General features: G+C 41.7%; 2 protein-coding genes across 2 annotated transcripts; both read right to left on the bottom strand.

Moving 5' to 3' along the window:
- Nucleotides 1-26,734: 26,734 nt before the first annotated feature.
- LOC121859761 (extensin-like) lies at nucleotides 26,735-27,097 on the bottom strand. Its single transcript, XM_042356749.1, has one exon. It carries the CDS (start codon nucleotides 27,095-27,097, stop codon nucleotides 26,735-26,737), a length of 363 nt encoding a protein of 120 aa, XP_042212683.1.
- A 37-nt stretch (nucleotides 27,098-27,134) lies between these two features.
- On the bottom strand, nucleotides 27,135-63,258 carry LOC121859760 (extensin-like). The gene is made up of 3 exons (XM_042356748.1): nucleotides 63,223-63,258; nucleotides 62,669-62,806; nucleotides 27,135-27,383 (listed from the first exon to the last, which is right to left on the bottom strand). The coding sequence occupies exons 1-3, from the start codon at nucleotides 63,256-63,258 to the stop codon at nucleotides 27,135-27,137; spliced, it is 423 nt and encodes a 140-aa protein (XP_042212682.1).
- Nucleotides 63,259-72,089: the final 8,831 nt, after the last annotated feature.

The raw sequence follows: 72,089 nt of genomic DNA, 5'->3' as shown, positions 1-72,089 counted from the left end.
TCACTCACAATGCACTTCAGTCGAACCACTAACTGGGTCCTGAACGTATTCGCTCAAGCCATTAAAGGGAAGTTTTAACGCACTTCTTCAATATGGTAAGAATATTTTAACGCACTTTATCTGTGCACTTGTTCGACACATTTACTCGGCTCCTTTAACACACTTCCTCGACCCACGATCAAAACCTTAAAGAACATAAGAACATAAGAATAGAGGAAACTGCAGCTGGCCTATTGGCCCATTCTGGGCGCCTTAACGCACTCACCTAACCCACGAATATGACCATAACACAATTGACCACTACCATATAATCCTCGACCCACAACTCCTCGAGTCTTGCCTTTAACCATGCACCTACTAACACCATAACATATTCACTCGACCACGAACACCACCGCACCTCACTCGGCGACGAACACCACCATAACACTCACTCGACCTGTAACACCCTGTACTCGACGCCACACCATAACCTCCTCGACCCATACATAACACCGTAACACCTCCATCGACCCATACATAACACACTCACTCGACCCATACATAACACCATAACACACTCACTCGACCCATACATAACACCATAACACACTCACTCGACCGACGAACACCACCATAACACACTCACTCGACCCACACATAACACCTTAACACACTCACTGACAGTACAGTTGACATTCTAAAAAACCACAACGGTGACACCCAGTCTCGCCAACCAGGAGAAAACGACATATTGTTTTACATACCCGAGAGAAAATTTCCTCCTTGTCATAGATTAAGCAACTAAATGACTCGTTTCTCGGTCCTGTGTGTAGCATCTTCCTCGGGTAATGAAACCGCTGTGGCCCCGTTACCGTTCTTTTTAGTAGCTAGTAAAAGTGCCGAGGTAATTTTGCGCTCCTTGTGTTGGTAATTTCAAGCTTTACATGCATTAACAAGCAAGAGTATTGTCATTATGCTGGCAGACTCCAATGGGGGGCCTCAGCGACCTCTTTGTGATGCCAGCGCGGGGAAGAACAGGTAAGAAATGATGTTGGACTCGGGACTTGGATGAAATTAACATAATGACTCAAAGAAGACAGACTAAGAGAGGATTTTTAATAGGGAAAACTAGCTGGGAGATTATGCACGTAAAATTTAAGTTCTGGATAAAATTGGTTAAAATGTCGTAAAAGATTAAGACAAGGTGTAGGTTATTTATTATCTGAGGAAGGATTAGGGATTTACATGTGCACAGAACAATTTGGGGATTTATCTGGTCAAAAGAACACAGATGAGAGAGATAACAGATGGCTAATGGGAGGAGTTACGATGATAATGGGATTTTTTTTTGTTTTTATAATCGGTCATTATAGCAAAGGAGGTATATTAGGAATGTTAAGTGTGTGTGTGTGTGTGTGTGTGTGTGTGTGTGTGTGTGTGTGTGTTATTTTCTTTTAACGTGTAAATATCGGCCTTTGATTCGTTATATGATTCCTAGCGTTCATTATATACTATAGTTTCAACGTGCTTGACTCTAGGAGCTTCACACATTAGCTTCACACTCGGACTACACACTGCAGGAATAAAGAATCAGTTAGTTATAAAAGGCATGAATCTGTGTGTCGTAAATCCTTGTCGAATTAAATGCAACTAATTAATTGCTATAAAAATGTGAAGCTCAATATAACTCCAGAAAACTCTCAACACTTTTAAACTTATAATTAATTTACTGACTTGTACAACAAATAGATTAAATCGTTGTAGCTGTGAGGGTGAAGGGCCGTCATAGCACTCCCAACAGATGAATAAACAAGCAAAGAAATATAAAAAAGGTTGACAGATGGATGCTTAAGATGACAAGCACATAAACCAACAGACAAATAAAACAAGCATAGAAGGAGGCGCATAAACAAGAACCCGACACCTGATAACAGAGATGAATCTTTACCTTAACATCAACACGTCATGCAGGCAGCTGATGATGTTTTACAATACTTGAATAAATGAATACCAAGACTGCAGCTTTTATTGTGGATATTTTGCCGAGTCACCATTACAAACATAATTTACAGAGGTATGAGAAAAGACACTTGGGTTTATTCACCTTTGTATTCAATTTTATAATCTCCATAAAAGTAAAATTGCGGCGTTTCTGTAGTGTTGCCGACGGGGCGTTTTGTTTTCTCAGTTGTTTAGTTTCACCTCCTTTAGTACCTTTGTTAAGCATTTGCATCCTCCAGAATGTACCTGACTTCTCCTGGCACTGCGGGGCTCTCCTGAATGGTTATTGCCAGATGAGAAAGATGAAATTTCAGTTACATTAGCATGCTGGGGCGAGGCCACGCTTCCAATTCCGGGAAGACTCTCCACTCTGACAACTTTCCGGGCCAAAAAGAATTGGCAATGCATGCTGCTCTTGCTAAGTGGTGCCTAGCTCCGAGGACTGAGGGGCTGGTGATACTGTATATACACAGTCGTTATATTTATATTATTATATATTGTGTATTGATATATTTATTGATGCATAATGGTAACTATATATTTTATAACTCCAACATTTCTGACTGCTATACTATGATTACATTTTGTGGTGTGGTGTGGGCGGTTTTTGCTTGGTCAACACGTATGGGGGGGGGCTCTCTGGCTGGAGTGTGATCTGTCAAACGCATATTCACCCCCAGGTCGCCTCTCTTTTAATATGCATAGAAGATTAAAGAGATTGTCATAAAGTTTGGCCGGAATAGATATTAGGTTTTAATAAATTCAAAATGTATAAACAAAATCCAGGCATTTTATAAGACAGTACTGTAGTTAGCTGTTCTGTAGCTGTTTGTAGTTTTGTTTTGAAAAATAGTTAAAACAATTTTGTTCATAGATAACTAGAATTTCATGTATATTTTATATCTTACGATAGTTGTCATACGAGATATTCTGTTGAATAAAAACTTGAAATACTAATATACTAATAATACACAAATATAGTAAATCAAAACAAAGAATATTTTTGTAAATTTTTCAAAAAATTCCAAAATGTCTGGACAAGATTGACTGTAAACAAACTTCATCAACGTCAATCAATAAAACTGACTCTCACCCCTGTAAGCATCTGTCCAAACACCCCAAGGAAGATCTTGTGTCCCATCTATTTCTGATCAGCACGAGATGGAGACATGTATGTATGTATGTATGTATGTATGTATGTATGTATGTATGTATGTATGTATGTATGACCAACCTCCCGCCCCATACTGGTGTTACATATCACTCAGGGTACAGGGTGAAATATTGCAGCCTAAAGCGTTTTGACATTTTAATCAGACACTCTGCCACGTTATATCATCCAGTTTTTATAAATCCAACAGGCGGATGGTATTGACTCTTTCATTGTTATAGATTTTGTTTTTTGTTTGATACTCTCTCCTTGTTGTCAGCTGCCACCATTGTCCTGTGTTATACTACGGTGTTGTCTCGTGTTTGTAAAGATCTCTGAACACCATTAACCTGTGTTTGTTATGTGATAGTGACAATGATACAGTGATACAGTAATACAGTCCTAGTGACGATGAGAGTGACAGTGGTATACTAACACAGTGATAGTGACGATGATAGTGACAGCGATACAGTAACACAATGATAGTGATATAATTCCTTTTACCGCAGTTATTCTTAAGATATATGGATGACTTCTCTCGGATTGTTTCTTGTAAATAATATATTTAACCCACATAACAGCTAAAGCCTCAGCGAGTACAGTGATGAACATCTTACATATCAGTCATTACCTTCAGCCATAAGTTCAGTTGTATTCACTATGTCTATGTTATGATAGCCATGAATAACCTAAGCTATGAATACAGTGAATAAGATATGATCACTATGTATAAGCTATAAATTCCACAAGTTAGGATCACCATGAATAAGATAGCGCCACCATGAGTGAACTTTGACCACCATGAATAAGTTAAGATACACCTGTTGCCACTACCTCAGACAGCCAGGTACTGCGCCACACCTGTGAGTATGTGATGTTTACTTCTACTTATTGGCTCCGTGTGTGTGTGTGTGTGTGTGTGTGTGTATGTGTGTGTGTGTGTGTGTGTGTGTGTGTGTGTTTGCGCGTGCGTGCGTGCGTGCGTGTGTTTTTTAACCAACTGTAAATCCTTTAAAGTTTTATCACCTTTTGTTCAAGAGTAATTTCTCCTTTCTCTGTTTACGCACAAGCACAGGTGTAATCCTTCTTTCATGAAAACTAATTATTTCAAGATTAATCCCAATTTTTAATATACAATAATAAAACAAAGTTCTAGTGAGGACAGAAGGTCGGCTACATAGTTTGTTAATCTTCGGAAATACGAGGTTTTTATCAGCGTAAATTCTATAGCTTACTCACTTGCCCTTACACAGGCTCTGGGAATGGCTTATTGAGTACATCCGTCGTATCTTGTGCCAGTAAAGTATTAGAGACGCTTAAATGGAAAACCTATGAAGTCTTTGCTTATTATTTTAGATTCAGGTGATGTTTGGGAGAGTTAGAGTGGCAAGTTATAGAGTGTGAAGGATTAATAAGCGTCTTCAAAGGGAGAAATCTCTGTACAGGAGCGGGGGGGGGGGGAAGGTCGTAATTATCACCAAGTCTACGTCTGTCTAAGAGGAAGATTATTTGATTAGGAAAGGATGACGAGATGGTGACGGCTGGAGACTTGTACGAAATTTTGTCTTAAAAGAATATAATGGGAAGGGTATGCCAAACCTAGTGTATGAACTGTGTTGAAAGACGAGAGGGCAGAAGCTGAGCCATTCCATCGTAGGGATCTTTGACTCTGTGGATGACATTGAGGACAGTAAATTTGTCGCTGATGGATGACAGGCGCGTAAGGGTCATGAGTTATATTCGGGTTGTCTTGTCTTGTCGTGTCAAGTCAATCTCATTTTTTCTTTGGCGGGAGGCGACGACAGACAGGGAACGCCTAGTCAATAACTGACCAAACGATACCAATGTACTCGGAAGTATAACCCTAGTAGAGGTTCCCTTGGGGCCGTAGGAGAATGGAGAAGTTTCATCCCCTTCAGCACCGAGTAACAATTTAGGAGACGACCATGGAGGTGGTAGCACGACTTGTAGCAGCACACCAGCTCGTCAAGTGAAGAGTGAGAGTTGTAGGCACAGCTGGAGAGGACGAGTTGTTTACAGTGGGATGGTGACGATGTGGCCGGTAAGGACGTGCTCAGTATAGTTCATTTGGCAGACAAGAGTTCATAACGGCGTTGACGAGTGAGGCTGAAGACAAACACTTGGGTTGTTTAGTTCATGATTTTTGCTCTTAAGGTCCCTGTAGCTGTCAGTGAGGCCCCTCCGGATCACTTCACTCTTGGTCTTGTTAATCACACCCTGCAGGGAGTGTTTGAGCTGCCGTGGTCGGGGAAAAGTGAACGGTGCAACGAGCACTAGGAATACTCTTGCCGGTGTGAGAGCCGGATGAGTTAGGGTGCAGCTGGTGGTTAATTTTCCAATTGAAGCGAAGATGAATCATGCGTTCCATCATCTTAAGGAGCAGCAGATGAGTGATATTGGTCGTCGTTTGTTCAGCACGGGAACAGGTACAACGGTGGCAATTTTCCATACATAGGACAGCTGGCCAGTAGCTTAAGAGTGTTTGAATAGGCGAAGGTGAGGGTCGCCAGGAGGGCATTCACGTTATCATAAGTTGTATCATCATCTACAAGGTGAAACGAATGTCTTATCAACAGCCGAGGGTGAGGTAGTGCACGTCAGTCGGAAGCTAAAAGAAGGCCGTCTGCTGCCACGCGTGTGAGTGTCTCAGTGTAGGTGGCTGGGTAGCAGTGGAGCGCAGCCCTGTAGGTTGAGCATTTAATACGATTAATTGTCCACCAAATGTCTGCCGTGGGAGTGGACGGGTCAATAGAGGAAGTAAAGTAGAGCCAACGCTTCTCACGCACGAGGGTGGGAGCCTTATGTTCTTTATTGATACGATCAGAGAACGAGGAGTGTCGGGAGGAACGAGCTGCCGCCTCTATAAGGTTGTGCCAAGTGGGGTTTCTTCCTGACACTTGGGATCCTCACAGTTAATGTTCCACAACGGACTCTTCATCAAGTAACGATTAAGGCAGCATTTCTTCGGGGCGACGTGAAGGAGATCATTGATTTACTGTCAAAGGTTGAGATAAAGTTGTCTAACTGTAGTTGTCGCTGACGTGTAACACAGGATTATGACAGGGCTACGGTGGCCCATCGACAAGGTTGTGAAGGGAGTACAGGCGAAACGACGACAGGTGCACGGTAGCCCCACGACATAATTGTGAGAGGGTGACGGCGTCGACATCGTTGTGTCAAGGTAGTGAGGCAACTGTGTTAGAATACCCCAGCACATACAGCGACCTTTAAGACAGAATTACGACAAACACGACAACACTATGAGAAGATTACTGCTGGAACGAAACAGTATGAAAGGGTTGTGATGATACTACGACACAGCTACAGAGAGGTTACAGTCACAACAAAGAGGATACAGTCACAACAAAGAGAATAGTTATAACAAAGAGGATACAGTCACAGCAAAGCGGCTACAGTCACAACAAACAGAATATAGTCACAATAAAGAGGATACAGTCACAACAAAGAGAATACAGTCACAACAAAGAGAATACAGTCACAACAAAGTGGATACAGTCATAACAAAGAGGATACAGTCACAACAAAGAGAATACAGTCACAACAAAGAGGATACAGTCACAACAAAGAGGATACAGTCACAACAAAGAGGATACAGTCAAAGAGGATACAGTCACAACAAAGAGAATACAGTCACAACAAAGTGGATACAGTCACAACAAAGAGAATACAGTCACAACAAAGAGGATACAGTCACAACAAAGAGGATACAGTCACAACAAAGAGGATACAGTCCCCCGCATGAGCGCTAGGTAGCTCAAGGCTGTCACATGCTGATCAACCATTAGGACTGAGTAACACATCGTCCCCACCCAGCCAGTCTTGTCACGAATGCTTGAATAAACTCATAATTTAGATCTATTGGATGGCCTTCTCGTGACACAGTGAAAGCAGCAGAGGTGAGAAAACAATTATACTGTAGGATATTGAAAAACCTTGTAGGAGTACAGTGAAAACCTATTCATGCACTCAACCACAAGATGAATTGTTTGTAGCCAGTGAAATTCACATATAGTACACACACACACACATACACACACAGCCCAGCAGACATACACCTCAGCCAAGCAGCCATGTATGATGTACCCAATGCACATAAATGTTCACTACAGGTGTTACCTTTACGCTAAACACACACTATAGATGAAACACGGTGCCAACTAATCATTGACACTCCTCTCATGGACAATTCCAATAACAGAAGAAAGTGTCACATTAATATACTCGGAGCTCAGAACTGCGTAAGAAAATGCCAAATTATTACTACACGTTTAATGCATAAAAATTTTAGTCCATTGCGAATACAAACAGCGCATAAGGGAATAATTGGTGTGGTGATCTGTTGAGTGGATTACGATGATGATGATGATGATTACGAGAGAGTTGCTAATCAATCATTTAATAGTTTACCACGGCGCAGCTACTTCTTAAAGAAATTCGAGAGATAGTGTGTGACAGTATTACAGTCCCCCGACAGGTCACTACACAACACCCCTTGACAGAACCTGAAACACGCATGACAGTTGACAATAAGACAGAGCCGTTCAGTATTACGAATCTCATGTTCCTGTGTGTTGTAACTTCTTGATCTCGTACAACCATCATCTTATTGTCTACTTTAACACAACTTGAAGAATTATTTAAGAATACAGATGACACCACGAGAGACTAAATCGAAAGCCATAGAGGTTATCGAGATACAACGGGTCGTCAGGTGTATCGATTAGTGACAACTGCAAGTATTAAGTGAGGGTTTGGGCGAGAAGGTGAGGTATGAAGCCATTCACCTCTCGTGGGGGGGAGGGGGGGTAAGGTGTTGTCGTGTGTGAGTACTGGTCACTCACCCTTAACATGTGTATACTTGATTTGTGTTTATGGTTCCTTCCTTCCTTCCTTCCTTCCTTCCTTCCTTCCTTCCTTCCTTCCCCCTTTCCCCCACCATCCCCCTTTCCCTCTTCCACCCTTCCTTTCCCTCTCCCTACCTTCCCCTTTCCCCCACCATCCCCTTTCCCCTCCCACCCCTTCTTTCCCTCTCCCTACCTTCCCCCTTTCCCCTCCACCCCACTTTCCCCTCCCACCCTTCCTTTGCCTCTCCCTACCTTCCCCCTTTCCCCCTCCACCCCCCTTTCCCCCTCCCGTCTCTCAGGTGCGGAAGCCAACAATCACACGGTGTTTTGAGTGTTTATGCGTCAGTATGTTAGTCTGGCATGTGTGGGACTCTTTGTGTGTCTAGAGGTTCACACGGTGTTTTTCTTTCTCCCGCAGGTTTTATTCATCCAAGATGTCATATTAATTCACTGCAGTTGTAATCATTTTTATTGAAGAGCTCTTTCGTAGAAATCGAATATCTACTGATGTTGTGGTTAGTCTTCAGGTGATCTTGATTAACATTGTGAATAAACTCTACAGATGGTGTAGATTATCTTTAAAAAAACTTGTCAGTACATATGAGAGTTCGTGTATATTTGCTTGCATGTTTGTATATGTATTCTTAGGAATTTAATCACTCGTGTGTGTGTGTGTGTGTGTGTGTGTGTGTGTGTGTGTGTGTGTGTGTGTGAATATATATTTCTTTTTATCCACGAGAATGTGAGGATGTTTGGCCTCTGGTGTGCGTGAGTGATACACCTTGTTTTATGAACCAGGTGATGAAAGGTCGTGTTTGGTTGAAATTTGATCATAGTATCTAGACCCGGACTGATATCCCCAAAAAGAATCCGTCAGAACCAGACACGGAAACAGAAACACCAAAAACAATAAAGAGAAACGCACACATTGATTGATTGACGTACAAGTAAAGAACAACAATTCTGAACCCTGAATCAGTCTCGGAGTGAAGCCTTGGTGTATAAAGACATATTTCCTGACTCAAAAGTACCAACCTTGCACGTAGAGGATTGTATGTTATTGGCTATCAGTTTTTGCTGTTTAATTAGTACAAAACCCTGTAGCAGACCTTTGTCCCAGACTGTACATATTTGGTTCACCTTGTGGACACACCAACGTTGACGGCGTCCTCGAGCAGTAACTTGAAGAAGATGAACAGACAAGTTGACAAGGACTCTCAGGAGTCAACAAACTTATTTTGTAACATCTGCTCCTTGTTGTGCTGAATCTAAGTTTTAATGACTCTGACGTGATGACGTCAAGTTTTTAAACAAGTTTTTTTTTGTATGAAATATTCTTCTTAGAAATAAACAACGATCCCGTTAGTGAAAAGGGTCCGGTTTACGCGCTTCTTCTTAAATAGTTCTGCCTCGTTTATCGTCTCCCTCGGTGCCAGTCATTGGTTTGGTGTACAGATGATCACCAAATATTAATAAAAAGAGAAATGGTGGAAGATGACAGGCACAGTGAGGAAACTAACCACGGGAATATAATTGAAGATTCAGTATCCAGACCAGATTCCCCCGAGGATCACAGACAAGCCAGTCGGGACAATGGTGTCAAGGAGGCCACTCACCTTCCCTACAAGAGAGAGCCAACTGCCAGTCCTTGAGCGCCATCATGCTGGAGTTTCCTTCTGGCCGCTTCAAGTTGTTTGCTCTACATCTGTGTTGATACAAAGGTCTTACATGGTATGCGAGCTTATCATTAGCCGTGCAAAAGATGATCGATACGAACTGCAAGGTCTCGACGCTCGTAGATCTAGTGGGTGGGTTGAGGAGACAACCCCGGCCCTACAGACCTGAAGGCAGGGAGAGGAGCACAGATACGGTCACCGTTTACTCGTAGAAGGATGGCGGCTGACAGGTGGCGGGATATTATATGATAAAACTTATCTTATCTAAAATAAGACATGAAGGAACCTACTGAGTATTTTACTGACAACCATAGAAAGTTCATTGAAGGGTATCTTGAAGGGCGTGTATATATATATATATATATATATATATATATATATATATATATATATATATATATATATATATATATATATATATATATATATATATATATATATAATTTGTTTTCCTTGCGTGTGTGTGTCTGCGTGGGTGCACTAAATGAGCGTCTCCACCATTACAGTTCCTTGTGCCTGGCCTGGCCGGCACCTCAGCGTGGAAGGTCACATATCATTGTTGTGTCGCAGAGTGTAATTAGTGACACCGCTGGCGGCTCTGTTGGTCGTGTTACCGCCCCGCTGCTGCCGCTATTGTTGCTGCTGCTCCTCTTCTTATTACAGCTGTTAAGGGGAAGCTGTAGGTAGCGAGGAAGCAGCTGCTCCACTCTAACGTTCCCAAGGTGAAGATGTTGACAGTGATCACACTGGAGGGTAGACAGAGCTATACAATAACTCGGGCACAAGTCAACACGTAAAGGAAAAAGCTTGTGTGAGTCTTAATGTGAGGACAGTCATAGATCCTGTTATTTTATATAATTTACTGATACATTATTCTGTCCATAATGCTTCAGATTCATGAGTCGAGTCTCGGCGTTTGTGGTTCAGGGGGAGAGACTTTAGTAGTTAACTGTACTTGCTCATATTAAAAGGCAACTACAGTATATTTCCCACAGTCACCATATCTCTTATAAGACAATGAAACAGTCGTATAAAATGTACAATAAGACACAACCAGCGTTATCACCAATACCACCACCTTCACCACCGCCTTCACCACCACCTTCACCACCACCTTCACCACCACCTTCACCACCACCTACCACATTCACCACCGCCACCACCATCACCTTCACCTTCACCACCACCACCACCACCACCCATCACCTTCACCACCACCACCTTCACCACCACCACCTTCACCTTCACCTTCACCACCACCTTCACCTTCACCACCACCACCACACCACCACCACCACCACCACCACCTTCACCGCCACCACCATCACCTTCACCACCACCACCATCCACCACACCACCTCACCACCACCACCTTCACCACCACCACCACCACCACCACTACCACCACTACCTTCACCACCACCACCACCAGAATCTATAATAGACAGTGTGGCCGCGAGACACCTCACAAGAAACTCACATCACGGAACTTCCTCCTGTGTTAACCTTTTTACGGTTCTGGTAACACTGGATTTTCTCTCGTGCTCAAAATGTACCCAGATGAATTTTGGTCTTTCTGGAGAAAACTTAGATGCGATAGATTATTGGCAAACAGGAATTCGTTCTTCTGGTCTATAGTTATTAGGGAAAGAATTGTGTTTATTCTGGTATATTTTTAGTTCTAATATGGAAATTTATCACTTATATTAGAGAGAGTTATTAACCACTGTCGGTATCCATTAATCCTAATTAAACTGCCTACTAATAGACGTTCCACCATCATTGTGTTGTTACAGTTATCGGGTCACAACAAAGCTTAATATTTATCAGACCAAATGACCCCGACGCCTGAATACATGGTTGAAAATTTCCATCAGCTTATGTTTGGCCCAGCGGATGAAATTTATTTTTAAATGCCATTACCATTATACAGTACCGTGATGGTCCGACATAACACATGTTGTTGTACACAGATTTTTAGATGAACAAAAAAGTAATTGTTTAACTAATACTGAAAGCGTGGTGTAGTACTTGTCCTTTTATTGATGATAATAAAATCAATAATATGTGCAGTTACTTCACCATAACGTATTTTTTTATTTTATTTTTTTTTTACATTACTGTGATTCTGTTTTACAAATCCTGTTTATAAAACTTTTAGTATAAGTTGTGATCTATTGGCTTTACGCCTTATATGACTAAAAAGATAATTTGGCGTTCGCGGTATTCGAAATTGAGTCTGAACATTTTTGTGAGGTGTGCTGATCATTGATACATTATCAACACAAAGGTAGCCAAGGCCAAAATGGATTAATTATATTATATACTAAACTTTCGGGATACAAAGAGCTAACATGTCTGGCACTGTACTCGACCACCTTCATCTGTAATGTTAGGCACGAGGTGAACTGGGGGTGTAGCGAAAGCATCAAGATGATATAATATTCTCGTTTCAATTCTCAATTTTTTTTTTAACTTTCATTTCCAACAGATTTTTGTGAAAACTCTGGTCATAATCATGTGGCGATGTTATTCTTTACATGTGATTTAATCCAATACACGTGGGAGTCAAGATCAGTAAACATAATCAGTTTTAGACACGTAACAATTAAGCAGGTGGAGGTATTGTTTTGTTAGGTGTGAGGGGGGGGGGGAGGATAGTGATATAGTCGAGACCAGTAAGAGACCGAGAACTAGACTGAGATCGAGACCTACATAGCTGGGAGGAGACGTTGCACATATTCTCCTTTAGCGTGAGATACACCTTACCTTACATCATTAGTACTAATAATCATAAAATGGATGGATACTACATTCATATTTTTTCTAACTAATAATATCAAATTTCTCTGCCCCTCAATGAACACAATCAATACCTCAGCTTTAACAAGGATGGAAAACCTGAAGCCCAACAAAGCCTTATTGTTATTGTGAGAAATTCTTTTTTTGAAACTGAAATTCCTAAATTTAATTTTATGTTATCCTTAATACAAATAATTAACTTCCATGCTGGACAATCACCCCGAGTGAATTAAACCGTTTTATTCACTAAAATGATGGCACATATATTTGTTCGTTTTAATTTGGTTTGATTGGATAAATGTGATTAACCAATGTCGCCCATGTATCGTAGTGTTTTAGAGGGGGGATTCCCTTAACACACACACACACACACACACACACTGAAAAGAGAGAGGGAGGGAAGGAGGTAGAGACACACAGAGGAGCAGAAACTGAAACAAGACACTTGGAGAATGAAACAGGAAGAGACGGGCTGAGAGAGAGAGAGAGAGAGTCGTCCCACTGACACACACATTACCTGGAGGTTCAGATAAAGATTCCAATAAAGATTCTTAAATGTCAGTTTTAGACACCTTCAAACACCGCCAGACTCCCCCCCTCCCTCCCTTCCTCCCTTCCTCGGTCTTGAAAGAAAATGAAATCTTCTTTACCACACGCCGCTCCGTCCACAACTACTGTGGGGTCTGGGTTGTATTCTAGGGGATCACGTGAAGATTAGACACCCTAAGTTAATTTACCTGTTGATTAAACACCATAACACCGACCCAACCCGTCCCACGTCCCGTTCTGCCCCGTCCCGTCTCGTCCCGTCCAAGAAATAAATCTGATGTTCAACGGTAAACTGATGGAGTAAAATGTTCAAGATTTACAAGACAATGAATAAAAACTCAACGATGGATCATAAAACAAAAGAGTCAAAGGCGGTTCAGAAAGTAAAGAAAACAAAAAAATCCAGAAACGTCTCAGAAAACAAGAGTCAGAGGCCTTGTAAGTTATAATACTCCACTTACTTCGTTCTTCACTACATTAAAGGGTCGAGTGTGTGTGTCAGTCAGTAAGAGAGCAAGGTTATCCCTCGGTGTCTAGTTGATACCTGGCTAGTCTTACCTCACCTTGTAATTAGTGTGTAGTTAAATATTTACTCGTAAGGTCTTTAAATTAATTCGAGTATCGTCTGTGTTTATCGTTTATGTAAGGGTGAAGTGGCTGATTGGATAGAGCGCTCGTCTCCTGCCCTCAAAGTCGCTGGTTTGTTTCCTAGGGTAACTATCTTTACAGTTGAGGAAATGAAGTTAGTCTAGTGTAGTGTCGGCTGTACTGCATCCTTGTATACCATGGGTGTAGGTATACAGTGTGGTGTATCCGCACTGCCCCTTAATGGTTGGGATACTTATGGGACCGTCTTTCATATTCTTAATCTCTATAAAAAAAATAAACGAGTTGAAGTCCTGACTATCCCTTCAGCTCTCCCAGACCAGGCCCGCGAGTCCTCCAAGATCTTGTCCTGAGAGGCGGCGTGTTGAGCTGTCAATATTGACTGGTTGGGGGAGGAGGTGGACCAGTGCTGTGTCATGGCCGCGTTTGGCCTCTCAGTCTCACACCCTCACAGCTTCTTCCTCCCTCCATCCCTCTCCTTCATGGTCACTCACTAGTCACTACCTCTCCTTCATGGTCACTCACTAGTCACTACCTCTCATTCCACTCTTCTTTCCTTTTCTATATCTCACATTGTTAGAGAATAATATTGATAGTTTACTCAGAAATGTCGGGGCAAGTACAGCTTCAGGTATGAGACGACAAGGTACAGTTATGCTCTTCAATTGACTGTTGCGGGGACTAGTTTATGGGGCACCCACCTGTGCCCTGAGCAAGGTGAAGCACAGTGTATGACAGGCGCCCAACGGGGAAACACGCCGAGTCATGTATGTCTTCTAAGATGAAAAATGGGTAAGAGTGCTTGAGGGGCCATTGTTTGTGTTATCAAGTTACATGTAGTGAAGGAAGGGTAAGTGTACATAGGGAGGATTTCTTATACAAGTTCATGTGTCTATAAGAAAGCGTTGTAGGTCCTTAACCCATTGTGTACGGGGGGTCCCCACTGCGCTGAATTAAATCGTCTGGTGTTGGCCAAATAAAATATTAAAAGTGGCGTCCTGTAGTGAAGGAGTCAACAATGTAACTGGTCTATCTGTAGGAGGAAAGGATTTTTTGTCAGGAGGGGATGGCGTGATGGTGTCTGGTGGGTGCGGGTGGGTGGGTGGGTGGGTGGGAGGGTGGGTTCGCTCACAAAGTTGACAGGTCCCGGGTTGGACATGTACACCCAGTGGTACCCGTATCCCAGGTGCAGTCTGGTATAACACATTGTTGCTGAGACAGTCAGGGAAGATGTTCTTTACAGTAGCAGTTGGCATCTCCAGCAACTGCATTGTAATGGCGCAGTGTGTTGACCAGTGTTGTTACTACCCTTAACTCTCTCTCTCTCTCTCTCCCCGCTTTTTCTTAACGCATTTTTCTTATTCTTACGTTCGTTCGCTCGTTATTGTTCTCTCCTTTTCCTTCTTGCTTTCTTCCCTGTTTCTCTCTGCACTATTTTATTTCCATTTTTGTGTCACTTTTATTTTCTTTATCTTTACATTTTCTTTCGTCTTAATTTTTCTTTCCATTGTCTGTTAATTCTTTCTTGCCTAGTCTTGCATTCTTCTTATCGCCATATTTTTAATTCCTTTTTTCTCATAACTGTAATTTATAATCTCTTCATTCCTTCCCTCCTCACTCTTCCTCTCCCTTTCCTCCCCATTTCATTTTCCCCACTTGTCCCATTTTAATTCTTTCTCCTCCCACTCTTCTCCTCCGTTCCCATTCATACCCTTTTTACTCTTCTCCCAACAAACAGGGAGGTACTACCGCCTGGGAAGATATTGGAAGCATAATGTGTTGTCTAATGGTAGACCCTGCTGCCATATGGCATCACGAAAACTGTGACCAAGTCCCAGGTTGTTGATCTGACTTTCTGCCTCATTAACACACAATTGCAGGGTCTCAATTGTTTCTCTTACTCTGACAAAACAACATACATATATCTGTCCCATCTTTTTCTTCCCCCTTTCCCATTCTTTCCTCACCACTCCATTCCTTCATCTTCCTTTCTTCCCATCATCCCTTACTCCTCCCCTCAACTTTTGCTCTTCCACATCTTTTCTATTCCTTCTCCTCCACTTCTTCCTCTTCCACTCCTTCTCCCCAACATCATCTGTACCAATCTTTTTTTCCTCTCGCATTTCTCCCCATTTAGTATTAAAGGCTCTGGCTACAATAGTTGGCGACTTAGCTGAGAACTTTCTTGCCAAGATTATTAGAAGGTTTATCGGGGGTTTACCTTTCTCTTGTTCTTCTTGTATTTCGTCTCTTCTTCGTTTATTTTCTTCGTTCTCGCAGGTTTAATACTGTGTCTTTGTCAGTGTTCTTAATTATTGGGTTTTTGTTCTTGTTTCAATCTGATTTTTTGTCGTTTTTGTAATTTTCTTTTCGTTCAAGTTTAATCTAATTTTACTCTGTGTGTGTGTGTGTGTGTGTGTAACAAAAACAAAATAATCCAAAAAAAAAATTATCATGACTACCAATAATATTTTCCATCCTCTTCATGTTTTGTTTTTACCTCCATAATCCGATGCTGAGGTTAATGAGGACCTATTGTTCCTGGGCACCACAAGTGTTACCAATGATATTCAGCAACTCCCGGGAGAGACACACAGAGAGCAAAATCACATCAGGATAAATTATTGAAGGGTAGCTCAGTACACACCCTCCAACAACACTTTTTAACCCACCTCCAACCTGCACGCCCACCCCCAACCTGCACACCCACCCAACCCCAACCCTCCCCTCCCCCACCCACACCCTCTCTCCCCCACCCCTAAAAAGCTGCTCTACGATTTTGGTTTGCCCTCTGACAAAAACATACCGGCTATTGCTGCACATCTGTTTTAATATTCACTATATCCACTGGTATTCGATGCAGTCTTTGTTACTGTCCAAAAAATATTTTTAATTGAGTTTCATATTTTTGTTGGTGTGTCCCCTCTGACAATTGAGGCAAATTTTATTGTTTCGTAACGAATTTCTGTGTCATATTCCGCTCATCGGCCGACAACTATGGCCTGTTGGTCGAGCGAGGCGGGTGTTGGTCGAGCGAGGCGGGTGTTGGTCGAGCGAGGCGGGTGTTGGTCGAGCGAGGCGGGTGTTGGTCGAGCGAGGCGGGTGTTGGTCGAGCGAGGCGGGTGTTGGTCGAGCGAGGCTGGTGTTGGTCGAGCGAGGCGGGTGTTGGTCGAGCGAGGCTGGTGTTGGTCGAGCGACCTGTCCTGAAGAATGTTGGTTCAATCTTGGATGCTTAACTTTACGGCTGATGAAGTAAAGTCTATCGGGGGCAGCACCCAAGGCTCAGTATTACAGTGTGTTATGCCCAGGCTGTTCCTCTGTTGTCTCTGGGACTCGCTCTCACACGCATCAAGAATATCACAAATCTATTTTCGTTTTCCTTGCCAGCAGAAGTAGAAGTGAAATCTAATCAACACATCTTCCTCATTTTCATAAACTCCAGGAGGGAATTCATAAACCTTTACAACACGACAAAGGAACAAAGAAGATTGCTTCAGCAGTATTGAATGGTCCTGAACTTGAGTTAATACCACGTATTTTATTTCTTTTATTTCTTCTTATTTTTTTCTTCGTCAGCTTCAAGGAATAAACCCATTAAAAAAGTTCGTCAATTCCTATGAATCTGTGAATGGACCCGACGTCTATATTGTCCTGAGAGACAGACAGACAGACAATTTATTTTAGAATCCGAATGTCTTCCAAGAACTAAACAAATCAATGTTCTTCTCTTCCTCTTGAATAATAACAAAGGTAGTGCACCAATTAATTAAATGTAGTACATGAGAGAATTACATTATATTTTACCTAATATTAAAATGTGTTTACAGAAAGAAAGAATAATTAGACTACATCAATATGAATAGACTAATAAATATACCTGCTTGAGAAATTTAAGGAAAAACACGTTGACTTGCCGCTGGTGTTATGATGGTGATTAGCCTAAGTTACTGGTGACGGTGATGAGGGTGAGGACCGCTGCTGCTGCTGCTCTGAATTAAGGTACACGAGGTGAACTGGGCCATCGAGCTGTTGTTGTTTGGGTCAGTAGTGGTGGGGGAGCGAGGCTGTGATGGGAGAAAACATGAGAGAGAGAGCTAGTAGTGGTGTAACAGTAGTAGTAATAACTCTGTGTGTGTACACGTACAGCCTCATGATAAGACAGCTGGGTCGGTGTGTCAATGAGTTATGAGTGTGTGTGTGTTCATGGGTTTGTATCTAAAAGTTTTCCACTGTATGGACGTGATATTTGAATCCGCTTGTGTGTGTGTGTGTGTGTGTGTGTGTGTGTGTGTGGCGATGAACGTTTTAATTGTTCATATCTGATTTTTTATTTATTTTTTTTAATTTCATGCCTGTTCATCAAGCTCGAATTTATTGACACAAATTATTCAGATTTACAACTCGCCCGCATTTTAGTTATAACAATGCGGGAGATACTGCGTCATTCTTTTAGAGCACAATATTAGTGTTTTATGGCTAATAGTAGCGATCACACTGCGCTGTGTCACTCCCATTAATTAGGTTTGACAGCCAATAGCTTGTCAAGTGAAGTGCCTATAAAAGTTACGATGAAGCCGGGATATATATATATATATATATATATATATATATATATATATATATATATATATATATATATATATATATATATATATATATATATATATATATATATATATATATATATATATATATATATGTTTGCTTGCTTGCTTATAACGTTAAATAAGAATAATTGCAAAATAGCGATACTTTAATTTTTCTCGAAAATTCAAACTGGTCTGTATATTAGGTCGATCCAGAATATAATTACATTACAAACTAAAAATTAATAGCATCATTACTAACCTTAATAACTTAACGTAATTTAGGTATAGTTTGGGTACATTATGGCAGCAAACGACGTCATAAATACAGGAGTAAATTTTATTATGTATGAACTAATTCCCATTAAGTTATACAAGTAAAAACAAAAAGTTCTCATTATTTGGCCAAAATGTCGAACGATTATGTATAGTGTGTGTGTGTGTGTGTGTGTGTGTGTGTGTGTGTGTGTGTGTGTGTGTGTGTGTGTGTGTGTGTGTGTGTGTGTTAGTTATATTAAAACATATACAATTTAAGATAATATATAAAGATGCCAAAGAAGAAAGATATACTTCACAATATACTGCTGTATATATTACAAGTGTGGAGGGAGTTTTATGAATATACTGGAGGCGGCGGCGTTAAACCTTTCTGAAATAAATATGTCACTATGAAATTGACTTAAATACTAAATCGAGATTTTAAGGAAATTGGATGGTCTTATTCTGATGTAGAGTGACGCACGGGAGCCTTTCCTCTCATTCTTCTTCCTCACACTCTCCTTCCTCACACTCTCCTTCCTCACACTCTCCTTCCTCACACACTCGCTTTCCTCACACTCTCCTTCCTCACACACTCTCTTTCCTCACACACTCCTTCCTCACACACTCCTTCCTCACACTCTCCTTCCTCACCATTAAATTCCCGTGTTTGTTTCTGTGGGTGAAGTAGCTACCAGACTCTGGCCTCACTCATACAGTATAGGTAACCGTGAAGGGCAGGAGATGGTTCAATCGTTTCGTCAGTCTGTATTGGATTATTGACGTGAGAGTTTATCCACGAGGTAACGGTGAGCTCTTATGATACGTTGTTTGGAGGTTGAGGTCTGGTAAAATGTCAGTGAGCTGCTCTTTATCTCTTATTTTAATATTTTACTCAATAAAAGCCTCGGGATGACTGATTGAATTGTACAGTTTTGTTAAGAGTTTCGTTCCTTGGGAGAATACACTTTGAGAGTATGTCCTAATTGTTGTTGGTGCTGCATTGTGTAACCTCTTGTATTTTCATCCAATGTTAAGACGTTTTCATATTAAAAATGTCATCAAGATGTGCTAAGACATTCACTGCGGTTTGTGGTTGAGAAATAGATCCAAAAATTGGTCTAAAGGTGGAATAATTAAAAAAAATTCTTGATCATTGAAAATCTTTATATTTGGGTCACGCAAACACAAGAAAACTGTTGTTCCATCAATTATAGTCGATTCTCACCTTGCAATTATATACACGTGAAAGTATTCTTCAGTGTGATGGCCACCGTACCTCAGTGTGGAATACTAAATCAATATGCACAGACCCCATCCTGGCACAGAGCAGTAAACACTCGAGCATTAAGGGTCTGGCTTTGATAAAATTCACACCCTTGACAACTTCATCAAGTACAACTTCGCGTTCTTCCTTGACACAGCTAGAGACTACAGATGAACATAAGAGTCATTAAGTTCCACCTCACACCAGACTATGAACGAGACAATATTAACTAAAACATATTATAATATTAAGAGATCACAAACATTACTCTTAAAACATTAAGTATGAAGAAAAGGAAAGTTATGACACCTACAAATTAGTCTACATATCTGGCAGCTTTGTTTCCTAACACCAGTCCTGCATGAAACAAGTTGTCCAAGTAGGTGAGCAAGCTTTGTTATTCCAGGTGGTGGCGGTGGCACTCTGAAACAGGATATTTTTGTTTTGATGATATTACAACACTCAGGAAGTATATATTTAACCCAGTTAATACCACTAATAATACCAGCTATTCCTTATATCACTCAATGACGTGTACCGTCAACGTGAATCTGCACTGTAAGGTTTTAGTATACTGTATGTTACACCAACAATATATTATGTTTTTATATTTTCGATCTATGGTTTTTATTTTGCGTTACGTTGTTAACATATTATTATTATTATTAAGATAAATAAAACAATAACAACATCTCATTGCATGAAATCCAAAAGTTGTTCAGGTAACCAAACTTTCACTCCCACGATCACGTCTTGTGTCAAGGTGACTCAGCTTAGGTATGGCGACGTTGCTGCCTCACTGCCTCGTCAAGTTGTCTTATTAAACTTATACTGCAGCAATAAGTAGAATTGCCTTAACCTATCGAAATACTCCCGGAATGAAGCACTATAGACTAATTTCCATTAAATAATTAGGTCTTGGGAAGCGGTATTGGTAATCAGTGACACTTACCTTCGTCTTAATGGCCCGACATTATACACAAACGCTCGATTATCCGATTCTCAAGTGCTTGCTAATATTTACGACCAACGAAAGGTCACGGCTGCTTAATTGACTTAGCTCAAGTCTGATGCTGGGGGAGCTATAATCAAGGGAGCGTTTAAGAGAATTAGAGTCTTTTTAAGTGGCTGTCTGTCTCCCCTCTCCACCCTACCCGCTCCTCTCTCACGACCAACACAACCTTTAAAGGCAGGTCTCTCTCTCTCTCTCTCTCTCTCTCTCTCTCTCTCTCTCTCTCTCTCTCTCTCTCTCTTTCTCTTTCGGGTACTTGAGACGACAGTGAGTGACGTAGCTCCCACCAGAGGTATCAGCCCACCGTTACTGGTTCGTTATCGATAATTCAATGTATCTGAAGATTTTTTTGGGGGGATCAAGTTTTTTGTCTATTTTGCCGTGTTTCTATAATTCCTTCCGTAGCTTCTGTCTCAGTAGCTGTCGGTGGTAGTGCTTGGTTGTATGTCTGATCTATTGGCTATTTCACCGTTTTTCTCGCTCCTTATTCATATACACCTGTTGCTGTAGAGTATACTGTATTTATACAAAGGAAAATAATCTTAGGTCACAGAAAAGACTAAAAAAATAACAAAGAAATAAAAACAAATTTCCTTAATATAAATTTCCAAAAATATCATTATAGCGTAATAAATTAACATCACCGAGCAACTTTACCCCAAAATACGAGAGAGAATAACGAAATGTAAGCCAGGCAGAATATTTGAAGGACTCTGGAGCTGTCATGATAAAATACGATAATACTTCCGAAGTGAATTACAGTACCAGAGTGTAGAAAAACAAGAACAGGCGAGAAAAACGATACGTACAGCAAAAAAATATAAAAATAAGCGAAACTGTATTAATTCACCAGGTAACTCCCAAAGGTAGATCGTCTGTATACTTATCTTACTGAAAAATAAAGAAGGTTTGTGACCATTTATAGTGGGGGTTGTTGACCAGGAAGAGGAGGTGGGCGTCCAGTGCTTCTCTCAGTAACAGGTCAGAAGTTTCCTGACATTTGTGAATATTGATAACAACTGTATCACTGTGAATCTAAAACTTACGCTACACTGCTTCTGTCTCACCTGTTGTTGATGCAAGAACATATTGTGAAACACCAGCCATTAAAGATGATGTATGCTAAAGGTTTGTTACTGGTGGACATATATGTTTATTCTTTCTGTGATAAAACTTAAATAATAAAGAAAAATAACAAAAGTGCCGAAAAAAAAACAAGAAAGAATAATTAAACGAATCATTTGAATTATATGCAAGTGTGTCTTATCGGTATGACTGCCCGTAAGGTTATGCACCCATTTTCTAGCTGTGATATGGAGAGCAGGCGTACCAGCTTATGATGATGCACTAGGAATCATATCAAAGCTTTTGGTCAGGGAATATAAATAATTAGGGTGAGTTATGTAGACTAGTGAGCCTCGGCTAATAGAAGTAATAGGAAGATACTGCGTTATTCTTTTAGATCACAATATTTGTCTATTTTATGGCTAAGTAATCACAAGAACGACACGGTGATTAGATACTACTTAAAGACTTATGTAAGCTTATTTATGTTGGCTAAGACGACTGGTCATAAATATATACGTAGAATGAGAACTTTTTGTGAGGTAAAAATTAGTCAAGCAAAGAGATCCCCGTCTGAGTCCCACGGCATAAGAAGAAAAAAACTTAAAATACAAAAATCGTAACTGTAACATTCAAGAGACATTAAATACACGCACACACACACACACACACACACACACACACACACACACACAAATATATATATATACTCCTACCCACACTTTCATTTACCTTCCAATACCCCCATTACTCCTTTAAGTCATCAACAACTGCAACATTCCAATCAAAAAATGTCTATTCAGCGTAAAACACCCCCTCTCTCCTCCACCCAGATCCTTCCTTGGTTACAGCCAGCAAAAACCGGGATACACTTGAGAAATATAAAACCCAGATTTCTTCTTCTTGGAACCCGTTGGCCATTCACGTGAAAGAAATACACCGCCCTTTATGGTGGCTACATAATTTCAGGACCAGAGGGAAAGGATTTACAGTAGGGATTTCTGTAGGGATTTCTAGAGTTCTTGTTGATAGGTTTGAGGGGGGGGGTGTACACGTGAGGAGAGAGTCTGCCATACACTATACCATCATGTAAACACAATACACACACACACACACTATCACATCACCATACCACTATAACACCTAACTACAAATTCAGCATACAACTACCACCACACCCTCCCCCAACAAAAAAAATAAAAAATCTACCACTGACCTCACATAACCTATTTGCACCAATCAAGGGGCAGACACCTCCTCGCGTTAGACAAAACTGTTACGAGTTTGTCTTTGTTACGCTCAAGTGTTTACGTTACGAGGTGGGATGTTACAACAGTCTGTAGTCTGTGTGACGAGTGTGGGGCATTACTGGGTGGTTTAGTCACTACTTAAACAGACTAATTCAGTGTTGGTAATCAATTTTTTGTTTGTAATTATCGCTCTTAGATCACCTGAAGATTAGACCCCCCAGCTTATTTAACTGGTAATTAATTAAACACCCTTACATCATCATCAATAATAACAACAACAATAACAGCTAGATACTCGGGCTAAAATAACCTCACATAAATGTTAAACGTATTGGTAATGAAACCTGAACTAGACTCGAATACATCCACAGAAAAATTTAGTTTCTGTCCATTAGTCTTGATATAACTTTAGGCAGAATTAAGAAGCAATATTTAGGGGAGATTAATATTCCTGGCTCCCAAATGTTAAACTAAAGGACCGATATAATAGGAACAGTGTAGCTGGACTTATACGGGAAAGAGACGAACCAGGTTTTATAAACACAACGTATAACAAAGTCTTGATAATTGTAGTAATAATCATAAAGTCAAGTATATGTTAAATTTAGGTGCATATAAAGGCCTCAAGATATTAAGAAAATTACAAGGTATTACAGACACATACACAGAGTAATTATATACATGAAATACATAACACTGCCAGACTACTGTATACTATTCCTTGTAATATATAAACTGAGAAACACACTTGATGGGTCAGCATGTGGGCTCAACCTAATCAACTTGGCCTGAGATAACTTCCTTACCGAGAAACTTTTAGAACCCACTTGATTAAATAACTTTCTGGACCTTACATTTTGCCTGAAGAGGACCTCGTAGATGACGTGAGTGTAGGAGAAGATTTACGGGACAAGGAGCATTATAGATGAGGTTTGGGACCAAGATACAACACATGTCTAAACTGCTATAAACTTTCAAGATCTATGTTGTCAGATGAGTAATATAAACTGGCTGTATCACTCGAACAGGAGTGTAGATTATATGAAGTCGCATTGAAATAACATAATTACACACCACTACACTTGACAAATCCAATCAAAATATATTCACTATTTTTTTTTATATAGACTTAAAGTTCAAGATATTGACCTGAGATGTGACCCTGACCGTCTGACCTATACAATCATAGACGTTTCCATTGGTCAGTTCAGTTTGTTATGTTGACCTTAAACCTGTGGCTCTCACCTTTGACATAGTTCATCAAAAGTTAAATGTGTTTATTTTAAGTTTTTACTCACCTCAGCCTGACGAATTTCAAAATGTTGTGGCCACTTTGACCTCTGGGTGGGTGACAGGGGGTGAGGGGGTGGGGTGAAGGGACAGATGGGGTCGAGGAGGGGGGGTGTAAGAGTGGGGGTCAGGTTTAAAGGGCTGATGAGTGTGGGAAGAAAGAGAGAGGTGAGGGAGAGCAATGAGTGCGTGTAGATTGAGGGTGTTACATGGGGGCGAAGAGTGTGTGTGGTGGAGGGAGGGAGATTTAGGGTGGTGATGAGTGCGTAGGGAGGGAAGTGTGTTGCAGAGGGTACGTGGGGAGGGAAAGAGCGTTACAAAGAGGTGAGAGGAGTACGTGGGGAGAGTGCGTTAGGAGGATTAAAGATAAGAACTGAAGTAGGATAGGTCAGTCACAACACATTCAGGTAAAGGCCAACTTGTTTATTCAGGACAACCTATAGTTATCACGACACTGTTTTGGAACCTGTATATATGAGCTCATACAGGTTACAAAAACGTCATCGTGGTAGCTGTAGGACCCATTAACATTTTCCTATGGTCACCTTCATTCCTCGGTCTCAAGTCCATCGTCCCCTCCCCAGCTTATTTCACTTGATTAAACACCCGAACGCTACCTGGGAGGGTTAGGTTAGGTTAGGTTAGGTTAATCTTAAGGGGATTCTTATATTTTAAAGAGGGGTAAAAGAGGAGGGACCACCGAGTCATGCAGATTGCGTACCATCATTAAGATCTCTCTAACTGGGAGCCTTCAATCAATACTTACCTGTAGTTGGTTCAGGTATTCAGGTAAGCCACTAATTCTTCCAGTAAAGTATATTAAAGTAACGTATGATAAAGTAGAGTGAACTATAGTAAAGTATAATAAAATATGGTAAAGTACATGAAATAAAAAGTAAAGTAAATGTAAGTCATTCATAATAGTTTCTTCACTTACACAGCAGAATATATGTTACCTGTAGCTCATCAAATCTGTTTCACCTTGATCGAGAAACTGTCGTGAGGGTCTGCTAATAAACGTGGAAGTGAGGACCGGATGGAACTAAACATTATTGCCAAACTTCACTCATAAAGATGGTTGAGAGTCATTAGTTAACTTCAGTTGGTAACAGTGGCAATCAGAAGAGGGAGAGAGGGAGGATGGATCAAGTTGTGTTTGTGGGTTCGCACCAGGTTTGTTTGAGGTACACACACACACACACACAAACACACTCTCTCTCTCTCTCTCTCTCTCTCTCTCTCTCTCTCTCTCAAATCTAGGGAAAACCAGGAAAAGAAAAGACTCACCTAAAGCAATATTTCCATGCGTGGCTTTGATGCATAGTAAGAGGAGCTCGTTGGTATGTCCCCCTCCTCCCGCCCCTCTCGCCCTTCCTCCTCCACTCCCTCCCTCCCCTTCCCCCTCTCTCCCTCCCCACCATACCTCGCTGCATTTCGAGTTATAATTAGTACTGACTGATGTTAAGCAATCCTCTCACACTGTCAATATATATTAAACAATCATTTCGAGGCTGATCGCTCTACCTATACTAAAAATTTCAATTAATTTACTGAATAAAATGTGTGTTGTCCAGATGCCTTTTACAGCATTTGGAACTGGAAAATTTATCAACATATTCTAACCGTGGTGTCGCCTGGGGCACGGCAGATTTTAATTTAATTTTATACATAATTGGACCAGCTACAAAGCCTTTTCCCAGCTGCTCTCATGACACACAATCTAAATATTGCATGATGATTCTCATCTGTTGTAGAAAGCTTTTATGTATTTGGTACAGAGGTGGCGGTGGTGGTGCAGTGGACATTTCAGTGAGTAGGAGATACAGTGGTCCAGGGTTCGAGTCACCTTAGTTTAATATTAGTGTTATTAGCATGAGCAAATACTCGCCAGCGTGATGTAAAAGATAGACTGTAAACATTATATAACTCTGCTCTTTTACCCAGTCTGTGGTCTCGCTGGCTGTAAGTTCTCGTGGGGGTGTAGGTGTCATCTGTGGGGCCAGGAAGGTTCTCGTGGGGGTGTAGGTGTCATCTGTGGGGTCAGGAAGGTTCTCGTGGGGGTGTAGGTGTCATCTGTGGGGGCCAGGAAGGTTCTCGTGGGGGTGTGGGGTGTCATCTGTGGGTCCAGGAAGGTTCTCGTGGGGTGTGGGGTCATCTGTGGGGTCAGGAAGGTTCTCGTGGAGTGTAGGTGTCATCTGTGGGGCCAGGGAGGTTCTCGTGGGGGTGTAGGTGTCATCTGTGGGTCCAGGAAGGTTCTCGTGGGGTGTAGGTGTCATCTGTGGGGCCAGGAAGGTTCTCGTGGGGTGTGTAGGTGTCATCTGTGGGGCCAGGAAGGTTCTCGTGGGGTGTAGGTGTCATCTGTGGGTCCAGGAAGGTTCTCGTGGGGTGTAGGTGTCATCTGTGGGGTCCAGGAAGGTTCTCGTGGGGGTGTAGGTGTCATCTGTGGGTCCAGGAAGGTTCTCGTGGGGTGTAGGTGTCATCTGTGGGTCAGAAGGTTCTCGTGGGGTGTAGGTGCCATCTGTGGGGTCAGGAAGGTTCTCGTGAGGTGTAGGTGTCATCTGTGGGGTCAGGAAGGTTCTCGTGGGGGTGTAGGTGTCATCTGTGGGTCCAGGAAGGTTCTCGTGGGGTGTGGTGTCATCTGTGGGGTCAGGTTCTCGTGGGGGTGTAGGTGTCATCTGTGGGGTCAGGAAGGTTCTCGTGGGGGGTGTAGGTGTCATCTGTGGGGGTCAGGAAGGTTCTCGGGGGGTGTAGGTGTCATCTGTGGGTCAGGAAGGTTCTCGTGGGGGTGTAGGTGTCATCTGTGGGGTCAGGAGGTTCTCGTGCGGGTGTAGGGGTGTCATCTGTGGGGCCAGGAAGGTTCTCGTGGGGTGTAGGTGTCATCTGTGGGGCCAGGGAGGTTCTCGTGGGGGTGTAGTTGTCATCTGTGGGGCCAGGGAGGTTCTCGTGGGGGTGTAGGTGTAATCTGTGGGGCCAGGAAGGTTCTCGTGGGGGTGTAGGTGTCATCTGTGGGGTCAGGAAGGTTCTCGTGGGAGTTTAGGTGTCAAAGGGTTCAGATATATCATAATAAATATTTATTGAACATATTCTCAGTGATGAATGAAACAAGAATTATTACCTTTAACATCACTAATGAAGGAAGTGAAGGTAAGACAACACCTGTATACAAAGTGAGTCTCCACGCCATTGCTTAAATTACACATTAGTTTTGATTACGTGAAATGCATTGCCTGTTATTCAGATATTTTAATGAACTGTCCTGATTATAAACCTTTCACTCTTACATTTGTTCTACGTCTATTAGGCAACAAATTCTCATTGCAATTATTTCAATGACTCATCTACAGTATGACACACACAGCTGTATATAGGTCAATGTAAAGCTGATGTCATACTCGCTATCCTTAAAAACCTCTTAAACAAAGCAGCTGTTTTATTAGTACACAAAACTAAATTCTTCCTCGGGAGTTATTAACATAGAATCCCATGAATAAGATTGTTACCTCAACTATACAGAACTGTCACATTACATCTTTATATATTAAGGTGATTTGTAGTAAAAGCTGTAAAGAAAATAAAAATCTTTCTGCAATTAAGCAAAACAACGGGCCATCAGTTTGCGCTCAGAAGAGATATAGAGAAAGTTGGGTACTTTACCATCAGGGAAACCAGGTGTAGTGTGTGGTGGTGGTGGTGGTGGTGATGGTGTTGTCCATGTTGCTGCGGTAGTGGTGTTGATATTGTTAGTCTTGTTGTCGTAGGTGGAGGTTGTTGTTGTTGTTTTTATTGTGCCTCAAAAAAAAAAGAAAACATGGGTCAGTCACGTTACAACATCATTGGTCGGTTCATCGGCTCTCTGGACTCGTGTCGGCCAGTCCTATTTAGCTAATTGGGTAAGTCAACTCGTACTTTGGGCTGTAAACTTTATGGTGAATTTCATGATCTCGTAAATGTTGAAGTAGGCAAATCCTCCGGGAATATGTGGACAAATGAGATGTAATTAGTTTACCTCACAAGTACTGAAGGTTTTATTAGTATATACACGATCAGGTGAGATAACTTTGTGTGTTTAGTGCAAAGATAATGATGCGTTTGGTGTGTTCATGTTGTAATGGCTATATAAATGACTGTGATTTGTTGTATACCTGTAAATGACGCAATTAATGTATAGGTGTATATCTGACGTAATTATTGTATACGTATATAATTGGTATAGTTATTGAATAAAATGAATATATAAAAAAAATATATCTACCTCGCCATTGTCTGTATTTAGCGTGGCACAGAAATCGTAGAATGAATAACGATAATAAACAAAAGTGAATCTCCAATAATGAATGAAGTCAGTACACACTTCACTCTCAGGAACGAGTGCGTTACAATCCTGGCGAACGATGAGGCCAGGGACTTGATCAGCTCAGCAACAAATCCAATGAATTTCAAGAGCTAGAAACGAATTAATGGCAGTACGTTATCAGCAAAACGACGAACGAATTCAGTCGTTTTCCTAGTCAAAGAACGAGTGAACACGGTAAATCGAAATCCCGAAATAAACCATTGAGGAATTCTGTGATAATCCCTGAGTCGACGAATGACACATCGAGCGAGACTAAAAGGGTCGAGTGATGAGTGAACAGAAATGATCACACCATCAATGACAGCTAAGAGGTAGTAAATGATCACCCCTGAACCTCAATAACGAAGCCCCTGATCACTCCCTCAATAACGAAACGCTTGATCACCCTCTCAATGAAACCCCTGATCACCTCTCAATAACAAAACCCTTGATCCCTTCTGTTACGATTCCGAACCTATACACAGCAAAGCTTTTAGTGTGTGAGGGAACGAATGAACTGAGCGGATGAGTTTGGCTTCAGGGAATGTGTCTCGTGCGTGTTGAGGGAAATACGTTGATCTGGCTGTCTGCTGTCTGATTAGCCCTCGGGTTTTTCACGGAGTTTGGACGGGCAATCTCCGTTCCTAATTAGATGCTTCAGTAACTCCTTCGACGTTAAGTGAGTATTCGGGTTTTCGAACGCACATTGCCACATCTTTTTTGTTCGGGCTGTCGTTTGTTTCCAGGTCATTTCCACAGAGAGGCAACTCTTTTTTTTTTTCCTCCTGAGTCTGGGAGTTATTTTTCCTCTTCCGGTTTTGTTTTTCCGTGTTGTTTTTTCATTTTTTTATTTTTATTTTTTTTGCTGGACATGTTCCTCCTCTGTCATGTAACACCTTTTCATTTTAACTTTTTTCTTTTTTTTCATACTCTTTGTCTTCCTTTTCTCTGTCCAATTTTCCTTCCGCTTCCCACCTCCTGTCTCTTCTCAGTTAACGCTTCGCTTTTTTCTTTTTCTTTCGTTTCTCTTGTTTTAAATTAAGATCTTTAAATTCCAATAAGAACACATTGTGAATCAAGGAGGAAGAAGTCGTACAATACTCAGACACGTCACAGTAAAGCTCTGTCTGGTGGCGGTGACGGTGCCCACCACTCACCTGCAATGTCACCTCATGCCCTCCACACAGGTAAGGACGAGGTAGAAATAGGCTAGGAAACCCCTATTAGATGAAGGTCTGCTTATACCCACACAAAGGTGAGAGTTAGGTGAAGGCAGGTGAGGGAGCCTCCAGCTAGGTGAAGGTTCCATACGGTTACTCAGGGGTAAGGATAATGTAAAGGTAGGGTAGAGAGCCCCTGGCCAGGCGAAGGTGCCCGCCTCTTGCCTGTAGGGTGGTCACCTCACGCCCTCCACAAAGCTCCCTAATTGGCCCTAACAAAGGGTCTGGCGATAAGGACAAATGTTGGGAGGGGAGGAAGTGACTGCGCTCTGCCAGGGATCGTTATCGACTCCTCCCTACACGGGGGTATTAGCGGCCCCTCGATGATCCCGTGACGAATGTGCCGCACGGACCTGACCATCCACAGACCGCTCACCGTATTGACCATTTACGTACGAGCGTGAAAACGACTATTGATGGACACTCCCCAATTGTTCCCTTTTGGGGTGGGCGTGACAGGCCTTTCTAATGGGGGTAACTAATGGGTGTCTTCCAACGTGCTAAGACGGCTCGCTAACCATTTACGAATATGCGTGAAACGACTATTGATAGACGCTCACAGTTGTACGAATTTGCGTGACGGGTTTTTTTCTATTACTCGTGAGACTCCATTAAAGAAAAGTAACTAATGGGTGTCTTCAGATACATGTGGAGTAGATCGTAATGGACTATTATTTTCTGTTAAGAACATTAATAGAAAGACTTAAGTGCTCTTTAGGGTTTGCCTGACAGTATAGTCGTGACAAAAACTTTAATGGTTACTCACTACTGACCATTTACCGAGATATGTAATAAGGGATTACTTGAAGATCAGACACCCCAGTTTATTTCATTAGAAGATTAACCATCCTACCTTAACGTACGCCTAATTTAACCTAACCTACCTTAACCGAGGCCCGACTTAACCTTAACCTAACCTACCTTAACCTAGGCCTAACTTAACCTAACCTAATATCATTAGGTAGCGTCAGGGCTAATCTTCAGGTGCTCAGTAATAGGTGTAGTGATGGACTCGAATAGAATCAATTAAGTAGGTACCGACTTATCATACCTGTGTGGAAATACTAGACTAACGCATGAGACTGACAGGTGACAAATGTATGCACAGGTGTGAGTAGAGAAGTGTGCTAATAACAGGTACGGTGTAGGTCATTAACTGGATCTAAAATAACTACAATAATAATAATAGTGCCAACAGGAAGAAGACGACTCGCCCTAACAAGACAACAGCAGCACAATCACTCGGACCCTCTGAACAAATATTAAGGGAAGCGTAATTACCGTTATAGAAAATACGCACTTACCCCTACGGCATAGCACACTTACTCAGGCGGCATAACACACTCACCCTCGCGGCATAACACACTCACCCTCGCGGCATAGCACACTTACTCAAGCGGCATAACACACTCACCCTCGCGGCATAACACACTCGTCCAACACACCCCAACACAATACACCTCCTCAGACAGCACACTGAGGCGCCCCTTCATTTAGGGTTGACTGGCCTGATTCCTATCGTAATAAGCCCTGAAGACCTTAAGTAGGGCAGTGTTTTCTTCCTCCCTCATATTGTATTACTCTCCCTTTGTTTACACACACACACACACACACACACACACACACACACACACACACACATTTCACATTTACGAGGTTTTTGTCATTCTTTTTCAAAACTAAAGATAAGTTCCCTATCCTTGCATGTTTACCTGTGGCGTGTAAAGGTAAAATATATTACCTTCAGGACAGGTAAACATTCAAGTAAATCATTAGGGAACACGTAAGAATTTGTGGTCATATTGTAAACATCCATGACGTTAAAATTCTAAATTCAATAAACTTTGATTTTGACCTCTGTATTTTCGAAGGATTTTGAATTTGAAGCAAAAAAATGGTGAATGGAAATTTGGCTTCACCTGACACTGATCTGCTCCGACAACGATATAACCCTTTTTAATTTCCATTTTTGCTCATGTCATCAGGTGTGTCAGTACTGGTGGAGTTAAATGTAAACACACAGTTACCTGGAGCAAACAGAGATACTACAGGTTTTTACTCAGCATTTTTTCCCTGTTCATTAAAACTTTTAATCGTACTTTATATACAAATTTGGCAATTAATTTGTCTTGTTTATTGGATTTAGTTCTCACTGAAAATGGGTAATGAAAGTACAAGATCCTTTAAACCACTTTCAAATAAGTCGTAAGTCTCACTGGATGACCATCAATATATCCCGGTAAGCATCGAAGGAGTATCCACAAGTCCTACCAAATCAAATGACCGGCATTTCTGTGTTCATGTGTAGTAGCCAACAAACTGGTAGGAACGATCCTCACAGGACTCCTCAGAACTGCTGCAGGATTCAACGACCCAAGTTTTAGTGAGACTCCCAGGCAGTGGGTGGTGGTCACATCCCCAGTGGCCAGACCAACGACCCCTAAAGGATTTTAAACAAGCCCACTGGGACAAGCCCTTCGCAGAGAAGATTGCCTCGGACTTCCTGCTCGAGAAGGCAACAAGTGAATTGCAGAGGACTCACCTGTAAGGGGCAGGTGCTCCTCTTGCTGTGAACTTCCTCCCAACCATCTCGAACTCCACCTCAGATGCTTCTCTAGACTCACAGGTAATAATAACACCAATTTGCTGTTCCATCAACATTGAATACAAATGATTCTGTAGTAATGAGTGATCAGAACAACATGGCACCCACGCCCCCAAGTATGACGCCTCTGAGGAATGGCAACAAGGCACTATGAAGTTAATGACATTACCAAGAGAAAGTTAATCACTGATGTACAATATTTGAAGTGGTGATTTACAGATCCAACAAATCGTTCCTGACTAGATCATGCTGATACCCTGGAAAGACAGCTGGTGTGGGGTTACACATGTATTTCCAACCTGACACAGTACCACAGTAAAATACGACATAAAATACGACACTGCACCTGATATTCACTACAGAAATGTTTAAATCGAAATTCCTCTAAAGTACACAAACCAAATGACTAAGATAACCATTTGCGATAGTGTCCCAGGCGATACTTACAGCTTATTGGTCCCAAAACACAACAAAGATCAGATCTCATCAATTATCGTCGTCTGGTGAGGCCGTAGACAAACATCCCCCGAGCATGTTATGGACGCCGGAGAAACCAGACACTATAATCTACAACCTCACTCTGTATGGCTCACCCTACAGCTGACCGTGTTCCACTCGTTACTACAGCCGATCCCTACTGCTAGTCGCTTATTTCTGGGTTGTGTACCTATCTCCGGCATCTGATCACTGCATTTAATTTCTTCAACTGATGGTGGCTACCTATATGGCGTTGCCTCTGGTCCCTTCCCTTAATCCCTATTCCCGGTGCCTGCTGTTTGTCCTTCCTCCTGGTCCCTGCGGCAGGAGGCGCAGGTCCCTTGTCTGGTCAGCGTCACCACAGGATTCTTGTTTGTTTATGCAGTAAATTGTCCATCATTAGAGTCTTATCCCCGACGACCTCATTAACGACGGCGTCCTCCATCTCCTCTTCCTACTCCTGCTGTTGCGCCTTCAACCTCTTGGCCAAACTTATCTCCTATTATATTTACCCGTGGCTGTCTTCCCCCTTCCTTGTTTTTCTTCCATTTATTTGTCTCCACATTCTGATATTTTCTTTCCTCGACTTCCTGCTCCTCCTGCCTGACCAAGTGAGGAACGAGGAGGGAAGGGTCGCTGGAGTACCCACGTCTGAGCAGCTAACGAGACCTGCCGCCGACCTCAGTCCACCACTTACATTACCACCCAAATATCTTTCTGTTTCGCTCGCCACCAGACATAAGATTTCGATCACCATTACATCCCCATCTATGTTAATGGTAATACCATTTAATTCTTAATCTCTAAAAGAAAATGTGTTGTCATATAAAAGGAGAGTATGCTAACAAAAAGGGTGAGGGGTGAGGGGGGGCGTGGGGTGAGTGGTTTGTGAACTAACACTTTTGGTACTCGGGGGCGTAGCGGCAGCGGTGGTAGGGGCGAGGGTCGTTAATCCGTTCAAACAATTTGTCATTATCAGTTCGTCTGGTCCCACCTAACAAAAAAACAGCCCAAGGCGAACCTGTGTGTAGGTAGAGCTGCCCTAGATCTACCCCCTCCCCTCACCTCCCTCCTTACTTTACCTCCCTTACTCTTCCTCTGACCTTTTAGCATACCTATAGTCCCTCCCTAACCTTTCCTCTTCACCACCTCCCGTAAACTGCCCCATACCTGTGCATCCCTCCTTCACTACTACACTCATAGCCCTTACTCGTGTTTCTATACCTCTCTTGTTCTCACTTTCTGCTACGTGACAAGTTATTCTGTAAAGTTAAGAGACACACCACAAACTCTCCCTCCCTCCCCACCTCCCTATAACCTTACCTCACCCCGGCTCTTACTTTACCACAACTCTTCCCCTAAATTTCTCCCCACACCATTTCTTACCTGCCCCTCCTCCTCCCTCCCACTCACCATCCTACTACACATTTTCCCCTAGTCGCTTTTCTTACCACCTGAGTGACATATTGAATGGATAACACACACACACAACACACACACCACACCACACACCACACCACACACACACCACACCACACACCACACCACACACACACCACACCACAACACAAGTAATGTTTTAACCTATTACGTATGGGTTTGCAAGTACATTTATTTACAGAGGAAGTTGATATGCAATAAAACGATACGACAGAAGCGGGGAAAAACAGAGGCATTAGCTATAAGTAGGACTGAGGGCTTTTAGATCTATAGTGGGAGAGAGAGAGAGAGAGCGAGAGAGAGAGTTATGTAACAAGGTAGTGGGGAGGTGAAAGACGTGGTCGCTGTCGATGGCTGGTAACAGAGGATAACATACGACCAGGAATCAATCAAGGGGCCGCCCTCCCCTTGTCTGAGGGTTGGCGACCATAGTCCACCAAAATCACTATTCCCAAGAAGTTGAAATTGTTATGGAAATGAAGAGTTAATGTATTAATGAGTTCAATTTAAGGTAATATTTAGGGTTCTGTTAAGGTAAATGAGGAATCAGTTAAAGTAAGAAAGTTAAGTTAGTGTAATGAAAAGTTCAATGAAGGTAAAGGGAAGTTAATTTAGTGCAAAAATTTATTATTTAAGATAGTTCAGTTAAGCTTATAGAGAGTTCAGTTAAGGTCACAATGTGTTCAGTTAAAGTAATGATGAACTCAACTACATAAATTTCTTATCCAGTCAGATCGCTCGGGATACAGCTGCACTGCTCACATTACAAAAAACAAAATCAATACGTATTGGGCACTATTGATTACAGATAGGGAGCCCAGAGTACAGCGGTGTAGTGCTGGGGGTAAGGTGAGAGGGAGGAAGAGGGGGTAAGATTAGGTGGGAGGAAGTGGGTGAAGGGGGAAGGTGAGGTGAGGGGTAGGAAGGTAAGGTGAGGGAGGAAGGTGAGGTGAGGGGAAGGAAGGTGAGGTGAGGGAAGGAAAAGGGTTAAAGTGAGAGGGAAGGAGGAAGAGAAGGAGGCACATGAAGGAGAGCCTTTGAAGTTATTTTACAGTATTGGAACACAGTACCAATGGAATGCACATTACAAAGGTACCACACAAAATTTAACGAAAAATATTTGTAACCTTATAGTACAGTGGAAATTATTGGTGCATTACAAAAAGTACAAAATAGGAAATGATACAATTACATTACATAACACATAATACTTTTGGCAGGTGCAAATTGGGTAATTGAAATTAAAAAAAAATTGCAATGTTGAACAGTTTATTGAAGGGATTGCATGTGTAATTCTAGTGGGGCATTTGCTTTTAAACCTTTGATATCACATTCGAGGAAATATTTATGTAGATTAAATAACAAGAGTAAGGCTCCAACATTAATTTTGTTAATTAAAATTTTCTCTAATGTACCGGCGAGGTAACGAGACCACCAAAATTCGATGACCCACCCAATTTTATTTCAAATTTTTATAATGTTGTTTTTATGACTCCGTTTATTAGTGTATTTATTTTATTTTATTTATTTTTTCTCGTTTTTTTTATCTCTTTCTCATTGTCTTGTATTATTTTTGTTTGTTTGTTTATCTCTATTTCTCATTTGGTTTTATCTTGTTGTCTTTATCTCTGTCTCTCTCTCCCTTTTCTGTATTTCCATTTGTCTCCTTATGTCATTTCCTCTGGTTTCTCTTGCTTATACGAACATTCTGAACTCTCTCTCTCTCTCTCTCTCTCTCTCTCTCCATGATAATTATAAAACTGGGTATTTATCTCAGGTAAGGACCAACCCTTCCGGTCCATTGCCTAAGATAAATACGACTTTATGTATAATTAATCCAGCCGAATTATATATCAGTGGATAAATAAATTAAGTGAAATGAACGAAAATATTGACCTAACCTGACCTGACCTAATATGATGATAATATTGATCTGTTGAAATTTGTTGATATAAAACGTTTTTGAGATATAAAGTGGATTTTATTATTATTTTCAGTTTAGTGTCTGTGTGTGTCTGCCTGTCTGTCTGTCTGTCTGCCTGTCTGTCTGTCTGTCTGTCTGTCTGTCTGTCTGTCTGTCTGTCTGTCTGTCTGTCTGTCTGTCTGTCTGTCTCTCTCATATGCTGTATACCTGTACGTTTACTCTGGTATCCTCCTCCTCTTCTCCCCATTATCTTCCACCCATCCTCCACCTCTTCCTTCCTCTCATCCTCCCATTCTCCTTCTACCTTTCCTCCTCCTCCTTTCTTCTCCTCCTCCTCTTCCTCCCACCCCCAATCTCTTACCCCCGTCTCCTCTTCCACCCCTCCCCCCTATCCCCTACCCTCCCCCCTTCCTTAGCCTGAGGTGCCAAAGTCGTATAAAGGAAATTATCGCCCGGTACCGTGAATAGCGAGGGAGGGAAGTTCTTTATCCCGAGACGTCAGGAAGGTAATGGCTAGATGGGAAGCCCTTTATACCAGCAGGTCAGGAGTTAATAGGTGCTTGTGAGGAGGGGTGATGCTGCTGCCCCCACGAGATAGATGGTGGAGTGGACATAATGAACAGTTCTGAGACTCTTCACTTTTGACCCCCAAGGGAAAAAAGAAGTTATAATTATGATGATCACCTGTAGGTCTGTGTCTCACGCCACCCCTCCTTCACCTACTCCTCTTCTTACTCTTCCTCTTCCTCCTTTCCTGTCTCTCCCATCCTCCTCCTCCACCCTCTTTCTCTAAGCTTATTTCACCTGAGTATTAACCACACTAACCTAACCATTATTATTATTATTATTATTATTATTATTATTATTATTATTATTATTATTATTATTATTATTATTATTGTGGTCAAGCAAAATATGACGCTAACATAAAACTTAATTCCTGTGGACATAAATTCTTCAAGAGGTTAAGGGAAGAATACTTCAGCCTCACCCAAACTAATTACAACTAAAAGGGAATTGAGAAATAAAATGAAAATATCCTACATGTATTGTGTCGACAAATTAGAGGAGAATGTGTGTTTAATGATCAGGTGAACTACTTAATTACCAGGTAAACTACTTAATGATCAGGTGAACTACTTAATGACCAGGTGAACTGCTTCATGTCGGTAAATGAAACTAAATTATCAATGGTGTTTAATTTATATATTGACGCTACTGTGTGATGCCAGCGCTCGTTACGGCCTTCAGCACTGCCCTCAATACCACCTTGTTTACTCTATCTCTACACAGGACAGAATTATCTCAGGGTGATGTAAGAGACGTTGTGACAGAGACAAATCGATTACGACTGCCAAACTAATGGAACAAAATTTTCATTGTGTTGTGTTATTTATCGGCGATGAAAAATATTAGCCCAAGGTCCATGTATTATGACGGAGATAAATAATGAATGGTCATAAACCATCACTTGACCTGCCCACTCTCTCTCTCTCTCTCTCTCTCTCTCTTCAAAATATTGGACACAATTCATCAAGTCTAATTATGACGGGCTACTAATTGTTATATACGACGCGGTGTGTGTGTGTTGCTTATAGTAGTTGATGGATGTCTGTGTTAATGTTTGGTTTCATCTGTTTGGTCTTTGGTATTGGATATTTCTCTCTTCCTCCTCCCCCCCCCCTTCCTTCCCCTTTTCTCCCCTTTCCCCCTCCCTCTTCCCCCACACTCTCCCGAGGCCCCTTCATATTGTATATAATGACACCTCTTCCCTTTAAACCCTCTCCAGTACCTCTTCAACACCTCACTATGGAGGAGACCCACTCAGAACCAACGACATTAAGACCAGTTAGGTTTAGGTCTATTCTGACTAAGACCTGGGGACTGGGGGGTACTGGGACCTGGGGCTTTTTAGAACTGGATCTTATGGGGTCTCTTACAACTGGGACCTATCAGGACTAGGGTTTGTGAAGACTAGGGGTCCATTTAATGAGTTTGTCTCTTTATTAATGTCAGATGGCGCCTCGAAAGCTGATGTTGATTCATCTTTGAAATTCTATATCAACTCTTTAGGCCTACCTCGGATCACGTTAAGATTAGGTACCCTAGCTTATTTTAACCTAACCTAACTTAATCCCCTTGGTAACGTTTCAATGTTTAATCGTCAGGTGAAATAAGTTTGGGTGACTAATCTTCATCTGATAGTAAGTTACTCAGCGCTACTGTCCTACGCCGCAGTATAAATGGTCAGTCCATTAGGTTTTGGCCAGGCCGTGAGAATTTAGTGTGTTATCGCTACATCGTCTCGTAAATTACAGCAGTTTCTTACGTTTCGGTTCCTCTTTTAATTTATTTTGTTGTGTTATCTCTCATTGTTGGTGTCTCGCTCTCTTATCTTTTATTAACTCTCTCTCTCTCTCTCTCTCTCTCTCTCTCAATCAATAGTCGTGTTCGTATTATCTAGTCAATAGTGACCATCAGAATAGACGAATCGGCATTGTTGAATCAATCTTGCAGATTCAGAATTTCCAAATCAAGATAACTTCTGTAAGTTAAATTTGTCTGGATAAGGGCTGCCCCCCCCTGTCAAGTTTACGGTAGTGGCTGAGTTGTTACAATACTCATCAATTGTTCTCAGGGTCGTTGGTTCGGTCCCGAGACACAACCCACTCTACCCAGCTTTAAATTGATATATTATATAAGTTGGGGAAGTGAAGGCGGTCGAGTGCAGTACCGGGCACGCTGCCTCCTTGGCATTATGCTGTATTCGATTTTGTCCGATGGAAGCTTGCCAGATTCAAGCTTTGTCTGATTCAAGCCTTGTCTGATTTAAGCTTTGCCTGATTCAAGCTTTGTCTGATTCAAGCCTTGTCTGATTTAAGCTTTGCCTAATTCAAGCTTCGTCTTGTTCAAGCATTGTCTGATTCAAGTTTTGTCTGATTCAAGTTTTGTCTGATTCAAGCTTTGTCTGATTCAATCTTTGCCTGATTCAAGCTTTACCTTATTCAAGCTTTGCCTGATTAAAGTTTTATCTGATTCAACCTTTGTCTAATTCAAGCTTTACCTGATTCAAGCTTGTTCATCATCTCACACGGTTGACGTCTGTGTTCTCTCCTTTACGTGTTATTCCGTCTCTCGTGTCAGGATTAACTGGGGACAAAACACGCAGTAAATAAAAACTATTACCATATGTAAATTAAACTTTCAGTATCTATTAGTGCACATTAGTAAAGCTGAAAAAATAATGACATTGAACTTCCTGATACAGAATTTTTTTTTTAGTTATTGTTATTTTTGTAAAGTTTATTATTAGTACAGTATTGCAATTATATGTTGTTGTTATTATTATTATTATTATTATTATTATTATTATTATTATTATTATTATTATTATTGTCACTGTTCTCCGTATAACCATTATTTTATCCGTACCTGTAATGTTATACTGTTATTTACGTTGTTATTTACATATGCTTGTTACCATATGTACTGTGTTTAAGTGAATTTATACAAATTTATCACCTTAAAGTCGTAACAGCAAAATTATTCTTCAACAAACTCTTAAAGCCTCTTCATACTATATAAGGTCTTGCCGCGGGGTCGAAGAATGTTAGATACCGCCCAGACATTATCATTTCTTTTCTATTTTTTACTCGCTAATTGGTCTCGTAGATTAACTAACCGATTACAAGAAGATTCAATACACGATTGTTAGCCGGAATAGTTTGGTGTGATTAAAGAAGGAAAGATTAACAAGAGGGAAATGGGTTAAGGCCGTATGGTTAAAGGCGTATCTGAGAGAGGATCGCGTTTACCCTTTTCTCAAGACGACAACTATGCGGGTCTTATCTCGTCTCCGTCAGCCTCCCCGTGTTCAGAGATCTCACGATACATTAGTCAAGAGAAATAATACATACGAGGTCTTGGGATGTCGTCTGTTTTGTTCTGTTTGTCGTTTAAGTGAAATACTGAGTCACCTAATGGTTACTCTCCCCCTAAAGCTTTTTCACCTGATGATTGAACACTCTAACACTACCGGGGGGGTTAGGTTAGGTAAAAATAGGTTAGATTAGGTTAGGAGTGATTATAGTATCTTTGATTAGGTTGGGTTGCGTCAGGTAAGGTTAAGTTAGATTAGGTGAGGTTAGGTTAGCATCAGGGTGGTTAATCTTAAGGTGAAATAAGATAGGGCCTAATCTTCAGGTGATCCGACATCGTTCATGAAAGCGGCCATAGTTGTGGCCACTGAATAGAATCCCTCGAGGTTGGTGGCCTTCGTGGTAGGAACGAGTCCCATAGTCGGATATGTAGATCTTTAACGCTTGATAAGCTTATAAAACATTTGTGTGTGTATGTGTACAGTATGTGTGTGTGTGTGTATGTGTACAGTATGTGTGTGTGTGTGTATGTAATAATATATATCTAATCATCATCCTTAAGTAATCGCTTTTTTATTCGACCAAAAAGGGAATAACACGATGTTATATCTCTTGTGTTGGTTCTCTTCAAGAGAGAGAGAGTGGCAGAGAGAGAGAGAGAGAGTGACAGAGAGAGAGTGAGACAGAGAGAGATAGTGACAGAGAGAGAGACAGAGAAAGAGTGAAGAAAAAAAATCTTATTACTCAAGATGATGAATAATTCCTCAACTTGCTCACTCCAGCCGGAAACATCATCTTATGAAACAAGACTCAGCGAGAGTTATGAGAGTCTCCTCCTACATTTACCCGGAGGCTGCAGCAATATGCCTAAACGGGACAAAGAGGGGCTTAGCGAAGGTCCCTCTGTGTATGCTGGTCTCGAGAACCTCCCCACCAGTTTGTCGTACTAGATGGCTCCTCTAAAGCTGCCTACGGATACCAAAGTTCAAATAAGAGAGAGAGAGAGAGACACACAAACAAACAGACACTCAGACAGACAAAGAAAGAGACAGAGAATAGCATCATCTCTTTAAATTTTTTATCTTCGTGCCATAGAATATAACACGGTGGCATCTTAACTTGTACTGCTTGACGTACCTTCATGTATCATGTAAACAGCAGTCGCGGGAGGAGTGACGGGAGGGGTACGGGAGGAGTGACGGGAGGGGTACGGGAGGAGTGACGGGAGGGGTACGGGAGGTGAGGAAAAGTGAAGGACTAAGTAGAAAGGAGAAAAGTGAAAGTAAGTTAGAGGAAGAGCTTATGTAGATAACAGAGAAAGGTGGGGGGTGAATGTAGATGGTGGTGCAGATAAGGGGAAGGAGAAGAAAAAGAAAGGGAGGAGGAAAAGAAGAGAAGAAAAGGTGAGGAAAGGGAGATAATGGGGAGGAGAAGAAAAGAAGAGGAAGATAAGAAACAGAAACGTATTGTTCTACGGTAGACAGGAAAGTTGAAAGATAAAAAGGATATGAGAAAGAAAGGATAAAGTGGACAGAAGGGAAGAACAGACACAGAGGATAACTTGTGTGTAGGAGGCAGTGAGAACAATAAGCTTAGAGGAATTAAAAAAATGAGGGAGGAAAAGGCGTAAGTAATCAAGGTGAATAAGGAGAAGGGGAGGGGAGAAGAGGAGGAGGAGGAGGAGGAATAAGGAATAAGGTCAAAATCATCAAGAGAAGTAAATGGAGAAATAGGGGAGAGAGAAAAAAGAATTGGGAGGAAAGACGAGACACACGGGACAGACAGACAGACACACACAGACAGACAGACAGACAGACAGACAGAGAGACAGACAGACAGACAGAGAGACAGACAGACAGACAGACAGACAGACAGACAGACAGAGAGAGAGAGAGAGAGAGAGAGAGAGAGAGAGAGAGCATGACGATGATTTATAAAAAGTGAGGGGGTGGGGAGGAAGTGAGGGGAGACTCAAGTAATCTGAGGAAAGTCGTCGGCACGAAAAGTTGTCTGAGAAAAGTTAGTGTCAGGTGAGGGGAAGACTTTATACCGATGGCTACGACTGCCAGGTTAATACGAGAGAGAGAGAGAGAGATTAAATTTAGATTGTTAATTTCAGCTAAGGTTAGGTTTGGTTAAAGTTAGGTTAGGTTAGGTTAGGTTAACTTAGATTAGAATAGGTTATTCAAAAAGTCCTAATACGAAGGGATCAGACAAGATATTTTTTACGCAGCTAAGAGTTTAAAAAAGATAAACTGATAACTTTTGAGTACAGTAAATCACCCAACACAAGAGGGAGGGATACCAACCTTATTCTTCTACGGTATATGTAAACACGGCCATTAATCACCCACACTTAAGTCCCCATGAGTGTGAAGAATCAACCCGTGTCATGGGTCATGTTCCCCCATTGTGAGGGAACAACCTACCTACTTGATCCAACCATCACGTCTGTAAATACCGTGAAACACAGCGCCGTAAAGCCATGATAGTAAGGCAGTCTATATCCTGTAGGAGTGTATTACAGGTCACTATATCCTGAAGGGGTGTATTACAGGTCACTATCCTGGAGGAGAGTATTACAGGTCAATTTACCCTTAAGGAGTGTATTACAGGTCAATATACTCTAAAGGAGTGTATTACAGGCCAATACATCCTGAAGGAGTGTATTACAGGTCAATTTACCCTAAAGGAGTGTATTACAGGTCATTATATCCTGGAGGAGTGTATTACAGGTCAATATACTCTAAAGGAGTGTATTACAGGTCAATTTACCCTAAAGGAGTGTATTACAGGCCAATACATCCTGAAGGAGTGTATTACAGGTCAATTTACCCTAAAGGAGTGTATTACAGGTCAATATATCTTCAGTGACGACTTAAAATGATATCACGTTACATATACAGGCGAAATATATTAACGTATACGATTTACATATTAATCTACATATACTTATTGAAATATAAAGGTTATAGATTGAAAAGATACATTAATAAGTGCGTATATTTTTACCGTAAATGACTCGAGTGGATTGAAGCGTAGGAGGTTTAATCATTCCCGCGAATATAAAGATGTGTGTTCAATAACATTCTCCACAGGTAGTTGACTCGAGAAAGGTAGGAGGGTGTGGGGGAGATGTGCTGAGAGTGAGGAAGATGCTGAGAGTGAGAGAGAAACGAGACTGAGAAACATGAGGGAGGCAATTTTTACACCAGAATGCACAATAGTTTAATAATTTAATCTCTCACTTTTAAATCATGTTTTTTTTTCCCATTTTTCTCATCCTGGTAAGTTCATCTTTATTCCTTTATCCCTTGCCCTATCTTCCTTACGTGTTGTTCTCTTCGCCTCTTCTCTTCTTTATCCATCTGTTTCACTTCTCACAACCTTTGTCAACTTTCGTTTCTCTTATTGTAGTGTCCTTCTGGCTGTGTCAATCAGCAGCTATATGAATACCAAGTCATGATCCAATAATTGACTCACTCACCTCACCTTTTGATGATCCCAGGCTGATAAAGGTTTTAATGAATTATCGATCACTCTTAACCTTTGTTGGATTTATTTCACTTTGGCCAACTCTCTCTATGTCCTAAGTAACATTATATATACTCGTAAGTCTCTCCAAGCATTCACCATTCCCCTTTACTCAACACTATCAACTATTTCACATTTTCACCAAATTAGTTTTCGAATTTTGTGTAAATCTGCAATCGCCTATAGGAAGCTCGTTCACTCATATCAGATTACAGTAAATTCCTTTTGTAAAATCAGCGAATCGTGAAGTCAAGATATTCAGTCATGTTGGCAACAAGAGCCGAATGGTATGTAATATATTAAGTAGTCCCGACATGCTTGTACGCCCACTGAAATTCTCTTACAGTAAGATTTTACGCTTGGGGGAGCAGAGGAATTTGTAACTAAAGTAATGGAATAAAATTTTATGCACGCACACACCCACACGCACTCACCCACACACACACACACACAACACACAAAATTACACCGTGTATATATAATTCAAAATCACAAACCCACAGACGCCACGCGGCTCGTAACCTTCTTAAAACTTTTCTCTAAACCGCGATTCGACGAAACAAAACCGAACCAATAGCCGGCCACTAAAGCCCAAGTCCTCAGAATCGGCTCCTTGACTTACCTGGTCTAACTGTAAACAAACAAGGCTAAGCCGAGAGAGAGGAGAGCTGAGCCGGCTAGACTTATGGGTGTTGGGTTTGTTTTAGCTGTGTGTGAGAGAGAGAGAGAGAGAGAGAGAGAGAGAGAGAGAATAGTAAACCAGGTGCATAACAAAGGCAGTCAATATCAAAATACACACACACACACACACACACACACACACACACACACACTAAAAAATGCGATTGAAATACAGAGAAACGAAACATCACAATATTACGTCCCAGGACCCGCACATGTTGACGCTCCCAGACAAATGAGAATGCAAATTACCTTTCCAGACATTGACTGCCGACTCTATCTTGCTGTGTTGATGGAGGTGAGATGGGGAGGTAAGGAAGATAGAGGAGGAAGAAGGATAAAAACTTTCAGAAGGGAGAAGCATAGTGTTGGGTAAAGAATGGAGGTAGGGAAGGGAGGAGGAATTGTATAGGTGTGGAAGCAGGGAGTAGGTTAAGGGATGAGGGAGAGAAGGAGGAGAAAGGGAGGTAGGAGTAGGGCAATAGAGGAGGAAGGGTAAGGGAGGGAGGGTGCAAGAGTAGTGGTAGGAGGGAAGGAAAGAAACAGTTGGAAAAGTGAGGAGATGATAGGTGTGTGTGTGTGTGTGTGTGTGTGTGTGTTTATAGTTAAGCTGAAAGAAAGGGTTTCATAAATTTGTAATAATTACCATAATATATATATATATAAATGGACATCCGCTCTGCACATAATGGTCTTCTCATATTTTACCCACATAGTTGCTGTTTAGATACTATTGTTTCCTTATGTAACCTAAGCCAACGTAACCTAATTTGCGAAATTTCCTGGAACAACGAAAGGCTCTACTATTTGCATATATATAAATAATGTCTCTCCCATTCTCTAATCCACAGTACAGAATACATCACAATATAGGTCAGTACAGTTGTAATGATGTTTCCTCCAGAACTTAACCTATACTTGTATATTGTGTATTTTTAGTTATGAATTTTATGATTATTATTACATACATACACACACACACACACACACACACACACACACACACACACACACACACACACACACACACACACACACACACACACACACACACACACACACACACACACACACTACCCCCCTCCTGAACCAGAGTAAAAAGTATATTGGTAAAGATGTGTTAGAAAGTAGTGTGATCCCTTAGTCCCCAAGATTCTTTTAATGACGCTCAAGTTTCCCCGAAGTTAGAACATAGAGAGTCAGTTGGTGGTGCATCAGGTGTGGTCGTGGAGTACAGAGCCTCAGACACTTTAACTAAAATTACGTTTACGACCAAGATTCTGGGATTTGACTAGCCATTTAACTTGGGATGGTTATTTTAGGGTTTTGGATTAATATAAAATGATTCCCGGTATTTGGGGTTTTTTTGGTTGAGGTTGGGAGGTAAATAATGATGTTTTACTTAAGATGTTTACACTTAGAATACGGATTTGTTTTGTTTTGTTATTGTTTTAAGACACTATTACGACCCGGTGTTGTCTTATTTCAGTACTGATCATAGTCGTTAATGATTTTTAGTTAGTTTTTCGAAATAGTGGATCATGTTTCGGGATAATGGTTCGCTAATGCGGATGGTGAGTTGTCCGATCTTCCAGGATGTGATAATTGTATTGACGGCGGCTAATGGTTTGGTTAGGTTAGCGTCTAATGTTAGGGGGATAACCTTCTTGCCATCTCTATAATACATACATACATACATACATACATACATACATACATACATACATACATACAGGCAGACAGACAGACAGACAGACAGACAGACAGACAGACAGACAGACAGACATACATACATTCTAACTAATTTACATCCGGTGTCGTGTTCCCGAGTAGTCAAGTGGTCTAGTTAAATAAATTTAGTTATTCACTCTCACTTAACATTGTCAGCAAGTACTTCCTTTTGGCCTCATATGAATACATTACATTGCAAACTCGCGTCCCATTTTGGTGCGAGTATCGTGTTACACATTTAGAGTGCTTTTGTGTGTGTGTGTGTGTGTGTGTGTGTGTGTGTGTGTGTGTGTGTGTGTGTGTGTCCCTTAGAAAGTTCTCTTAACCTAAACTAACCTAACCTATCGTAGCCTAACTTGACCTGACCTGACCTGACCTGACGACATACTACCCACGTCATTATTATTTTCTTTTGTTCTTTATTCTAAATTTACGAAAACTTAAACGCTAATTTGACTAACTTTAAGACGTAACATATATAATGAAAACAAAACTTAAAAAGATGGATTAATCTCACTTTCCATTATTAACGTAAATAAATAAAGGAACAATAAACCAGAGATTGTGTAAGTAACTCAGCAGATCTTGTAACTCAAAACGACAACACAAACCTCTCAGACTGAGGGGTGGAGGAGGAAATAACCCCCCCCTTAGCCCCCCACCCCTTACCCCCCCCTTCCTCTAGAGAAGTGGTAATGCCCCGAGAGAGACTCCCCACGGCCACTACCCCGGGGAGCGGAGGTAGTGTGGGTCAGAGGAGATTCGCCCCCCGGGGAACAGATCACACCCCCTAGGACGAACCTATTGAAGCCTAGAGGTAATTGTGGCGCGGCTGGTTAGTCAGGTCACCCACACCTCCTCCTACCTGTCCCTTACCTTCCTCTCTACCTCCCCTATCCCCTTCCTATTTCACCTTTCCCTCATTATTATTGTTTACCTTTACCTCTTTTTAATTGCTTCCCTTTTCTGTCCTCTTCCTTGCCTACCTTTCTTACCCCTATCCTTGTTTACCTCCCTATTTTACTCTTCCTATCCATTCTCTTAGCCTTCATCTCCCCCCCCCCTTCACTCCCTCTTATCTCACATTCTCCTATTTCTACACTTTCTTCATAATTCCCTTCCTACCTTCCACCTCTCCCACTTATCTTCATGCCTACCTGTTCCATTAAATCCACTCTCCTTTATTTCCCTTGTCCTCCCCTCCTCCTATACTTCTTTCCCCCTTAATTCTGATTACCTCCAGCCTAGTTCACCTTTCCTGGTTTCCATCTACCTTTATCGTCTCTGCTTTGGTTTCTCTTTCCCCTACTACCATTATCTCTCTCCCCTTCTTCCACCTACTGTGTCTACCTCTTCCCCGAGTGGGATTTTCTTTTACCATTTTCTTACTTTTTCTTCACGTTTTTCTCAGTTTAATTCTTATTCTGATTCTCTTATCTTTCCTTTGGTTTTCTTTTTCATTATACGATCTCTTTTCATTTTCCTATTGCCACTTGCATATACTAAGCACGTCCTTATCTCACTACCCACCCACCCACCCACCCACCCACTACGTCTCTTCCACCCACCTACCATGTCTTCGTCTCTCCCAGCTATCTCGTCCTCCCATCTCTCTCGTCCGTCCTCCCAGTTATCTCGCTACTTCTTCTCTGTCAGATTCTCTCTCACACTGTCAGTACAACCTGCCACGCCCTCATCTCCAACTCCAGCACAAACATGATCTCTCATCTGTTGTCACGAGAGGCTGTTGGAGCTGCTGTCTTGTACGGTGACCGAGTCTCTCTCTCTCTCTCTCTCTCTCTCTCTCATGCCTCAACCTCCCAACAAGTCTTAAGAGGGAATGGAAAGTTGTCGAGTGGATCCTGAAGCATGTGAAGTAGCACGAAATGGCTTGAGTGGGAACTGGAACAATGTGAATGTGACACAGGTTCCCCATCCCCCTACACACACACACACACACACACACACACGGGATTTTATTTCATTTTTTATTGTATACTGTGTAAGTGTTAATAATATAGGAAAAAATACATTGATAGACTATTCTGGATGGTGTTGTAGTGTGATAGGGATTGTGGTGGTGGCTGGCGTGGCACTGTACCCGTCTTAGCGTGGCACTGTACTCGTCTTGGCGTGGCACTGTACCCGTCTTAGCGTGGCACTGTACTCGTCTTAGCGTGGCACTGTACCCGTCTTAGCGTGGCACTGTACTCGTCTTAGCGTGGCACTGTACCCGTCTTAGCGTGGCACTGTACTCGTCTTGGCGTGGCACTGTACTTATCCTATCGTGACATTAATGTTTCGTTTTTATAATTGAACTTAATCATAAAAGACATTACTAACGCAAATAATAACTACAATAACAACAACAACAACAACAACAACAATAATAATAATAATAATAATAATAATAATAATAATAATAATAATAACAATAATAATAATAATAATAATAATACTGTTGACTATCCACAAACATCTTGACTACATTATCAAAACAAAATATCCTGCCTTCCATCCCTTCAAGCATGATGGTAAAAACACACACTTGACGTATTACTTATTTTCATATTTATTTTATCCTTGTTATAAACTTTTTTCCTTCACTCTAATTTAGAGAAAAAAAAATTACAAAGCGAAGGAGGAGAATGAAGTGTAGTGGAGAGAGCTTGAAGTAGACTTTGGCTAGTGGGAGGAGCTCTGGAAAGTAGTTTGATAGTTTGTGAAGAGGACGAGAAGAGGAAGTAAAGAGGAGGGCAGATATCCGGCGTGAAGAGGGGGGTCTTAGTCCAGGTGAAGTGGGTCTTTGAGGCTGAAGGAGAGCCAGATGCTTGTAAAATTACTGTTGAAGTGAGAAGGGGAATCAGGTCTTGCGATGAAGCCTGTGTAGACTGTATATAGTCTCTTAACCGATTATTTTAGATGAGTTTACATATATTTGTAACCTCATTTATCTCTCTCTCTCTCTCTCTCTCTCTCTCTCTCTCTCTCACAAACTACACACACCTGCAAAATATAAATATACACAGCACACCAGGTAGGCCAACAAACACACCACAACAAAGGGTTAAATACCTTGGTCGGGGGGGGGGGAGACCACAGGTATTGTGAGCGGGTGTAATGACTCTCATTAGCCACAAACAATAGCATAATTAAATAGGGACAAACTGCCTCTCGTCAACACCTGTACCATCCTACTCACAATTATACACCTATCATCCTATACACTAAACATAAATGATGAAACGCTAAAAGATTTATAAAACGAACACTGCCACACTGCCTGGTTATTAGTTGTGAGAAACAGTCCAGAGAATAGAATATAACGGGTTAATGTTGTGTTAAATTTCGCTGATTATGTTGAGCCGAGTGTAACAACAAGCACAGTGCTGAAAGAATATTATACTCTAAGAGAGCTTAAAAACTGCTTGTTGTATATAGTATTCAACTTGGGTTAGCCGGGTACAGTAGCCATCAGCATCACACACGGAAATAAAGTCACTTTCCATAACCACATCCGGGTTATCATGTTTGATTTAATAGGGCGAGGTGAAGAGCGATGCCGGGTCTTAAGTCATAAGGGTCGAGGAGGGTAATAACTGTGGTATTTGGGACGACTCAAAGGAGATCTCCAGAGTCGAGAGCGTTTGTGATCTGAAGCCGAGCAGTCTCTTGTGCTGATAACACTTCTTCAAGCATTCTTGTGTTGATATTCACCAAGATGGGATTATTCCAGCTGATTGCTCGTAAGCCTTTGAAGGATCTGTCCTACAAAATGAGGCTGATAATGTATCCTCCTAGGTGGCTCCCTGACTATAAGTGGAGTCTTGCCCAACAGCAGAGGTACTCAGCAAGATTTTCACCCAGCTACTAAATGGCTGCTGTAGCTGATGGTGGAGTTTGGTGGATTTTTCCCACATGGACAACAGCAGAGCATCGGGCACACTAACCTGGGGCTGTTGAAGGAGGGCGAACACCTCAAAGTTAGCTCAGGTATGATGCCCTCTTATATGCCGTCGTAAGAGACTGGGTCAAGGAGTTCAAGGGTCGGCGTGAGAGCCAGGCCAGAACGGCCTTCAGATGCCATAGACGAGGCAACTGTAGCCTGAGGTTAATAGCTCACTAGAAAGCATTCACTAGAAAGAGTTGTGACCATCGTCTAGGAATACTTTTGAGCCCCGAGGCCTTGGTGCACAACACCGATACCAGAGGGTGACCTCAAGCCACGAGTTTCTTGAACTGTACGAAGCCGTTCCAAGCCGCCTTTCTCTCCCGTCTGGTGGCAGGAAATGAGAACTCCGAGTCAGAGATGAAATACATGGGTTGGAAGCATCCGAATTCTCCGATTTCTAAGAAGTTCAGAAGTCAACCTTCTGTCGGCACGATCAAGGCCTCGATTTTCTGTGATATCAAAGAGATTCTGGTGATCGGCCACCCGCGACATAAGTCACCGATCACTGGTGACTGTCATGATGGCCTAATACGAAGATTACGCAACGTCATCCAGGCGCGGCAGCCTAGTGGATACAGTATACAGTACAGCAGGTGTTCTAAGGGTCGCTGGTTCGATCTCGGGGAACTGCCATTCCACCCAAATGTAAATGGATATTGTACCTAATTTTACAGTTGGGAAAGTGAAGGTGGTCGAGTACATTGCCGTGTGTGTATGGTATGTGTACCGTGCCTGTTCGAAGGTTTATATATATGTGTGTGTGTGCTCGCGTGCTCCACTGTGTGAGGGGACTAGCACGCCCACAAGTCTACCATGTACTTACGTGTGTGTGTGAGTGCGCGCTTGTGGCTTGAGGTGTTAGTATATGTACATTACATATCAATATATACTGTACACTGCACAGCGGTCACGTGTAATAACGGGGCCACAAGACAATATACATCTGGCTACACATAGAATTCCTCATCGGGGAGAAGCATGAATATCTTAGACGTTCATTAATTAACTCACGTATGTCAGGGAAGGTCTTCCTCGGTCCCCACCACTGCCTGACATTCACCGCTTACACATATAAGACACCGGAGCTTATCGGTCGCTGTCCAGAGGTCTAGAGGTCCGCAAATTAGATCATTGGTGAGGAACTGTGTAAGAGTCTCTCATTAGTCGAACCAGGTGAGTACAAAGGCCGATATGATTAAGTTATATCTACCTGCAGGGAGAGGGGAGGGAGAGAGGTAAGGACGGAGGGAAGAATGTAGGGAAGTAAGTAGGGAGTGAATGAGGTAGGCAGGGAGGGAGGAAAGTAATAGGAGAAGGGAGAAGATAAGAGTTGATGGGAAGAAACAGATAAAGGGAGAGGAGAGAGAGAGAGAGCGGGAAGGAGAAGAGGTACAGAGAGAAGACCGAAGTAAAGAAAGGGATAAAAAGGGGGAATGAATAAAGAGAGAGAGGATGGAGGTTGAAAGAAAGTAAGGCAGAAAGATTACAGAAAAAGGAAGGAAATAGGCAGTGAAAAGAGGGGAGAAGGAGTATCATAGGAGAGATGAGAAAAAAGGGGCGAAAGGAATTAAGGAGTGAGAGGCACAAGAAAAAGATAAGGCTAGGGAGGTAGGGAGAAGGAAGTGGGAGGTTAAAGAGAGCAAGAGGGAGACATTAATAGCATAAGAATAAGTGAAATAGGAAAGGGGAGGAAAACACAAGGAAGACAAGTGAAGGATAATGAGAAAACATAACAGGAAAAAGCAAAAGGGGGAGGAGACAAAGAGGTAAGAAACAGAGAGAAAGACGAAGGAATAAGTAAGATAAGAGTAAACGGAGACTGAGGCAAATAAATAAAACAAGAAAGAAAAAAAAAAGATTAATTTAAACAATAAATACAAGGCCGTAAAAGCACAATAAAAAATGTCTAACAAAAGACTAAACACATCAAGTAAACTAATATAATGAGTAATATATAAAAGGACTTTGGATTGTATAAAATAATATATAGGTATATTAAAAAAAGGTATTATTAATATGAGGTTTTAGAATATTTCTCCGCCAGGTATGAACTAATTACTGTATTTTCCCAACGTCAAGTTTTTAAATGACTGACCAATTTTTGTCTAGTGTTTTTATTGTATATTTTTCCTGTGTTGTTTTTTGTTGTTTTATGTCTGTATGTCTCTCTGTGCTTCTCTCTCTCTCTCTCTCTCTCTCTCTCTCTCTCTCTCTCTCTCTCTCTCTCTGCTAAAAATTAAAAAAAAAAATATGTGATAGAAGTTTTATTATAATGATTATATTCATATTGTGTATTAGAGAACCGAACATATTGTGTCAAGGGTCACCTGAAGGTTGGGTTGGGTTTAGGTCAGGTCAGGTCAACTTTGGTTAGATTGGTTCGTGTTGTCTCATATCAATAATGGTTTAAAGAAAATAAAGTGAGTGTTTAATAATCATATATGAAACATTACAAGAACGAACCAAGTCACTGCTGCTCAGTTAAAGTATCTGTGATAGTTTTAGAGCAGCAGTGATGAGAACCGGGAGGTACCCAACAAAACTTGCATTCATAAATACCACGACGAAATACTGTTAAGGTTAAGGTAATGTTGTCTGACTCTAGCTGCATTTAATTTGGTTTTCTTCTTAAATATTTACTTTCTTTAGCCCAGACCAGAAAAAAATAATAGTGTTTTATCGAAACTTTATACACGTTGATAAATGCCACAATTATCTGAGGTTTTGGTGAATCTCTTTGTAGTCATTCTTGTACACTCTTGATAATAACAAACATTAAGTATAATATAACACTATATTAGGGGGAATAAATTACACTCTTCTGTAATTTTGGGGCATTTTTTATATAAGAAAAAATAGACAAAAAATAAAAATGAAAATCCTGAAATCAGTTCACATCACTGAGAGATGAATCACGTGCGTTAACTGTCGGCCAGTCAGTCTAGTGATGCTGGCTACACCGCGTTGGATGTAAACACTAGATGTATCCTCATTATTATGTGAATATGAAAGACCCCATATAAACATAACTGTGTGAACGTGTACATAAATAAAGATGCGGAACGTAACTAAAAGTACACTGTAGGGAAGGCTGATGTTCTGTTGTTAGATAAGGAAAGTGTTCCAGTTCACGCCTGAGGGTATGTCTAAATTAACATGTATGGATATTAAGGAATATATTTCAGTTGTCATGTGAGAGCAGTCCCTTCACTACAGGGGCGCCACTTTTAATATTTATTTGACTAACCTTTGACGATTTTATTCAGCTCAGAGGTGACACCGTACACAAAAGGTTACCAGACTATCTCCATTAATATAACTTTTACATAAATAGAATATCTATAATACTTGTAATTGAACAGTCTTGAATATATTGTTTTAGTGAGATAATTAACCATATCTTTCATCGGTTGTTATACGAATTACACCAATAAAATCCAGACTGAATTTTATATATACAAAGCCACTAAGCCGAGCGGCCTCGTAAAAAACCCAGACTTTGTGGTGAGTTTGTTGAATATTTGTGTTACTGATATTATCTAGTTTGGGAATTTAATTATTATTTTTATATACTTTCTCGCTGTCACATTATTCACAAAGATTATTGAAATAATCACTCAGCCTCGCTCGTCAAAATAAACTATCTCAACTCGGGTAAAAAAGGTATAAAAAGGTTAATGCTAATTATTATTATTAATTGCCTTTTGCATAATGATAAACGGTTTGCCTCTGTAATCAAAAACGTATCAGATCAACAACCCTCAAATACAGTCACAATGGCCAAACTGACTCTATCACGTCGACGGACTGACAGACAGATTGACAGTGTGTTACGAATTCTGACAGAGAGATAAACAGACGCTCATATACCCTACACAGTGACAGACAACTTTGCATACACGTATATACACACCCATAGCTTGAGTGACAGACACGCATATGTGTTGACAGATGGATACTCTTACATATTGACAAGAGCGAGCGCGCGCACACACACACACACACACACACACACACATTATTTATATTTATTATTATTATTATTATCCAACGATAAGCAAAATGACAGGTAGAGGCTGACAGACACAAATATACATTGACAAAAGTGAAGTTACTATTTAGTTATAGACAGACAGACAGACACCCCTTGGCGTCATTAAGTCATGTTTATTATAGCCAACAATGTCATAAAGTCATAGACACAGAAGTTTATCCCTCTGCTACAGTCAACAGCTAAAACACGAGAAGCTCACCCAAACACACACAGATGATCATATATTAAGCATTTATGTAGCTGACACCACCAACACCACCAGACTCCACACACGACATTCTCTCACTTCACCACCACTGGTCTGCAGCAGAACCACGCGAGGGAGTGGCACTTAGAGTCCGGTCATTATTCTGCTTCAGTTCATGTAAACTTGTCGGAATGGCATCAAAGTAGCCGTGTTGCTGCAAATTGCCAAATGGAAACACATCCGACGGCGCGGGGCTCAGTGATTATGAAGGCCGGGAAAACTCGCAGCGGGGAATCCGGCCAGGCGGAAATTGTTCCCCTGCAACAACTGTCGATTGTAAGAGAGAGAGAGAGAGGACGAACAGTGAGGGCGAAAGAGAGAGGAAGGGGAATAGAGAGAACGAGAGGCAAAGGAGACAGACAGAGAGAATATGGTTAACCCCGAGGAAGACCTGGACTCCCAAATAACAACTAACTCATTACCACCAGCGTCACCCTCCAACTGTGACCAACAAAATACAATATCAGAATCATCGACTCACTTGCTGAAAAAGATATTATCCCATTTTTTTCCTCTTGTTCCTGAGAGAGTATTTCCGTCCGAATAATTGATAGAATGCCTGAAAGTTGGGGCATTGGGCGTAGCATACCACATAAAGCTGACCCCAGTATTTGTCGATCTATGCTTCTGACGAGTCATATTTTTCTCTCAACATTTTATTTTAGTCTTTTATTTGTTATCTATCTCATTATTCAATCTATTTCTTCTTCTGGGTCATTGAGATTTTTTTTTCGAATCTGAAATATTATGCAAGCTTTTTACATTCAAATTTCTGGATAAATTGTGTATCGAGAAGTAGATGACGCATAATGTCCTATGTGTGTATCAATAAATAATCCAGCATTCATTACTGTGTGGAAATTTATTCATCTGAAAAAATTAGGAAGAATTAATACCTCGTTTAAAATTACTGATTTAATGCCTCGCTTAAATACTGCGAGAATAAATGCCTCGTCCATGGTGTTGAGAATTAATGCTTCGTTTAAGATTGTGAGACGATTAATGCCTCGCCCAAGATTGTGGAGAATTAGTAGTGCTCTGCCTCAGAGTCTGGGGAGAATTTACGTGAGGGAATTCCCGGGACAGCGTTTTCTCTGTCACCGTGTAAGGAGGGAAGTGTGTGACGAGATGCTGTCTGTTGATGTTATACCGAGTCACTGCGCTGAAACACCACCACCACCACCACCACCATCAACAACAACAACATCAACCGACAACAACATGAATCGCTGCGCTACAACAACAAAAACATCAACATCAAAATGAATCCCGCGCTACAATACCAAAACAACAACAACAAGACAACAACAACACCAACAGCAACAGAGATCATTAAAGCGTATATTATAAATTAGTAAATAAATTAGTCCTCAACAACTGAGAATTAAGATAAATACATCCCTGGGGCCACACAAGCCTCCAGGTCCAGGCTGTACCAACACAGTACCGGCTGCTCTGATTTCTCTCTAGTAATTAAGCTTCAATGGCGTGAGTCTCAAGGCTCTGCTAAATGTCTTGTGTCTGACTTTACTTAATTATGTTTATGTAATTGTGATCAAGTAATTAGTGTAGGAGGCAGTAGATTGATCTTTCACGTACTGGGAGAGAGGATTTAATTTTGTTCATTTTAATAATCATGTTGTGATAGTTAATGTGTAAGAGGCTGGACGTTCCTCTGTCACTGGTGTTAATTGTCGAGCGTCTTCCTCCACCTCACAGGCCACCAGCGTGTTGCCATAATGTCATGCTCGCTCGCCGTAATCCTCGGGGTCCTGCTGGGGGAGAATTTGAATGTCTCGTGATAAGACGCTTTAAATCCGGCCACTAAACGCTGCCAGCCCGGCCGTCTCGCCTCCCGTCAGAGATAGTCATGTTGGTCCTGGTGGGGGGGTGACTGAATGTACCTCGCCGAGAGACACTGAGACATGTCTTTGCAGAATTTACTTCTCTTGTTCTTTTCCTCAGTACAGTGAAACCTCCCTGTAATGAACTTCTCTCTACATATAATCCGTTACATGCGGGTTTCACATCGAACGGACCCTCGATATAACAGACTTTCATCTCTATTGAGTCCGTTAAATAGAGGTTTTACAGGTAGTAGGCAGCTATCAAGCAGGGAGGTACTACCGCCTGGGAAGATATTGGAAGCATAATGTGTTGTCTAATGGTGGACACTGCTGCTATATGGCATCACGAAAACTGTGACCAAGTCCCAGGTTGCTCAGCTGACTTTCTGCCTCATTTACACACAATTGTAGGGTCTCAATTGTTCCTCTTACTTTGACAACACAACATATTTATCGTTTCTCACTCTTGATGTTTTAATTATTTTTACATGTATGTACTTATTTTTGGTTCAATTTATTTTTTCGTCCCCCAGGTCCCGATGTGGATGGGTCATTACCAAAGAACAAACAATACAAAACCGCACACACACACACACACACACACACACACACACACACACACACACACACACACACACACACACACACACACACACATACACACACATTCCACGAAGCTCCTCGGCGTCACCATAGACAACAAACTAAATTGGAAACCACACGTCAGTGAGGTTATCAAATCCTCCAGTTTCCGTCTCCACCTCCTCCGCCGACTCAAGTCCCTCGGAGTTCCTGCACACGAGCTCCTCAGTGTTTACACAACATTCATACTTCCCAAGCTCACCTATGCCTCCCCCACCTGGTCCTCCTCCCTAAATGCCACACAACGTAAACACCTAGAAAAAGTGCAAAAGAGGGCATGCAAGATTATTCTCTCCCCTTCCTACTCCACATATCAAGAAGCGCTCAACACACTGACCCTTTCAACTCTCACTGACCATCACCACGACCTCATCTGCAAATTTGGTAAGAAGCTTCTACACCATCCCCGACACCGGCTCCTACTACCACCTGAGATCCCTAGTCCGAGAATTGCTGTTCGACACCACAACCGCATCCAGCCCATACGTGCACGAACTGATCGCTATAAGAACAGCCCAGTCCCAACCATTGTAAAAATTATCAATAACTTGTAATAAATCAGTGTATTCACTCCCAGTAAACACTACTCCTTGCACTGTCACTATGTTGAAATGAACTGTAGTTTGAGCTTTTCCCCATCTAGTTATTATATGTCTTATTTGTGTCACTTATGTTACTTGTATATTATTTGTAATTCGTAACCCATTCCCCAAATATGTAACTGTATATTTTCAGCCTTCTGGCTGCCAAGCTCTTTCAATAAACCGTTAATTATTATTATTATTATTATTATTATTATTTACACACACACACACACACGCACGCACACACTCGCACACTCACACACACACACATACACAGACACACACACACACACACACACACACACACACACCCCGGTCTATCGCATAATACCATAACTTAGTAACAAATACTTGCAGTTTAACTAGTCAACAGTATATTCAGTCGTCTGATAATACATTTCATATTTGCATATTTTCTAATTAAGTAAGCAGGTGTAGCTAAACTTGAGGGAGACATTAGCATACTGCATAATATCTGCTCACGCCTTCCCTCTCTCCTACACTGTTTATCGTCACAAATCATTATCACTTTCCTCTGGGTACGAAGTTCTGCTGTGGAGACATCGAGTTAAGTCTCCAAGCGTCGTCTGCCCTGTGTCTTTCTCCACTATTTATTTTTCACAGGAATCATACATTGGCTACAGGTTTATATATATTAAAAATGTTCCCACGTCAGATACCTGTATGATGATTCCCTGACTAAAGGGTAGACTGTATTGTGAAGTGCTGTTACCTGATGTGTAAATTGACAGGTGTGTTTATGTATACAAATACAGTCAGCGTCAAAATAGCAGCTACAAAGGACCTTTAATCGACTCGCTATTTGTGTCCTGACGTGTGTGAAAAACATATTTATTTATTGGCAATATTCTTGTTCAACCATCTGTGTGTGCGTGCGCGTGCGTGCGTGCGTATGTATGTATGTATGTATGTATGTATGTATGTATGTATGTATGTATGTATGTGTGTGTGTGTGTGTGTGTGAACTAGAAAAGTATACTGAAATGCAAGTCATTAAAAATTAGTCTTATGGTCCAGGCTGTTCTGTAAGGGCAATGTGGATACAGCACACTGCAGGCCACACATTACCTTCGTCACACAGGGACACACTCTACCCAACACTGTACTCGATCACCTTCACTTCCTCAGCTGGATGAACTGGGGTAACCATAAGTACAAACCAGCGACCTTTAGGCCAAGAGGCGAGCACTGTAGCAACTCAGCCACTACACCCCTTTAAAGCATTCTTTGGGTGACAAAACCACCAACTTTATTTATTTTTCTTACTTTCTTCTTTTTCTTCACTATATTATCTCCTTCAACACGCTCTCTCTTCCTTATCTCCTCCTATTTTTCCTACTCTCTCCTTCCCTTCCGCGACTTCCCTCCGTCATCTCTCACAGTACTGTACATCTTCATCTCTTTCGTCTTTACTTTGTCTTCACCTTTCCTTCTCTATCTCTGCATTTCCCTCCCTCATCTTTCTTTCTGTCTCACCTCCCTCTCCCTCCACTACCTCTCTCTCTCTCCCTACCCTCTCCCCCTCACACATCCTCCGGGATAATAAAAATTTACAACGCGCAGAATCCCGGTACTTACACGTCTCTCCATCTCCCTTTAGCTCCCCCTTATTTTCCACATATCTCTCCCTTTCCCTCCCTCCCTCACTTTCCTCCCTCCCTTACTTCCCTACTTAACTCAAGAAAGATGTAAACTTAAGCCTCTTCCGTCTCTCACTTCCCTCCCATAACTCTCCCCTTTACTTCCCTGCCTACCACATTCCCAGGGAGAGTAAATAAAAACCCTGACACTTTCTCCCTCACTTCTTCCCCCTTTCCCATCTTCACTCTTTTTTTTTTCTATACCTCCACCCATAACTCCCTCCCTCCCTCCCTTCTTACCTCCCTCCCTTCCATACAGTTTCCCTCACCTTCCTTCTTCCCTCCCTCCCATGTCCCCAGGGAGGGTAAAAATCAGGACACACTGCCCCCTCCCAACCTAGCTGCCACCGTCTGCTCATTTATTCACACTCGACCCGGCCAAACTGAAACATCCACTTGTCGAAAACAAATAGGATATGAATATGCAAATTAGTCGGAGCTCTTCCCCCAGTCTACCACGTGTGCTGCTACGTAGGTCTCCTGATAACCCTGTGTTGGGAGAAAGGGGGAAGGGAGGGAATGGGAGAGAGAGAGAGAGATAGAAAGGAAAGGAGAGGAAGAGAGGGAATGAGTGAGAGGGGTCAACGAGGGAGAGAATGTTAAGAATGGAAAGGGAAGGGATAGGAGGAGAGGAAATGGGACAGAGAAAGGAAGGGAGAAGAAGAGAGCGAATGGGAAAAAGAAAGGAAGGAAGAGGAAGGTGAAGAGAGGGAATGGGAGAAAGAGGAAAGGACAACAACGAGGGAGAGAATGGGAGAGAGAGATGGGGAGGACAACTAGGGGGAGAATATAAAGAATGAAAAGAGAAGGGAAGTGAATGGTAACGATTGAAAGAGAAGAGAATGAGAGAGGGAGAGAGGAGAAAAGAAGAGTGAAGTTAAGAGGAGGGAGATGGAGAAGGGAACGAGAAAAGACAAGGGTAAACGGGAGAAGAGGTGAAAGCCTAAGAACAGGACAGATGGAGGAAGTAAAGGGAAAATAAAGTAGAAGAGAGAGAGGAAGAGGAATAAAGGATTGAGAGAGAGGAATAGTGGAGGGAAGGAGAAAGCGAAAGAAGAGCAAGAAAATATAAGGTAAAAGAAAGGGAGAATGATAGAATGAGCGAGGGAAGGGAGAGATAAGGTGAGGGAGAAGGTAAAAAAGATATATTGGAAGAGGAAGAGACTAAGAGAAAGGTGAATTATATGTTGAAGTAGAGAACCTAACCTAACCCCCATGTAGTGTTAGGGGGGTGGGGGCGAATCATCAGGTGTGTCTCAAGTTTATTTAATGTGAATCAGTAAATTGGGTAATATTATTTCTGGGCTCTGGGATGGTGGTGTCATGGAGTGGTGTGTTAGAGTGTACAGAGCCCTTCATCTCCTTGTCTTATATTTGTAGATAATTATAATGTCTTCTGTTGATTTCGTATCCATTGGAAATATTTTTGTCGACGCGAATAAAATTCATCTATGGTTATATTTTGAGTTTTAAATAAATCTAATTCGAAATATGGAGTTGTGTTATATCTAATCTGTGTAGTAGCAGTAATAATATGTAATGGTTATTTTGTATGGTAAACCTGGTAGCATGTATTGCCAGTATGTATAGTGTATTTCGGGGATAAATTAGTTGATATGAGTGGTAGTGTTCGTCTGAGGTCTTCATTGAGCTATGCTGTGTTACTAAATCGTGATGAAGTGTGAGAATGACGTAAAATGCATCATCCACACACACCCACACACACACACCACCAACCATAAACAAAGGAGTTCTGTCAGTCGTACAATAGACAAATGATATGCATAAAATAAGCATATATATGACCTACCTGACGGAGACAACTCTCTTGACGGGATAGTTGGGCTTTGTTCTCCCCATCTGGTGACATCTGCGTAGCGAGGGAGGCAGAAGAGGGAGGGAGGGAGGGAGGGATGGAGGAAGAAAGAAGAAGGAATCCGCCATATACAACACAGCTCTACAGCGTGTATTTTGTAGTCGGTATCTTGAACCCTACTGAAGGGGAGTGTTTAGGTGGTAGTGTGGTTCTTGACTCAGCTAAATGGTCATGTGGAAGTACGGGGACATATAGTCTTAGCTCTCAGGTGTATGTTGAGGGAGTCCCGTAGCAGTAGTGTTCTCGTAAGTGGCCTTGTTCCTTGTCAATGCATATTTTTTCCTCTCCTACTAGTATACTATGAGATGTTGTCACGTTGTGGATGTTTAAATCGTATCCGACCTGGAAGATTAGTCAGTTTTTAAGTCGTCCCACTTCCTATGTTAGGACGCGGAGGCTGAGTGGACATATCACTCGCCTCCGGGCCCTGCGCTCATAGGTTTGAGTCCCATAGTGGGGCTCCCTCAGACGACTCAGCTTGGGTACCTTATTTTGCTGTATGTGGTAAAGTGCCTTGTCGACCACGTTGTCTCCTTAACTACCCTATTGTGCTCCTCAGCCCTATTAGGATTACTTCTATTTCCATGTTATTTTCACTTTCCATGTATCAAAAAATTATTTATATTTACCAATTCTTGCCTGATGTTAATTTCCTCATTTTTATCCCAATGGTGAAAATAGATGAAGTATTTCCATTTTAGGGCAGGTCTTTTGAGTGGGTTTACAGGGCTGGGGGGATCAGGACACACGTGTTATCAATCCCTTTGAAGGAAGTCTCCCACTGTCACACTACACAGGTCCTCTCTTCCAATTCAACACAAAACTAACAGCGAACACAACAAATAAAATACATAAATCAATGAAACAAGAATCCATTAGCGCTTCCTGTATATAAACTCTGCCCAAACATTCCCAGTTCTTTGATACCTTAAATAAAATACGCTATAAAAAGTACACAATTTAGATTTAACATATTCGTACCGAGTTATTGGAGAGTCTCAGGTGAGCATTGTTGACGCGGGAACTACTAACATGTTGCCCTAAAAACAGATATTTCTATATTGTTCACGAAGGTTTAATTGTTGTTATGTATTATTTATCACCAAACTCTCGTACAAAAGATCATGTGTTATTGTGCCAAACATATCACGGTCCTGTAATATTATAGTTACAACCGTCGACTATTGTTTTTAGTTGGATAATTTCGATTTCCGTATTTTGTATCGCTGAAACACATGATAGTTTTTTTTATTGAGTGTCACTACAGTCGTGGAGATTAGTAAGGGTGTGTGTGAGTGTATGTGTGGGTAGGATATGTGTGTGGGGGTGGGGGTATGTGTGTGCGTGCTGGGTGTGTGTGGTGGGTGGGGAGGGGTGCGTGCGTAAAGAGAAAAAGCAGGGAGAGGAGAGAGTATGGTACAAGAGAGGCTGATGGTCAGAAGCGACACAATATATACACGCACCTTACATAAGCCTACGACATACGATACCTTCAATAATCACAGCTGAAAGTCCGCCGCTCCAATTTACTCGACAAAGGCCGCGGTCGTACCTTACAATACCAAGCAAAAGAAATCCGCGACTCAAATAAGCAAAGCTCACAAAGCCCGCAGGTAAACGGACACCTCGGGACTCGTCCTCGGATGTGGGCCGACCCGGGGTGACAGGTCCAGCAAACAGGTCCGGCTGACAGGTCCAGTTGGGATGGTTGTTCAGAGGTGTCCCATTGGCCGATGTAATCTCCGAAAGGGACAGATTTGTTTACTGAATTCCTCGTATCTGAGGCGTGGCATCCCTGGCGGGTCTCTTGACTGAGGGAACGTCAGGCTGGCTGTTACTAGGAGGGTGAGGTGTTACATTCCTCTTACATTACCAGGGATGTTAGGTTTTGGTGTCATGTACACAAACTGAGGTCCTCAATAATATCGCCACGAGAGAGCATGCATGAGGAGTAAGGGTTCTACGTATCAGATTGTGTTTAGTGTCAAGTCATCAAAGGTTTTGGATTCTCACAGACGCGTACGTTTAAAATCTACCCCAAACTAGTATTGTTAAGAGATATACTATAACTGACGCATTTAAGCAACAGTATATAAAACGATGGTGAATCAAATGGCGTGAGAATTAGACCAAGACTCTACCCTACTCCTTCATACCTCGTCGCTTCCTAATCTTAAGAGAATCTCCGCCATACTTGTAGATATCTTCAGTCTATTATTTTTTCCTTCACACCCACAACGAGTACATCTTGTTCCTCAACTTTCTTTCTCGTGGTGTATCTTACGAGGAAAAATACCTACCCTTCTAAGCTCGCCCCCCCCCCCTTTAAAAATAAGAAATTCTGGTCCATTAGGTTCTAGAGGAGTCCCCCCCCCCTCCCGGTCGTGCCCCCTCCCCCTCCTCGATCCAGCCTCCCCTCCTCCCCGGCCTTGCCACCCCCTTCCTCCCGGTTCCTTCTCCTCCCCCTCCTCCGTTTCTGCCTCCCCCTCCTCCCGGTCCTTCCTCCCTCCTCCCGTTCTTCTTCCCTCCTCCCGTTCCCTCCCCCTCCTCCCGGTCCTGCCTCCCCTCTCCTCCCGGTCCTGCCTCCCCTCTCCTCCCGGTCCTGCCTCCCCTCTCCTCCCGGTCCTGCCTCCCCTCTCCTCCCGGTCCTGCATTCTCCCACCTGGTTCATCGCTCCCACTCGAAAATTTTTTTAACCCAGATTCATGATAATTTATTGAAATTTGGAGGAGGAGGAGGAGGAGAAGGAGGAGGTACGGTTTTGAAAGGCTTCTTCACGTTAACGATAACATTGTCTTCAACGATAATGGCTCTGACATGGACAGTTCCTCAGCAACATCACCAACAAATACATAAACATCATCATCATCAAAAACAACAACAACAACAACACTTCATCAGCTATACTAACAACAGCGACTACACAGACGACAACACCATCACCAATAACTGCATAGACAACAATTGCAGTAACATTAACAACAACTACATAAACAACAACAGCACCACTACGACAGGTGGCATCAATAAGGTACTGGAGACACGTATCCCCGTCATAGGTGAGGGAGATGACGTGAACACAACCTGTAAATTAATCTTTGTGGGTCAGAGTAACTGACACACGCGCTCTTATAATACACACGTGAACAACAAGAAATGTTATTTTTCCTGTAAACATTTGTCGACCGACACACGCAATAAAAATAACATGTGAAGCCCCACCACTGCAGCACAACGCTATTGGTTGCTACAATTTTTCAAACAACGATTTTGTGTACATTTTCTGGGCAAGAAATACTGCGCGTAGAGATGACTATAAATTCTCGATCTTTTTAAGTGCATATATATATATATATATATATATATATATATATATATATATATATATATATATATATATATATATATATATATATATATATATATATATATATATATATATATATATATATATATATATGCACCTTTCAATAGCCAGAGAGCGTGGTATCACTCTACCTGTTTCACCGTATATCTTTCATCACCTAAAATGGCCAAATTGAATAAACCTGCGGAGTCCATAATCTATTCTGTATATGTGGCGAGGCATAAGTTAGGCTGGCCACAACACATCACAATAAAGTGGCCTCCACGTGTGCCGCTACAGATATGGCCCCCACATATAAATTCATTTTTATTGGATATATGGGAATGGTTTTCCTCCCAAGAGGGAAGTGGAGGAAGCGGCCGGGTAAATATTGTGTGAAGTGTGTAGGTAAGATGCTTCTCTTGCTGGCCGCCTCTCTTGTTTTATTATTGTATTCCGATTATTGTATTCCTCACCTCCTTCTTTATTCACAGTTTTATCATCATTATTCACTTAATGGTTAGTGACATTTTCTCTTCTTTGTACTGTTGTAGTTTATGACTTACAATTATTACCGTCTTATGTCTTATTCTATTTTAACCTTTATATTTACTAGTTTCTTCTCTTTCTCTCTGTTCGACTGGTGGAGCCTGATTTAGTATGGCTATTATCAAATGGCTGAAATTAACCCAAATAATGATCGTATTTCACTGATCTTAAAACATTAAAGAGTAATTAATTTCTACTTGATTTCTATTAAAATGAGGGAAAGTCTCTATCAATTATCATGGTGTTTATGACCCCATTAAAGCAATAGAATTATGTGCTGAGTAGTTACCGGGATAATATTACACAACTTATTATTATTATTATTATTATTATTATTATTATTATTATTATTATTATTATTATTATTATTATTATTATCGTCCTGTAAAAATGGTGTAAGGGAGAGAGTGGCGGAGGGGTTGAGGAGTAAAGTTAACCTGACTACCAAAAAAAGACCTAATAATGAATCATCACTCACCTGGGCGTTAATTAGCTCCAATTTTATCAAGGAAACTTTTGATTGCTCCCATTTTCAGCTACAGAACGATTGTCCATTGATTTGCTGTATTTTTTATATAGAAGTACGTGATAATAGCTTTTGTAATGAGGATTTTTACAAGATTTACTGAAAGGGTTTGAGGAATTTTGACTGTCGTAGAAAGTGAATAATAAATAAGAAAATGATTAAGAGGTGTATAGAGACTTAACGCATAACGCACAGTTCTAACCCTAGCCTAACCTGACGCATAACGCACTCCACTCTGGCAATGACGCATAACGCACTCCACTCTGACAATGACACATAACGTACTCAAGTGACGCATTACGCACTCTTCTCTGGCAATGACGGAGGAGGTGTGTAGTGCAGGTCGAGGTGTTGACAAGAGCCCCGTTTATGAGGATAGGGGGGGGGGGCGAGTTATATCGGGGGGGAATGACGTTGATAGTGGCTACAGCGCACACAATGGTGACGGATGTGTCTATAAAGGCGACCCGGGTGGTGAAGGATGTTTAGTACGGTAGCTTAGGCGAGAGTCACTGTGTGGTTAATGGTTCAAGGGATAAGGGTCTGATGCCACTATGATTGACCCAACTCTTCTTGTGCTGTTACTCTATCTGTCTGTCTGTCAATCTGTCTCGTTTTGTTTATCTGTGTGCCTGCCTGTCAATCTGTCTGTCTGTCTGTCCCTAAATCTGGCACAGTAGGGTTCATCAACATGTAACAAGGTCCACATGATAAACTTTTAATGTAAATCACACCAAAATTGACCAGGAGTTGCTATGGTAACTGTTCCCCCATTGACACAACATGGGTGTTATGGCAGATGAAAGAAAACGATGGCATGACACAGTCTCTAGCGGTAACTACATTATTTTACACTAACAGTAGTTTGATATATACTCTACCACGGTAACGGTTCGCGGACAAGGTTTCTATTTGCTCAGGTAATGTTTAATTATTATTGTTATTACTTTTATTATTATTTGTATTTCATTATTATTTTTTTTATTATTGTAATTATTATTATTAGTAGTAGTATTTCATTTTATTTATTTACTTATTTACTTATCTATCTATTCATGTAGTTGTCATAAGCTCAGATCTTATACCTAAGAGGCACACAACAGCATTATGACCATTATATATATTCTTGCTAGCCATAACGAGAAGCTTTCATGGGGTAAGGAGAGATTCTTAATGGCGCTGGGAAGATGCTGCTGCGCCTTTATAGAGATGCACCGTGTAGGGCGCTGAAGGAGGTCTGGGATATCAGAGGTAACGCTAATTAACCTGACTGTAAAGAGGAATCATAGAAGGTCATAAATGGGATGGGGAAGATGATGCCGGTCTAAGACACGATGGTGGTGCTGGAGGAAAGGAAGGGAGAAGGGAGGGAGAGAGGGAAAGGTGGGAAGGAGGGAGGGATAAGTAGTAATGATAATGTGGGATGTGAGCAGAAGACGCCGCTTAGATGAAATGGAGGAAAGTGAGGATTTGAAGGTGACCTAGAACCAAGATGATGGTGATGATGATGATGATAATGATGGTGTTGATAATAGTGATGATAATGTTATTGTTGATGGTGATTGACATTATTATATACCATTATGAAACAAGGGTTGTGCTTATGATGCTCGGAAAGAGTAGACAGGGAGGGGGAGGAATGGACAGGTAGGGGAAGAGTGGAGAAGTGTGGAAAAGGGTGAGGGAAGGTTAGAAAGGGGTGGGTAATGGTAGATGGGGTATACTGGTCATATTAAACTTTTGACGAATAGGCAGAGTGGATGATGATTACAGGGATCCAATAATAATAATAATAATAATAATAATAATAATAATAATAATAATAATAATACACAAGATAAGGAAGCAGACGGCAGGGCTTAGACCTTGGTAGGGACGAGGGAAGGCAGGAAGGTCGTGGAGCGGTTCATTTCAGCGTGTCAGAGGTCCCCCGCTTGGACATGTAAATAAGAACTAATTTGGGGTGAGGGTGGGTGTTGGCGGGGGTCCAGGGGCCGTGGTCACCCGCCAGCTTATCGCGAAGATTTATCGAATTTAATGTCCAAACTCGACGGGGTTATTTGATTTAGCTGCCCCAGTCCTTCTATCTGTTGGTTTTGGGATTCAGGGAGACAGGAGAGATCAAGGGAAACTGTCTGCCCTCAGGGGGGTGGTGTGGTGAGGAGTGGGGTGGGGGAGGAGTGGAGAGGTGAGGGAGGAGTGGAGAGGGAGCAGGTGGGAGAGGTGTGGGAGGGTAAGGATAGGAGTGGAGAGGGTAGGGGAAGAGTGGAGAGGTAAGAGGAGAATGGAGAAGTCTGGGGAAGGTTGAGGGAAAAATAAAGAGGGGTGGGGATTGGTAGAGAGGGGTGGAGGGGTGGGGCGGGATAAAGAGGAGTCAGGAGGAGAGAGAAAGGGGGTAAGGATTGGTGAGAGGAAGTGGGGAAAGTTGGGTGAGGGATGGTGATGGATGAGGAGGGATATGAAGGGAGTGGGGAAAGATGTCGAAGGATAGGGAGATAAAACTACGAGGGATAACTAAGGAGGAGGAAGGAGAGCTGATTAAAGGTGAGGAGAGGTTGGGAGGGGTGAGAAAGGAGGGAGGGAAGGAGAGAGAAATAGGAGGGGTGAAGGGAGTAGGGATGCGGAGGGGGAGAGGGGCAAATAGGTACCTGTATGGTCGAGAGATGGGTCCACTCCCCGCTAGCTGCTAACGACGGCTTATTGTGATTGATTAATGTCGCTGCTCCAGGCTGATTCAAACCATAACTGGTGAGTATTTATCGCCTCACTTTATAACAGGGGACGAGAGGAGGGTGTCGGGTTGTTCACTGGTGTTTTGGGGTTACTGCCTTAAGTGTCTTATGATGGTGCCTTGTGATGGTGTCTTATGATGGTGTCTTATGATGGTGCCTTGTGATGGTGCCTTATGATGGTGTCTTATGATGGTGTCTTATGGTGGTGCCTTGTGATGGTGCCTTGTGTTGGTGCCTTATGATGGTGCCTTATGATGGTGCCTTGTGATGGTGCCTTGTGATGGTGCCTTTGATGGTACCTTGTGATGGTGCCTTGAGATGGTGCCTTTGATGGTGCCTTGTGATGGTGCCTTGTGATGGTGCCTTTGATGGTGCCTTGTGATGGTGCCTTGTGATGGTGTCTTGTGATGGTGCTCCCACTATTTCGCAAGGTTAAAGGGGTTATTTCACTCTTCATCTCTACCTACATACGGTCCAACGCGTACTCCTGCGCGTGCACACACACACACACACACACACACGGAGCCTTACCACTAGGGGCTACCCAGTGAACAGGGAACCGCAGATTTACAGTTCCCTGGCGTCTACCTACCTCTCCCACAGTACAGCTGGGGTGGGCGGCAGGCTTAAGGGAAACCCAGAAGGAGGTAAAGTACAGGACCCTGAGCCATGAATATTGATTTGTTCAGATAGAGTCAAAGACTGTGGGAGCCTGGAGCACAAAAACCCTGGAGCTCTTGGATAAGTTAGTCGCCAGACTTATTGAAGTGACCGGTGACTGCAGGGCATCCAGTTACTTGCTCCAGCGCCTCAGCATCGTGATCCAGAGTGGGATTGTTTGATGCTAATTGATCTCTTTTCCTCCCACCTAAAAAGATGATCTGTCTTCTCCATACTTTCTCTATACAGTTTATTCATTGTCACAAATCACCACCTTTGTCCTCCCCGGATACCCCTGCCTCCTGGCCTCTTAAACTCTCTCTCTCTATCATTAACACTAAAATAGAATGGGAACCACGGCAACCCCCTGAGGAACACCCCTGGACGCCCGGGGACCTACACTCACCACTCCTTCCATAGGTTACACTTATCTCCCTCACTTATCTCATCCGCGACTAATTGTTTAACTGAAAACTTTAGTGTAAGAATAATTCCGTTGTTAATTTAGGCGGGTAATGGTACGATCATCATCATCATTTAAAGAGATTCATTAAACGGTATATCAGCATAGTAATATAAGGACATCGCATTATTATATTTTATGTTGACATCACGTGTATGATAATATAACGAACAAAAACGTTGTCTGCTGCCCAACACACAGTCTAGTGATTCACAGGCGTCGACCAAGGGGGGTAGGGCGGGAGAGATGTGGATAGCATATGTGCAGTCCTCCACACTTTCCTGCTGATTCATGTAAAAACTCTAGGCTTAGGCACAAAGTTTTACGAATTTCACATTATAAAATAGATAATATTACACATATACAATATATTCCAGACTATTATCTTCCTTATTACAGTGTAAAAAAAAAAAGAAAAGGAATTTGCACTTGCTGTTTGGGTTGACCAGCGCCCAGCGGAAGGTATCCAAGCGACCATTAAAATCTAACCCGGTGACTTGTTCCATATTATCTTATAACAACATATAAATATAACTTTAATTTTGTATTCATCACTTCAATTCACATAGAAGTCAAGACACTGATAGGGTGATTAATACACACTGACAACATACAGGCTATTGGTGGTGGTTTGGTAATCTGTTGCTGTGTCTGCCTCAAGTACTCAGTGTAATCAACAACAGCTGGAGTTACTTAATATGAACTCAGTCTTAGTTTGGGAGTCGCGTTATGGTCTTCACTGATCCTCATGACAGTAGCGATATCGTGGGCTGCGTTTAGAGCCTATATGCCACATATAGAGAGTCTACAGGCTACATATAGAGAGCCTGCAGGCCACATATAGAGAACCTGCAGGAGACATTGATATGGAAAGAATATTATGTCCTGGAATGAGAAAAATTTTGGGAAAGGGGAGGTGACCATCCTGAGGGAGGGACAAAGTGTTCTAGGGCGGATATTATGCTTCGGAAGACCGGGAGGAGACACTTTGTTTTCTAAATGGGAAACCGTTTTCTTCATAGGGACATTTGGTTACGGAGGGGGTGAGAGGACGCCGCATACTGGAGGAATATTACTGTATTACTGAAAGGGACACCGTCTGGAATTGGACACCTTTTCTAACAAGACACTTTATGTTTTGGAGAGGACATTATGCCTAAGAGGGGGGGGGGGCACTATCAGCCCACCCTACTGTAAATGAGTACCTAACTTTACATTTGGGGAAGTGAAGACGGTCGAGTGCATTGACGGCCATGCTTTCTCCTTGTTTACTATGGTTGGTTTACTGTTTGTTGTATCCAAGCTGTCTTTAATGGGCCGTTATGCCTATGAGACCAACATACAGCACTTTATTGTTTCGCTCGCAAGGAATCGATATTCTTGAGTTCTCATGTCATTCCCTCATCATCTTCTCTGGCTGGTAGAATTTGTGTTGATGTTACTCGTATGTTGAAAGAAGACAAAATTCGTCCAACATACAACACAAGGAAGAACACACGTGTGCTCTTGGCTCTCCTCTCATTACCTTAATTCGATTTATTTATTTATTTTTACTCCGGTCCCTTAATGAGCTTGTTAAAGAGCCCCCTATCGTATGTTTTCATTGATTAACAAGTTTATATGTAATATACCTTATTTACACGATAATGACTCGCCATACTTTATAATACAATAGATTCTGGGTTACAGTTGTATTTTGTAATATAACTTTTGAAATCTAAGATGCTGTATGGTGTGCATTGCCATGTACTTCTGGTGTTGTATTAATACTGTTGATAATGCTCTTTGGAGTTGTATGAAATGCAGTATGTTCTGGCTTGTAGGAGAGTTCAGTGTTATACAATAGCCTCTGAGCTGCTCTATCATATAATACAATAGCCTCTGGTCTGCTCTGTCGTATAATACAGTCTCCTCTGGTCGTGTTATACAATAGCTCTTACTTCCCGGCATTGTACTTCAAACAACAACCTCCAGAATCGGATGTTACTAAAAAAATTATTTTATATCTGTTGCTGTATTGATACAATAGTTTTTGCTTCCTGGTGTTGTATTAATAGAATAACATCACTGTAGCGCGTTGTAGTTAATATGATAGCATGTGTTATCTCCATATATCCTGTATTTATTACGGTATTGTCAAGTCTTTTCAGTTGTATTAATACGTTAACATCTTTTAAGTTACAATTCTATTAATATAATAACCTTTAGTACATGCTAGTTGTATAAACACAATAGTTTCCGGTGTTGAGAATTACATTAACCCAATATGTGGTGGAAACTTAAGGTTTATAAGGCGGTTAATATTAAACGAGATAGTTTTCCAAGTTGTAGTTGGCACGAGTTGCCGCCTCAGTGTGCGATAATGTGTGTCAAACTCCCTGAAGCCTCGTGCGGGTTAATGTAACTCAACATTATTTATATTCAAAGTTTTATTTCATTTTATATTTAATATCATTAAATTTAAGAGAAATAAACCCAAGGTAATGATCCTGCTGTCAACACCTGGATGACGTCAGAGTCGTGTGAGTGGGTGAGGGAGTAAGGTAGGTTGTTGTGGTGGGTGGCAGTGCTACTGGGAAGACCAACGGCAGACACACGCTGCTGGAGAGAAAACGTCTGTATGGGTAAGTGTTTACACCAGAAGAGGGAAGTAAGGAGCAGTTTCACCAGTCTGGAGTCAAGGTGACTTACTTGTGTTGGTTATGGAAGTGGAGTGTAGAAATTTGTATTGTTTTTAATTTTGCTAT

This window comes from Homarus americanus, unplaced genomic scaffold, assembly GCF_018991925.1.
Source record: "Homarus americanus isolate GMGI-L3 unplaced genomic scaffold, GMGI_Hamer_2.0 scaffold27231, whole genome shotgun sequence".
NCBI classification, from domain to species: Eukaryota; Metazoa; Arthropoda; class Malacostraca; order Decapoda; family Nephropidae; genus Homarus; species Homarus americanus.
The sequence above is the reverse complement of the archived record's forward strand: the minus strand, read 5'-3'. Positions and strand labels throughout refer to the sequence as shown.

Excerpts from the sequence above, each read along its gene's own strand:
- LOC121859761 (XM_042356749.1), bottom strand. The coding sequence starts at position 27,097 with ATGACACCTACACCCCCCACGAGAACCTTCCTGACCCCACAGATGACA.
- LOC121859760 (XM_042356748.1), bottom strand. The coding sequence starts at position 63,258 with ATGGCGGAGATTCTCTTAAGATTAGGAAGCGACGAG. Across the intron at positions 62,807-63,222 it reads TAAGATTAGGAAGCGACGAG|ATTACATCGGCCAATGGGAC; the intron begins GTATGAAGGAGT and ends TCCCTTTCGGAG. Across the intron at positions 27,384-62,668 it reads TCCGTTTACCTGCGGGCTTT|ATGACACCTACACCCCCACG; the intron begins GTGAGCTTTGCT and ends CTGACCCCACAG.